At 39.1% G+C, this 72,089-nt stretch overlaps 1 protein-coding gene across 1 annotated transcript; it reads left to right on the forward strand.

Moving 5' to 3' along the window:
• The first annotated feature begins 6,664 nt into the window (after positions 1-6,664).
• On the forward strand, positions 6,665-56,157 carry QRFPR (pyroglutamylated RFamide peptide receptor). Its single transcript, XM_004426533.3, has 6 exons — positions 6,665-7,090; positions 44,515-44,673; positions 47,522-47,583; positions 51,520-51,755; positions 53,286-53,383; positions 54,100-56,157. Exons 1-6 carry the CDS (start codon positions 6,751-6,753, stop codon positions 54,498-54,500), a joined length of 1,296 nt encoding a protein of 431 aa, XP_004426590.1. The 5' UTR covers positions 6,665-6,750; the 3' UTR covers positions 54,501-56,157.
• The last annotated feature ends 15,932 nt before the right edge of the window (positions 56,158-72,089 follow it).

Here is a 72,089-nt window from a genome sequence, read left to right on the forward strand (position 1 = left end):
TTTTCCATGAAATTTCGATACTTCTTTCTCAGTATCTGGAGAAATCACCTTGAATTGCAAACTTCTGTTGCAAAATGGGCAGGTGAGTGTCCAAAAGCATGTTTCTAAATTTTTTTATTGCTGGACTTCCATGCCCACCTGACAGTAATGCAGTGGTATCCTCTATTCCCTTGCTGGAGAGGTACCAGCAGAGATTAACAAAAATAGAATTAAATTAGATTCAGAGGCTCATAACATAATACCTCAAATTTCCAGTTTTAATGGAAAATCACTCATTATACCAATAACCAGTAACATTTCAACCTGAATGCAAAAAGACAATCAACTGACACGAGTATCAGATGGCAGAGATGTTACAATTATCTAACAAGAATTTTAAAGCAGCCATCATAAAAATGCTTCAACAAGCAATTAGGGTCACATTTTAAACAAGCCAAAAAAAAAAAAAAAAAGAGAAAAGAAAGTCTTAGCAAAGAAATAGAAGACATAAAGAAGAACCAAACAAAACTTTTGGAACTGAAAAATGCAATAACCAAAATATAAAACTCAGGGCCAGTCCGGTGGTGTAGTGGTTAAGTTCATGTTCTCTGCTTCAGCAGCCTGGGGTTCACAGGTTCGGATCCCAGGTGCGGACCTACACACTGTTCATCAAGCCATGCTGTGGCAGTGTCCACATACAAAAAATAGAGGAAGATTGGCACAGAGGTTAGCTTAGGGACAAAGTTCCTCAAGCAAAAAGAGGAAGATTGGCAACAGATGTTAGCTCAGTGCCAATCTTCCTCACCAAAAAATTAAAATAAAATAAAACAAGAAAATTCAATGGATGGGCTCAACAGCAGAATGGGGCAGAAGAAAGAATCAGTGAACTTTAAGATACAAATACAGAAATTATCCAATCTGAACAACAGAGAAAATAGACAAAAAAAAAAAAAACCCCAAACAGCCTCAATGACTTGTGGGACTATAACGAAAGATTTAACTTTCATGTCATCCGAGTCGCAGAAGGAGAGGAAAAAGGGCAGAATTGAAAAGAATGTGAAGAAATAATGGCTGAAAATTCCCCCAATATGGCAAAAGACATAAACCAACAAATTCAAGAAGCTTGGCAAACCTCAAAGAGAATAGGCCCAAAGAAATCAACACCAAGACACATCATAACAAAACATCTGGAAACAATGAAAAAGTCTTGAAAACAGCAAGAGAGAAGTGACACTTGACCTACAGCAAAAAACAACTTGAATGATAGTGGATTTCATTATAAACCATGGATTACAGAAGGAAGTGGCAAAGCCTTTTCAAGCGCTGAAAAAGCAACAAAAACTACAACAAAAAATCCCTGTCCATCCAGAATTCTATATCCAGTAAAAATATCCTTCCGGAATGAATGAGAAATCAAGACATTCTCAGATAAAGGAAAAGCGAAGAGAATTTATTGCCAGAAGACCTACCCTAAAAAAATAGTTAAGGATGTCCTCTAAACAGAAAGGAAATGATAGAAAAAGGAATCTTGGAATACAAAAGAGGAAGAAATAACAACATAAAGAGTAAGAATATGGGTAAATACAATAGATTTTCCTTCTCCTCTTGAGTTTCCTAAATTATTTTTGATAGCTGAAGCTAAAATGAGAACACAGACTAATGTGGTTATAAACGCATGTAGAGGCAATACTTGAGACAATCATATTTGGGAAAGGTTAAAGGGACATAAAAGGAGGTAAAGTTTTTACACTTGACTCAAACTGGTAAATGTTGACACCAGTAGTCTGCGATGAGTTATGTATATATAGTGTACTACCTACAGCATAGAAAAAAGATATATAAAGAGATACACTCAAAAACACTAAAGAAAAATCTAAATAAAATGCTAAAAAGTATTTATGTAACTCACAGTCAGGAAAAAAAATCAGACAAACTAATAACAGAGAGATCAAAGAGAAAATAACAAAAAATAAATAAAATGACCAACTTGAATCCTAGCATATCAATAATTGCATTAAATGTAAATGGTCTAAATACACCAACTTAAAAAGATTGGTAGAGTGGATTAAAAAAAATGACCCAAAGATATACTGTCTACAAGAACCTCAACTTTAATGTAATGATATAGATAGCTTGAAAGTGCAAGGATGGACAAAGACTTGCCATGCAAACATTAGTAAAAAAAAAAAGCAGGAGTGATTATATTACTATGACATAAAATAAACTTCAGAGAAAAGATAATTATCTGGGACAGAGAAGGACATTATATAATGATTAGAGAGTCAATACATCATGAAGACGTATCAGTCCTAAATATGCATTCACCAAGCAACAGAGCTACAATATATGCAGGACAAACACTAATAGAACTGAAATGTAAAATAGACAAATCCACAATTATAGCTGAAGATTCTCTCTCAAAAATTAATAGAATAAGTTCAGACAAAATCAGCAAGGAAATAGAACTCAAGCACATCATCAACCAACAGGACCTAATCAGTGTTTATAGAACACTCCATCCAAAAACAACAGAATATACATTCTTTTCAAATGTCCTTAGAACATATATCAACATAGATCATATCCTGAACCACAAAAAACCCTCAACAAATATAAAAGAATTGTAACCATGCAGAGTATGTTCTCTGACCATAAGGAAATAAAACTAGAAAAAGGGAAGACAACAGGAAAATCTTCAAACACCTGAAAACTAAATAACACTGCTAGATAATCCATGGATCAAAGAAGAATTCTTGAAGGAAATAAAAAAATATACCGAACTGAGTGAAAATGAAAATACAACATATAAAAACTTATGGGACACAGCTAAAGCAGTGCTGAGAGGGAAATTTCTGGCACTAAATGCTTACATTAGAAAAGAGGAAAAGCCGCAAGTCAATAAATTAAGCTCCTACCTCAAGAAATCAGAAAAAGAGCAGCAAAATAAACTGAAAGCAAGTAGAAGGAAGAAAATGATAAGGGTAAGAGCAGATATCTATAAAATTGAAAATAGAAATAGGGGCCAGCCTGGTGGCACAAGCGGTTAAGTGCACGTGTTCTGCTGTGGCGGCCCAGGGTACACCGGTTCAGATTCCAGGCACGCACCAACACACCACTTGGCAAGCCATGCTGTGGCAGTGTCCCATATAAAGTGGAGGAAGATGGGCATGGATGTTAGCCCAGGGCCAGTCTTCCTCAGCAAAAGGAGGAGGATTGGCAGATGTTAGCTCAGGGCTGATCTTCTTCACGCACACACACACACAAAATATATATATATATATAATAAAGCAAATCAATGAAGCAAAGAGCTGGTAAACATCAGTAAGATTGCCCAATCTCTAACACGACTGACAAAAAAAAAAGACAGAAGACAAAAATTACCAACATCAGAAATGAAACATGGGTTACCACTCCACACCCTGCAGACATCAAAAGGATAATAATAGAATATTATTAACAACTCTACACACATAAATTTGATAAATGAGGTTTATCAATTCCTCAGAAAACACACTGTTACAACTTACTTACAATTCCCCCAATATAAAATGGATAATTTGAACATCCCTATACCATTAAATTAATTAAATTCATATTTTAAAACTCCTAAAAAAGAAGTCTCCAGGCTCAGCTGGCTTCATTAGAGAATTCTGCCAAACTTTTAAAGAAGATTTAAAACCAATTCTGCACAATCTCTTCCAGAAAATAAAAAAGGAAGGAACATTTCCCAATTCATTCTATGAAGCCAGTGTTACCTGGATACCTGTAAAGGAAAAACACACTCCTGTATATCTCTCTTTTACTCTCACACTACTACCACACTCACAAAACTTCTGACACCAGGTGTCAGAACCAATTCTCGGACATCAGTTTTGTGTCCTACAATTTAACTCAATTCTGATACTACCTGCCTGGAGATAGTGTCCGATCCCACAGGTTAAGGGCTCAGTCCCACAAGACTGCTCCTTCTCAATTTCAGATGCTAATTGCAAGTCTCACATTGTCATCTGAACATCTGACCTACTGGCTATACATCAGGGTTCCTGTGACCCCCTCCTTGGACTTGATAATTTGCTATAATGACTCACAGAACTCAGGGAAACACTTACATTTACTGGCTTATTATAAAAGGATATGATAAAGGATATAGATGAACATCCAGATGGAAGAGATATGTAGGCCAAGGTACGTGGGAAGGGGCACAGAGGTCCCATACCCTCGGCAGGCACACCATCCTTCCAGTACTTTCATGTGTTCAGCAGCCTGGAAGTTCTCAATCTTGAACTATTGGAATTTTTATGGAGGCTTCATCACATAGGCAAGAAGGATCATTAACTTCATTTCCAGCCTCATCTCCTCTCTCTTGAGAAAAGGGGATGGGGTTGAATGTTCCAAGATCCTAATCATGGCTTGATCTTTCTGGTGACCAGCCCCCATCCAGGAGCCCACCAAGAGTCACCTCATGTGAACAAAAGGCATTCCTATCAACTAGGAAATTCCGAGGGATTTAGGAGCTTTGTGTCAGGAACTGGAATCAAAGACCACATATTAGAAAAAAAGACGCTCCCTGTGTTCTTATAACTTAGGAAATTACAAGGGTTTCAGGAGCTCTGTGCCAGGAACTTGGGGCAGAGACCAATGTATATTTTCTGTTATTTTATAATACCAAAGCCAGACAAAGGAAGTACCAAAAAAACTTATAAACCAATACCATCATGAAGATAGACATAAAAATCCTTTAAAAATAACAGAATTCAGCAATACGTAAAAATAATTACACACCATGACCAAGTAGGGTTTATTTCAGATACTCAAGGTTGATTCAATATTCAAAAGTCAATCATTATAATCCACATTAACAGGCTGAAGGAAAAAAATCATATGATCGTATCAATTGAAGTATGAAAAGTATTTGACAAAATTGAGCATCATTTATGATAAAATTTCTCAACAAGAATAGAGATATTCTCAAATTGATAAAGAATATCGGGAAGCTAATATCAAATTTAATAGTGAAAGATTGAATGCTTTCCCCTAAGACTAGGGATAATGCAAGATGTCCATTCTCATCACTGCCATTTTACGTAGTACTAGAAACTCTAACCATTGCAATAAGGCAAGAAAAGGAAATATAAGGCATACAGGTCAGAAAGGAAGAAATAAAACTTCTCAAACAACACGATTGTCTATGTAGAAAATCCCAAGAAATCTACAGACAAACTTCCTAAAACTAATAAGTGAATTCAGCAACATTGTAGGTTTCAAAATCAACATACAAAATAAATCACATTTCTACATACTAGCAATGAACATATGGAACTAAAAATTAGAAATACAGTACCATACACAAATGTTAAAAAAAAAAAAAAAGAAAGAAATGCTTAAGTGCAAATCTAACAAAACATATACAGGATTTATATGCTGAAAACTGCAAAATGCTGTTGAAAGAAATCAAAGAAGATCTAAATATATGGACATACTCTCTTCACAGATTCAAAGACTCAACATAGTAAAGATATGAATTCCTGTCAAAAGTCCAGCAAGGTTTTTTGTAGACATAGACAAGTGTATTGTAAAATTTTTACGAATTGGCCCAGGCCCTAGAATTATCTAAAATAATTTTGAAAAAGAAGAATAAAGTGAGAGAAATCACTCTATCTGATTTTAAGACTTACATAGCTAGAGTATTCAAGACTGTGTGGTATTGGAGGACAATAGACACATGGATCAAGGGAGCAGAATAGTTCAAAACGTCAAATAGAAAACCATAAAACTTTCAGAAGACATAGGAGAAAATTTTGAGGACATAGGATTTGGTGAAGAGTTGTTAGACTGGACATGGAAAGTATTATCAAAAAAGGAAAAAATTGATAAATAGGACTTTATCGAAATTAAAAACTGATCAGTTTTCCTGGTTTTGATTTCAATTTGATTTCTCAAATTCCTGGTTTTGATTTTTTTTTTAATTACTGTAGTTAAGATGTAATCAATGGGAGAAACTAGGTGAAGGATACACGGGACGTCTCTGTACTATCTTTGCAACTTCCTGTGGGCTATAATTATTTTTTTTAACATAGAAAAAAAACAATAAATTCTATTTTGGCTTGGCTAACCGTGGTCCACATTATTTCGTAAAAGGAGAAACCGTGAGACTGCGGACAACCCCAATACTCAGCTTTACGCCTAAGCATGACCTGGGACCCGAGGGGTTGGGCGGCAGAAAGTGGGGAGCCAGGGATGGAGGTATGGAGGGGTGGGTGGAGGGTGTTCCTTCGCGCAGAGAGCGCGGGAGGCGGAGTCGGCGCCACTGAGCGGGGAAGTGAGTGGCGCGCGGCCGAGTTCCAGCCCCACCTTCCGCCGCTCGTGGAGCTGGGGAGGTGACTGCACCGCGTGGCCAGAAGGCTGGGGAGCCAGAGGCCGGGGACCCTGGCGCGGTGCTGCGGCGTTCCGGACGGCTGCAGTGCTCGGCCTCAGAGAAGTGCCAGAGAAGAACTTTCTTTGCACCGCGAACATTTTTGGTCCATGGGATAGTCTCCCGTGCTTCGGCTTCCCGCTTCTTGATTGTAGGCTTGATCCCCGTGCTGCTTTCCTTCTCCCGAACCTCCCGGGGTGCAGCCGGGAGTCCTCCGGCGCACCCGAGTCTGGAGCAGAGGCTGTCCCGGCCTCCGAGGGAGGGAGGCGGCCGCCGGCCCGGTCCCCTCGCAGCCCGCGCCCCGGGCGGTGGACGCGGGGCGGTAGCGGGCGGTGCCTGGCGCTCGGGGCGCGCGCGGCATGCAGTCGCTGAACATCACCCCGGAGCAGTTCTCCCGGCTGCTGCGGGACCACAACCTGACGCGGGAGCAGTTCATCGCGCTGTACCGGCTGCGGCCGCTCGTCTACACCCCCGAACTGCCTGGGCGCGCCAAGCTGGCCTTCGTGCTCACCGGCGTGCTCATCTTCGCCCTGGCGCTCTTTGGCAACGCGCTGGTGGTCTACGTGGTGACCCGCAGCAAGGCCATGCGCACCGTCACCAACATCTTCATCTGCTCCTTGGCGCTCAGCGACCTGCTCATCGCCTTCTTCTGCATCCCGGTCACTATGCTCCAGAACATCTCCGACAACTGGCTGGGGGGTGAGTCCGCGCCTGCTCCTTCTCCCCTAATCCCCAGTTTTCCAGGGGACACTCTCCCCGCCACACACACCCACTCTATTCTTCTGACTTCCTTACATTTCTCTTTCTACCCAATATCAGTCCCCTTTCTTAGAACCTGCGCTCACTTGATAAGTTTGTTGCCGCTTTTGATTCGGTCCAGCGTTTTTTCTCCCTGTCGCTTAGAGATGCAGGTTAGGGAAACGCTTAGGACAGGTCCAGACAGAGAGACGAGGAGTCCAGTTATTTCAGCTCCCTTTTCCATAATTACCAGGATTTTTTCTATTTTTTTAATAAATGTAAGATAAAAATATTTCAAATAATAAAAACCCCAGCATCCCCTCGTTCCCCCAACCTCCAGGCTCACTCCCCAGTTGCCTGTGTGACTTCCAGACAAGTATTTCTAGTTCCAGTGTATATATGGACTCAAAACTTTTTAAAAACAAATGTAATACGTTTGCAGGAAAAAATATCATGGACTAGTCGTTCTTTTTAAAAATTGGATTAACAGAGTCACGCAGGATGAAGGAACACAGAAAACCTATCCCCTCCTGATTGATAAAGGAGAGAGATTAATTTCTCCTCTTTCCTTAGAAGGGGGGCAAAAATGGCGGAGAAGCCATTCGGAATCACTGAGTTGGAAGCAGTGTGTGGAGGTTGGGAATAAACAGACACTGCACTTCCAAAATGATCCAGTCTTTCCAGAGAGATACAGCTAGAGAGTGCATCCTTGTAATCCACATGCAGTAATGCGTTGTGTTCTCGCCAGTCTTCTGGTGTACCTTGGGGGGAAGCATGGGTGGTACCTGCATTTTCATGGGTGGGTGTATTCTGTGACCATGTCAAAATTCCTAGAAAGTAGTTGGAAATATAGAGAGAATGTGAGAGAAATGGGTCATTATATCTTCAAGCCCTGCCATTTCCACCTCTGCTAATTCCTTTTAATCTCATGGAGGGTGTTTCTTTCATCCCACCATTACTAATTTGAGATCTTCAAATTATTTCTGTGGCATTGCTTTTTTCCATTATTTGCACTAGGCTCATTGTTAGTGGATCAGGATGCTAAAATCTTTGATTCTCATCTCATCTATAATGTAAATATTTCCAAAAATGCATTAAATGTTAGAGTACATAGCGTTGACTTGAAAGTGACACATAATGCAGATAATTATAAATTGGTTTGTGGATTATAGACTCTCTTATGCACTCTGATGAAATCATTGTATTTAGGCGTTTTAAAGTTGCCCAGTGCAACTAACTCCATAAAATTGATGGGGAAACTTTTGATCATCATATATAAATTATTTCTTGAGAAAAAAGGCACAGGAGTTTTCATTTCTAAATGTTTATGAAGGCAGATTTGTGAAGCATATTTTTATTGCTGGATAATTATAGCTCCACTTGTAAAGGTGAACATATTTAAGCAAAGTGGGATCTTATACTGGGAATCATAAGACCTGAATTACTACTTTTGTTCTGATACATGTTAATTCAACATGTCTGGGCCTCAGTTTTTAAATAAAATATTAGGGATTCTGGAAGCTTGGAAGTGGAATGAGGCCGATCTTGAGCACCTAGCCATATTGGAGAATGGGGCCTGGGGGAGACTGCCTGGTGGATCTTCCCTCCTGAGGACTTAGGTGGGCACTGCAAAGGTCTTTCTCAAACTTTCTGTTTTCCTTGCTTCCTAGTTCATGGAGTATGTTTCACTTTAGCTTCTAAGTGCTGAAAAAGGATAAAATGTTACGTATTTTACAGGGTCCTTGTGAGGATAAAGTGTATTAGTAAAAGTGCTTTGAAAAAAATTGACTATTCCATGAAAATGTAAGGTATTAATTCTATTAAGGAGTGTTTAATTGAAGGTAGCCTATGTTTATCTGGGACCAGATTTGTAGAATAAATGTTCTTATAAATCAAATAAACAACACAAAAATTGAAGTTCGGGGAGGGGAGAGAGCTTGCAGAGGGACTGGAGATAGTGATGCAAAGAGAATTAACTTGTACTTTATTGGATAGGATAGTAATTACAAAACTCCTTTGATAAATTAACAAAAGAGAGTTCAAGGGAATGTAATCTAAGAGTTGAACATTAATTCACAATTTATTGTTTCCTGAAGCTATTAAGAGTCCCCTTTATGGCAAAGCGTTCTACCTTGGGAATAGAAAAATGAATAAAGTTCATCTATGCTTTTGTGTGTCTCAGAAAATAGGAAATACCTCAAAGGAGCAAAAATAGGATTTGACAGAAGAGGATCCACTCTGCTGTGGGATCATGGAAGAATCAGGAAGGCTTCACCAAGGCGGGGATGTTCGAGCTGGGTCTTGAAGAATAATTCAGACTTTCCAGCGGGGAAGGAAGGATGGTGGTGTCTAGGAACAGGGGTCAACCAAAGTTTGGAGGAAAGAAAGGAGGTCATTTATTTCAAGAACACTGTGTAAGTCATTTCAAGGGTATACAGTTTATATGTGGGATGGTGGGAAATGAGACGGAAAGATAGGTTATGCAACTGGGGAGGAAAATATATTTTAAAAGTTATATGAAACCTAAAACATGAATACCCCTCATATTCCTTCAGAGATGAAGTAGGAAACATAAAGCAGTGAAGATCACCAGGAGACAACAGTGGCAGAAGGGAGACTGGGTGCCCCCCTAAACGGGGCGGGATCACTGCAGGCAGGGTGCTGTCACATCTTTTGTTGTTGTTGTTATTGCTTTTATTTTATTTTTTTCCAGAGAAGCTGGGAATACAGATTTTTATGATGTTGGCATCTAATTCAAATTAAAAAAGTAAAATGCAGTTGGGTAAAAGAAAGCCTCTCTGTGAGTTTGGCCACAAATAATTCAGGACCACCAGTTTGTGACTTCTCCACAAAGCCTCTCTCTCAAATATTTTTGACAAGGGCAGGGCTGGAAATGGCTGCTTTCGCCTCCTTTTAGTCCACTAATCTCCGTTGCCAGGTACCAACAGCACCTGAGTTAGAACCTGCATTTTGGCAAGATCCCCAGGTGAATCATATGCACATGGAAGTCTGAGAGGTACCACTTTAAGTAATGGTTCTCAGACCTGGCTGCACAGAGAATCTCCTGAGGGGCTTTAAAAATGATGTGTGCCAGCCCCAGTCCTGGCTAGTTACACGTGACTCTCTGGAGCCAGCTTGCGCTGACTTACAGAGCCCACTGTGCACATCTCTACCCAGTTCCCCATTAGGGGACGTGTCATTGACTTGAAATCGGTCACGGCAGGAGTATCTACATGTGGAAATAAGCAGCTACAAATTAGGCCTTTGAAAAACACACACAGGGGTCCAGCCCGATGGCGCAGGGGTTAAGCGCTCGTGCTGTACTTTGGTGGCCCCGGTTTCGCGGGTTCGGATCCTGGGCGCACACCGACGCACTGCTTGTCAAGCCATGCCGTGGCGATGTCCCATATAAAGTGGAGGAAGATGGGCACGGATGTTAGCCCAGGGCCAATCTTCCTCAGCAAAAAGAGGAGGAGTGGCATCGGATGTTAGCTCAGGGCTAGTCTTCCTCACAAAAGAAATAAAGAGGAGGATTGGCGTGTTAGCTCAGGGTTGATCTTCCTCAAAAAAAAAAAACACACAGTTGTTTTCCAGCATACCACTGAGCAAAGACATTGAGTTTCCTTTTGTACAGTGATGGCACCATGAATGACAGGTGAGATAAAGTATATTCTTAATCATTTAGTTTAGTTACATGAATTACACTCAAGTCAGGAGTTACAGCTGACCCTCAGCATCCAGCTGTGGGCCAGCGTTGAGCCACGCGGATGTATAGTCCCTTTGATATACTTGCGTTACCATCCTGAGACCAACTGTCTTTGACCTACCGGTTGACTCACTCCCACACTACTCCCCAGAACTTCTTCCAACACGGAGCTAGCAGGAGTGGAGATTCTCTTCCCCCAAGAATAATAAATAGCATTAGCTTATGATTTTTCTTTTGTCACTAATATGAAGATGGGGTTGTGTTGCCATAGGAATTAGGAGCCGGGCCTTGGAAGTTCTGGCTCCGCCCTGCTCTCTGATCTGTTTGGTCAGATTCCAGCAGTGACCTTGCCGATTGCACTCTTTGGGCGCTGGAATTTACCTACCCTTATCTGCAGCCTATTCCTCCTCATTTGTCTCTGTCTGCCTCCTCCTTTTATCTCTTTCTTCGCAATATCTAACTGTTCCTCCAAATTCACTGTCTGAACACGTTCTGTTTTTTCCAGCTAAATTCAGGAGAATCAGATTTTGCTTCCCAACGACGGTCCCGAACATTTTGCTCTCTTCCCTGGGTTTCCATGAAGTTCTCTTTTCCTTCTTTTCTTTATGTCCCTGTCTCTTTCTTTATGTTCTGCCTTTCGATGGTTCTCACACTTCCTGTTGTTTTTGGAGTGTGTGCCCACTTAAGCCTAGCATGCAGTCTCTTCTCTTTCATCATTCGTTTCTGAATAGATGCTACAGTCAGGACTCTCACTTTTTTGCTGATGATTCTGAAATCAGTATCTAGTCATTATCTTAAGCCATAGTCTCTCACCTGATCTGAAGCCTGGGCATTTACGCGTGGATATCTTATCAGCGTCCAGCATTCTCTCGCCCTATCTTGTCCCTCTGCCCAGGGTCTAAACTATTGTTAATAGTACTGTGAGTCAGTCTTGTATTCAGCGTTTCGTGGGTATCTGCTGTGTGCACTGGGATATTGTAGGTGTTGAGAAAACGTGTCCTTGTGGAACATCCAGGTTTCAGTTAGTGCAAGGAAGCGTTCAGAGAAAAGATGGAGAATGCAGGGCACTTTGTTGATGTTAGGGTTCCAGAGTGCACAGTGAGAAAGCACAGTGGAAGTGTTCGGGATTGGGGGGCTTGAGTCAGAATGGGGGGTGTTCAGAGCCTAGATTGGGTCCAGGAGTGAGGGATGGTCTAGGAAAGTGGGACTCATGGTGACTCAGCTAAATGTGAATGTAAGGCACGGGGGGATTAATTCTGAAGACCTCTGAGAAGGAGGTAGAAAATTGGTTCTAATTCTAGCCTTCTTTTGGCTCTCAGCCTTAATAAGGTGAGATGGGGGTGTTTGGAGAGGAGTAGAGTGATGGCCTTGCTAGAAGCCTGCAGGGCTCTGTGCCCACTCTCCTGCCGTGGGTGCAGTCACAGCCGGGGAAAAGGATGGTCTCCCGAGGTGCACCCAGAGCTCTGTGGCTTTCCCTGCAGTCCTGCTGTGAACATTGAAAAGAATGTTTTAATGGTGGCAGGCAAATTGACTGAAAGCAATTCCAAAAATACCCTAAGTAATGGCAGCATCATTGGGAGAAGTGCATATCCACATATACTGATTACATTTGAAGACTACTCGCTTGGGTAAGAAAATGTTAAAATTAATTTTCTCAGCAGCAGATATGAAAATTCCTCTTTGAGCATTGGTTTTCAATCTTGGTAACCCATGGGAATTGCCTGGGGAGTTTTGTTTGTTTGTTTGTGAGGAAGATCAGCCCTGAGCTAACGTCCATGCCAATCCTCCTCTTTTTGCCCAGGAAGACTGGCCCTGGACTAACATCTGTGCCCATCTTCCTCCACTTTCTGTGGGATGCCACCACAGCATGGCCTGCCAAGTGGTGCGTCGGTGCGCGCCTGGGATGGAACCTGGGCCGCCAGCGTCGGAGTGCGCGCACTTAACCACTGCGCCCCGGGGCCAGCCCCTGGGGAGTGATGGAGTAGGCAGGCTCCCAACTTCATCAGAACAGCTCTCTTCTCTCTTTTTAATGGATAGGGTTTTAATAAGATTTCATGTGAAAAAAAAAAAGGGATTTTGCTGGAAGGAAAGACCGGAGGGAGGGAAAGAAAGAGCACTCACCATACACAACAAAAAATTTTAGGTGAGTTTTTAGAGATTTCGAGCTGATCAATTGTGAAATGGGTTATTAAAGGAAGTTGTTGAACTATTATTTGGTGAAAAGATCTTCATTCTTTGGGCTAGTTTAGAGCAGAGGGATTAGACTGGAACTTCTTCAGGTCTATTCCATTATTTGATTAGTGGTTAGAAAACATCACTTACTCTTGTTATAATAATTTTCCCTTTTCTTTAACATTTCAGAAACTTCAGAGTTCCTGGGGAAATTTAAATATGGCAAAATTGTTATAAAATCAACAGTATTATGAGGCTTTTAAAAAATATTTTAACAGGAACGATGAAAGCTATTGATGAAGAATAGTCTCACTAAGGTAGAGAAGTATAAAAAAAATAAAAGAAATAAATCAATGGGAGGCCCAACAGCAACAGTAGTTTGGAAGTAAAATCAAAAATTGTGCCATAGGGCTAGCCTCTGGATAATCTTCCCTAGAATCAATTATGTACACACTTTGAGAAGAAAAGATCCCATGGATCAAGAAAATCCCTCAATTTTCTCAGGAGTGGGGAGCATGGCAGTAACAGCAACAGGATTTATGTAAAAGAATCCCTACTTAGGACAACAGCATTTTGCAGTTAAAACAAGGAGAGGAAATGATTTAGCAATGAGAAAATTTGAAAAACTTCATTGTGCACTTAGGAGATATAAAAAAAAAAATCCCCTTTTTAATTTGCTTTTCTAGAACACAGCTCAGCATGTTCTTTGACAAATGGTTAGTTCATTAGGATTTTTGTTTGCAAGTAGAGAAGCCCAGCTTAAACTAACTTAAGAAAAAGATTGAATGTTCTACCTCATGGAACTGAAAAGCTCAGGGTTAGTTCTAGCTTCAGGCATAGCTGGATCTAGGTCCTCCAATAATGACTCTAGGCCTTTGCCATTCTCCCTCTCTGTGCCTGACGTCACTTGCCTCTATATTGTGATTTCATTCTTGGTCTGTCTTTTGTCAGGTAGTGTGAAAGATGGTCCCTGGAGCTATAGGTTCACATTCTTTAAAACTTTCTATCTCAACTCAATTGTGTATCCACAGACGAATGGATAAACAAAATATAGTATGTATACATAATGGAATATTACTCAGCCATAAAAAGGAATGAAGTTCTGATACTAAGCATTATGCTAAGTGAAATAAGCCAGACACAAAAAGACAAATTTTATATGATTCCACTTAATATGAACTATCTAGAATAGGCAAATTCATAGAGAGATAAAGTAAGCCAGACACAAAAGACAAATTTTATATGATTCCACTTAATATGAACTATCTAGAATAGGCAAATTCATAGAGAGATAAAGTATTTTAGACATTACCAGGGGCTGAAGAGAAAGGGGAATGAGGAGTTATTGCTTAATGGGTATAGGTTTCTGTTTGGGGTGATGAAAACAGTGGTGATGGTTGCATAACATTGTGAATGTAATTAAGACCGCTGAATTGTATATTTAAAAATGGTTAAAAATATAAATTTTGTGTTGTATATATTTTACCACAATAAAAAAATTTCAAAAAAATGAAACGCCCTTATCTCAGAAGGTGAGAAAGGATCCTTCCCAGTAGCTGCAGAAAATTCTGGAGGATTCCAGCCAGCTTGGCATCATGCTTTTCTTCATAGAACCAATCACTGTGGCCCAAGCTATGAAATCCTCCGCTCTGACCTCAGTCATGTTCCCCATGCTGGTGGGGAGGCCGAGGTAGGGAGGGCCGGGGTCCCCCCACCGGGATGACTGGGACTGAGTAGCATCGCTATGGAGAAGTGCTGGGGGACAGCTCCGCCATGGCATCCTGGCAACCTTGCTCCTCTCCATGTAGGCCACGTGGACCACGTAGGCAAGGTTTAACCACTGTCTGACTTGAGTCTTGGAAGAATGCCTGGAGACACCTCTTGGAGCAAAGGGGGAAAAGCCCGGTGAGTAGCTACGACAAGCAGTTTCTTCCCCGGTCTTGTGGGAGACTGACGTTTCTCATCCATCTCCCTAGTTCGGTTTCAGTTGAGCACAGGACTTCCCACCCTGCTCCCACTTAAGGTCCAGCTACGAGCTTTTGTGTAGATCTGTAAAATCGCCTGGTCGTAGTTTCAGGGGTGCTCCTCCCCATCAGAGCGACCCAATGCCCATGCTGTGAGTCGTCTGGCCTTTCAGGTTTGGTGTCTTCCTTTAGGGCTAGGGACACCATGTTGGCCTTGCCTTGCTACCTGGGTAGGTAACAAACGTCATTGTCTCTTGACTGACTCGGTCTGCGGTCTGAATCTAACAACTACAGTAGAAGTTGTGGCCCATTAGCCATCACACTGTGGCTTGGGGATGTTGACAAGCTTGACAGAAAGTTCTCCTGAAGGAAGGCATGCAGGGCAGATAGCATGTTTAACAGAGGTGCCCACATGTGTCTACTGAACTGAGTTCAAAGATGGGGACCGTAAGCTCCCTGAACATATGTCCTCTGTCTTTGATTTCTTTGATGTCCTCCCACAGTGCCTAAGCCCTGGACGAGGTTTTTCGGGATCAAACAGAACCAGAGTTTTGAATAGTCTCTCCCGTTTACCTCCCCTGGTCTGGGACGGGTATCGGCAACACCCCCTGCTGCTCCCACCGCATTCACATACTCCCTGATAGAGCAGCCTCCACGCTGCGCTCTCCTCTGGTGCTGGAGATATGCCTTCTCCCTCTGGAATAAGTGCATGGGGTCTGGAAACTTCATCTCCGCAGTTCCCTCTCAGCCTGTCTCTAGAAAGGATTCAGCAGAAGCTCAACTTCTTGTTTCCTTTCTTGTCTTAAAACTAAGGATCTCTAATGATTAATTCTGAAGGAGTCAAGTGTTTATTGTTTTTATCTATCTATGTGAAACTAAATTTATTCTTCCTGTGGCTGGGTTTCTGAGAAATATATCACCTATTGTACCAGAGAGATTGCAGATTATTAAGGACTAATGGATAAAGGATAGTGTGTTCTCACATCCTGGGAGAAATAGAAGACTTAGTTTGTTGCAGTAAAAATGAGCATGTATTTTTGAGTCAAACAGTCTTGGTTCTAATCCTATTCCTCCATTTATGAGTTACAGTATTAACTAGGTTGTCAGTTACAGTCCCTTGCCTTATACCTGCCCCTATTAGGAGACCAAGCAGAGATGTTATAAAATAATGCATGATGCTGCCCCCCAGCGGTCGATGCGGCAGCAGAAAATACAACAAAGATGCAAGTTTTACCTCATGCTGTATTTTAACAAAAATATTAATGCATATCCAGTTCCTACGATTTCTCATTGAATTACAGTATGAAGCATAAAGTATTTACATATTTTCACCTATAAACCTTGAAAGTCCCTTTCAATACATGTATGAAAAAACACTAACATTATTTTTAAAAAAACTTTTCCTTGTGAAATGGAGATACATTTAATATCTGCAAATTTTATAGGTTGGCAAACACAGTGTTTGATGTTGGGACAATTATTCAATTTCTCTTTGCTATAGTTTCTTCATCTGTAAACTTGGGAAAACCTGTGTCCATCTCATAGGGCTACTGTGAGAATGAATGACCCCCTATGTCAGGGATCTGGCACTTAGTGGGAACCCAATGAAAGGAAGGTGCTTGTTGTTCACACTTGCAGAGTATTACTATTTAAAGAGTTAGGTACGTTGGCGTGTAGAATAGATTTATAGCCAATAGAGATGATAGAGTTAAAAAAAACTGTAATTACAATATTAGTAATATCTCAAATACAAATGATATGCATTTATATAAAACAACTGTAAATAATCATGTCCATTTATAGGATATTTTGCTTAACAAAATCTTGAATAATTACCATGAAAATATTTACTTCTGTACACAAACTGTGAAAATTCAAACTAATCATCTGTACTCAGAAAATAGAAAAGAGTACTTGCTTTCATTTATTTCAGAAGCAGTAGTACATCCCTAGAGGAGGATTAAGTGGTAAAAAATTGGGGGGGGCTGATATGATATTTTGTAATTCCTTGCAAGGCTCATGTGTCTTTCCAGGCCACTCCAGACCGTAGGCACAATGTTACCACGTCAGTATTAGTACAAAGCTGTCCGACCCATACCACTGTCTTGTAATGCAGGGCTTCAAGGTCCCTCAGCCTCTTTGTGCCAAACTCCCCATCCCACCCCAGTGGGTCTGTGCACAGTGTTGCCTACGCAGTTCAACCCCTAGAACTCAGATACTAGTTTGGGACCTGGAGGACAATTTCTGAAATGGAAAAGCTGCCATGGTCTTTTCCTCAGAAAGCTTCTTGAAAACGGGCTCCTGAAAATTGAGTCTCAGTAGCCCTGCCCACCAGACCACCGACACTTGGGCCCCTAGTACACACACATATGCATAGAAGTCCATACAGTCTCAGATGTGGAATTAACTGTCAGGTTATTGTACCGGTGAAACAACATGCTTGACTTTTTAAAAATTTTCCTTTACTGCCATAGCCACAAACAATAAAGGATTTAGTTTTATGAGGAGGAGTTTTACTGGATCAAAATCTAATCTAAGTATCAATATAATTCTGATCCAAGCAGTGATATCTTCACTGGGTTCTGAGGAAGAAACAATGGTAATGTATTTTAAAAGAACAGTCTTACTTTTTTAAAGAGCAGAGTGATGGAGCCTTAGAAATTAGCACTGGTCTAGTGCTTAAAACAAATTAAGTGAAGGTTTAATGAAATAAAACAACACAAGAGGAGCGAGATGTAGATCCTGTTAAAATTTTATATTACCTATAAACAGAATCATTAGATATAGACTATAGATCTTCACACTGTGTTTGCAGGATGCTAAAACAGCTGGTTAATTTGGCCAGCACATTATGCAAATTAGACTTTCAGTGTCGAGGAAATGACATCTGAATTTTATGACTTTGAAGACACAATTTGTCTATTTTTGGTCTCCTCCACTAGAATATAAGCGCCATAAGGTCAGAGACTTCATCTCTCTTGTTCATCCAGCACATAGGTTGTTGCTCAGCAATAGAATGTTCTCAAGAGCACATAGAAGGTTCTCAATGAATATTTTTTGAGTGAATTAATGGGTATCATCTTATCTGACATTGTACTGATTTTTTAAAGGAATCAGTTGTATTTGCAAAAGAATGAGACTGTGTTTATCTTTTATATACACTGTATTTTTGCTTTTATGGTTGCAAGGAATGGAGATTCAATATACCTCAAGTCATTGGCATTATGGCAGGGCTGTTTTGTAGCAGTCAAGGAGAGGGGGACCTCTTGAATTTAAGGACAGTAGCAGGTAGATCTGATGGAAATTGAAGTGGGGCCCAAAGCAGCAGCCGTGTGGAGCTGGTGTGAAGAATTCAGGGATCTCCAGGGCTCGGCCGTGAATGTGACTTTACTCCTCTCCAGCAGTGGGCAAAGGCCTGCTGATTAAGTCTGATTGCTTCTTGCTACCATAGTGTTTAATCTTTTGGTTTAATCATTCTTTTTACTCTCTCATATCTTCTGCCTTCCGCTTTACTCTTGGTAGGTTGATAAATCCTAGTTCTCCAAGTGGCCCAGGCTAGTACCGTGTCAGATTCAAAGAAACTTAGTCCAGTGACCAACTCTAAGGTAAAATAATTTTAATCTTTGCTTATGTGTCAAAGAAATTTTAAAAGGTTTCAATTCATTACTCACAAAATTGTTTCTTAAAATGCCTTTCTTCCATTCCATTTAGGTCTTTTCTATTACAGTCAGTCGTGTCCCACAAAACTTTTCCCAATTGCAAGGCTTATGTGTCTTTCCCGGCCACCCCAGACTATAAACACAATGTTGCCACACTAACTAGTACTAATACAAAGCTGTCCCACTGACTCGTGCCCCCGTCTTGTAATGCAGGACCTGAAGGTCCCTCAACCTCTTTGAGCCAAACTCCCCATCGCACCCCAGTGGAGCCTCCCTTAGTGGTGAACACGGCTACCAGTTATCTTGTGCACATTCTTGCTGTCTGGTTCCTGCCCTCCACCCTAGTTAGCCTTTTCTCATTTTTCCTTCTTCACTGTTCACCCTGTTTCTATTCTCTTTCTCTCTGTCTTTCCCTCTTCCTCTCCCTCTCTTTAAATCTCAGATTTATTCATGCACGTATCCCATCTTGATATCTACCCCAACTTACTCCACACAATCTGGTTAATAAAATGGCCCACAGAGGGGAATCTCCTCAGCAAGATTGCCCTGATTAAGGAGTGAAGGGTAGAGGAGAGAAAGAAGCAGGGAAAACTCAGGCATTAGTAAATTTCCTCCCTGTGTTATTGGTTTGTCTTTTGGTTTTCTGCTTTCTCATAACTCTTGTGGCATTTCTGTGTATCCTTTGGCTTCATCTCCCACTGTATCCTTCTTCTATTTCCTTGTTCTTAGCCCAGAGAGGAGGAATCCAACTGGCTTAGACATTGTGTCCAGTATGGTCCGGTCAGCAGAGGGCTGTGGAGAAAGGTCAGGGTCAGGTGACCCACACTGGGCCTCTCCTTCAGCAGGGTTGGTGAGAATAGGCAGTGCCTTAGGCTGGCTTTTGAAGTAGGACGTAGTTTTGCTTCTTTAGGAAAAGAAGGCTGCAAAATGCACTAGGCTTGCATGACTCCAGAGGTTAACTGACTGCTTTATTTCTTTCAGATTTATCTACGAAATTCTCAAGTTTTTGGAAGAATAGTTCTCTGTGATAATTTGCAAAATTATTTCAATAACAGTGATGGGAATTTCATGTCAGATAAGTATGAACCTTGGTTAGTTATCTAAATTGGATTTGCTTTTTATCCTGGACAGCTTCATTTTAAATTGTCCCTCTTAGGGTAAACATACCAAAGAAAGACTTTCTCTGTAGTTAAAGCAATTCCATACATGTGTCCTCTTTTTTTCTCTTCGTGGAGAAGGGTATATAGCAAAAAAAAAAAAACAAAACCAAACAAAGAAACAAAACAAAAAACTTTTTAAAAAGGGAAATAACTGGAAAAAAACCACCCGCGTTTTTCTGTTATCGTCAGACAGTCTTGACTTACAGATGTTACTGACAGATGGGAAGCTGACTATATGAGAATGGGATTTGATTATCTGCCATAAAAAACCTCAAGGAAATCTCTAACAGAAAAAAACTTATTAAGTGAGAGGTGTAGGAGCCAAAATTGTACCCTGAGCTATTCGGGTTCTGCATGACTTTTCTACGTCTTTTCAACATGTTTCCGTTCTAGGCAGTGGCAATGTAGAGGACTACAGGCAATTGAAGTTATTATTTTTTTCTTAAAAGTTCCTGATATAAAGAGGTAAATAAAAATTGGCTGCTTCACTAGTAACTAGAAGATACTTTATTTCGGAACAAACAGTACTGGTTTCTTTTAGTTTGAAAAGGGAGAAGGAGCTCAGTGTGTGGGAAGGAGACTAAGGAAGAAGGGGCTGCTCCTTTGCTAAACAGTTCTTCCTCCAGCATGACAGGTCCTTAGGTCAGCTGATCACAGGACCAACTTGTGGCCCAGTTACTTTGGTAACAAAAGTATTTTAGTCAGGAAAGACTGTTCCCTAGGAGCAAAACAGAACGTCTTTGATATACGGTACACTTTTGTTGCTGCTTAGAGTCTGCTTCATGGACCACCAGCATCAGCATCACCTCAACCTTGTTAGAAACACAGAGTCTCAGGCCCCATCCCAGACCTACTGAATCAGAATCCGTATTTTAATAAAGTTCCCCTTGTGGTCCATATGCACAAGAAAATTTGAGAGCCCCTGATCTGTAATACACCATTGCTGTGTTCCACTTTTGCTTCTGAAGAACAGGGGATAAATTATTTTGAACAATGGTAATAGGCCACCACTGAGCACTTTTCCTCAGCAAATAGACTGGGTAAATATTTCTCTGTGATTGCCTATTGTATCACAGAGAAGTTACTTCAGTAGCCAGGACTTCAGCCATTAGAGCTTATTTTTCCAAATCATCATTATACCAAGGAAGGTGCAGAATTTAATACAGAGTCAACTTTACTTGTCTGCTTAATTGGTTGATGATCAAAATCCAGCTGACCCAAATTAAATAGGTGAAAATATCCTCAAACTAAATAAGCTTTTATGAGACTGTTTACTCTGGTTTTCAGAAGTTACAATTTTCTTTAATAAACCACTATTGAGTGTTTTTTCTCCTTTCTGTAGCTTGCATCTGGGTTTTCAGAGTGAAAACTATAGAATGTTATTGTCAAAGTGCATTCTTTGAATAGATTTTGATAGATGTTTTTTTCATTTGTTCATTTATTCATTCATTTACTCGTTTGACTAATATTTCTCGGGTGCCTGGTGTATGCTAGCCACTATGTTGAACTTGAGATACAAGGGTGAACAGTACACGTGGATGTCGAGTAGAGATCTTGAGGAGAGACAGCAGGTTTCCTGGAAAATGTGAGTAGTTCTGTATGCCTGGAGTTTAGCATTCAGAGGGGAAGTGGTGAGAGATGAAGCTGGAGGGAAAAGGAAGACAGATCATGAAGAGCCTTCTGGTGCCATATTAAGGAGTTTGAACTTCATTTTGGAGCAGAGCCATCACTATTCTGAGGCAGTGAATTTCAAACTAGGAGTTGCAACCTATTAATGAGTCATGAAGTCATTTGATGAGTCAGGATTAGCAATTTAAAAAAACTGAAATAGAATAGAGAATATCGAAGAGCATTTACATAGTAAAACTTTTGGTTGGTATATATATAAATATATACATAGGCTACGTGTGTGTGTGTGTGTATAAAAATATATAAACACATGCACAGTAAGAAATACTTTTAAATTATGTGTATGTGTAATGTAAAGGTATTTGTTATTGTGGGTTGTAGTCAAAACTGCTACTGTAAGAGGAGTTGAGTTAGAGCAAATAACAGTTGACCATAAGCAAATTAAACCCATCAGAACTCAGAAGTGATGTGATTATGTTCCATTGCTACCCAGTGGTAATACTTTGTTTCAGCCAACTCTCAGAATTGAGTTGCTAAACTGGAGAAATTGATTATGCAATTTATAAGGGACATAGATAATTGAAAACTTGATTTACCTGTGGTTAGTTGCTAGTTAGGTGTGGTTAGTAGTAAGTTTTTATCCATCTTGGAATGTGTTGGTGTTGATGAGACTGTGACAAAGGCAAACTGTTTAGATTACGTCAAAAGATGTCAGTGGTGGCTGAGAGGAAGAAGGCTATCTTAGATATGATTTTTGCCTAGGGCCTCCTAGCTCTCTGTTTTCATTACTGCAATAAAAATAGACCTGTTACTTAAAATAAATGTATTTTGTACTCTTTCTGGATAATATATTTTAATTTTTGGATTGTGTTAAGTGCAGAGATTACTAAATTGTAACATAAGAGCCCTAGTACTCAAAGAAATTTTACAAAAATATTACCCCAACAAGTAAAAATAGTGTTTAGAAAAATAGGGTGGGAAAGAAGCAGGGGTGTGAAGGATATAGAGGTGAGTTGTAGAAAAGAAGGAAAATGGTCATAACCAGCTGTCTTCCAAGTCTAAATATATAGACAAGTAGAGAATAGAGTTGTACTAATTTGGCAAGTAGTGTAGTAATTTAAAAGAAAAAGCATCGATGCTTCCAAACTATTCAGACATGCTGAATACTTGCTTCTTTTGTAAGGCCTGTTCTCCACTCTAGTTATGGAAAACCTGCGGCTCGGGAGGCCTGTTTTCATAGTGACTAAGAACATGGACTCTGGAGCCACGCTGCTTGCTCTATTACTGATGGAATGTGAACAGCCTTGGGGAGGTTGATTTATTCCTCATTTCTTCCTACAGATGGAGATGTAACAATAGCTGCCTACATAGTGTTGCTATGAGGATCTTATGAGTTTATAGAGTTAATGCTTATTAGAACAGTCCCTAGCATGTGGTAAATGCTCAACAAATGTTACTAGAATGGAACTTAGTCTTTTAGCTTTGAACAGCATCATCAGTGTGGCCCAGCCAAGACCAAGGACACTTCTGGCAGGAATAAGGCATAAACAGGGAAAAAAGGAGAGAGAGAGAAGGAGAGAGCAGAGAGAGACATTCATGATGTTGCAAAACTACAGAAGTTAATGAGAGCAGAGGAGAGAAAGAGATGAAAGATAAGCATATTAGTCAGGGTTCTCCAGGGAAACAGAACCAATACAGTCATGCATTGCTTAACGATGGGGATACATTCTGAGAAATGCGTCATTGGGCGATTTCATCATTGTGTGAACATCATGGAGTGTCTTTACACAAAGCTAGATAGTATTACACAACTAGGCTATATGGTACTAGTCTTAGGGGACCACCATCATATATGCGGTCTGTTGTTGACCAAAATGTCATTATGTGGTGTGTGACTGTGGTAAGTATCTATATCTGTATCTATGTCTATGTCTATATCTATATCTGTATGATTTATTATAAGGAATTGGATGACACAATTACGAAGGCTGAGAAGTCCCACAATCTGTTGTCTGCAAGCTAGAGACCCAGGAAAGCAGGTGGTGGTGGTAGTTCAAAGGCCTGAGAGCCAGAGAGTCAATGTTGTAGATTCCAGTCCAAGTCCGAAGGCCTGAGAACCAGGGGCCTTGAGGGCAGGAGAAGATCAATTTCTCAGCTCAAGCAGTAAGGCAGTAAGCAAATTCAACCTTCCTGCACCTTTTTGTTCTATTTAGGCTCTCAACAGGTTAGATGATGCCCACCCACCCTGGGGAGCACCGTCTGCTTTACTCTGTTCACCAATTCAAATGTTAATCTCTTCTGAGAACACCCTCACAGACACACTCAGAAATAATGTTTAACCAGACATCCGGGCATCCCATGGTGCAGTCAAGTTGATAACATATAACATATGTGATAACACTTACAATTAACTATGATAATAAGTCATCTGTAAAACACAAACTTCCTTTACAACTAGTCTGTTAAGGAATAAAGAGTGATTCAGATACATAGAGAGAAAGAACAGAGAAGAAAAAAACAAAACCAAAAAAGAAGGCATAAAACATGTATCAGTTGGCATTCTTTTTCGTTATCATTTATTTGTTTTTATTTACTTTTTTTTTTTTTTTTGGTGAGGAAGATTGGCCCCGAGGGAACCTCTGTTGCCAATCTTCCTCTTTTTGGTGAGAAAGATTAGTCCTGAGCTAACATCTGTGTCCATCTTCCTCTATTTTGTATGTGAGATGCCACCACACCATGGCTTGATGAACAGTGATAGGTCTGCACCTGGGATCCAAACCCATGAACCCTGGGCCACCAAAGTGGAGCCTGCCACTACACCATTGGGCCAGTCCCATGTTATCATTTATTTGAACATTATTAGGTATCCAGTGGGATGCTAGAGCTAGTTTGTAGCAGCTCATAAAAACTGGTTGTGTGTGGGGCCGGCCCTGTGGCCTAGCGGTTAAGTGCTCGTGCTCCGCTACTGGCGGCCCGGGTTCAGATCCTGGGCATGCACCCACGCACCGCTTGTCGGGCCATGTTGAGGCAGTGTCCCACATAGAGCAACTAGAAGGATGTGCAACTATGACATACAACTATCTGCTGGGGCTTTGGGGAGAGAAAGGGAAGAAAAGGAGGAAGATTGGCAATAGATGTTAGCTCAGGGCCAGTCTTCCTCAGCAAAAAAGAAGAAGATTAGCATGGATGTTAGCTCAGGGCTGATCTTCCTCACAAAAAAAAAAATGGTTGTGTGCATCTCTTCTCAACTTCGCATTCATTGATATCATGTTGGTAGTTTGGAATTGGCCATGGTGAGAGTATTTACACCAGGGAAATTAGGAAACACTACAAATGAGGACCTTTTTTTTTTTTTCTTTTAACTTGGAGAGTTGGTTGTTAACATTTCCCAGCACACCATTGCTCATATCCCTTGTAAGGTAGATGATAAGCAATTGACAACACTCTAGGTACGACCCACCACATTGCTTTAGTGCATATTTTCTTTGGTCATCTCTCAATCAACTTTAATCTAGCATTTTACTTTCACTTTTTAAAATATTTTGACTCCTTTATCCTTGTCCATATTCAGACAGAAATGCTTGGAATACTACTTTGTAATTATATGTTTATTTGTGGGATATTGTTTAATGTCTGCTCTCCTTCCATGAAGAAGAGTAGGGAGTGGGTATATTTTGTCTCAGTCTGCATTCAAAGAGCCTCAAGTAATGTGTGACCCATAGGTGAATGAATGAACAAATGCATGAATGAATAAGAAAATAGAATACGGAATAAAATACAGTGTGATAGACTAAGAATATCCTCCCAAGCCCTCCCCAGGCCCTCAGAGCTAGAAGCAATGTTAGAAAGGTAGGCCTTGAAGTGAAGGCTGGCTCTCAAATCCCTTCTCCAGCCCAGTGGTTCTCAAACTTGACTGCATCTCAAAGCCACCTGAAAACTTTTTAAAACCCAAAGGCTCAGTCATTCTCCATAAATCAGAATCTCTCCAGTGAGATCTAGGCATTAATTTCTTCTAAAGATCTCCGCGTTACTCCAAGATATAGCCAAGATTGAGGGCCACTGCTTTCCAGGGCCTGGAATCTGGGGCTAGGTCTTGGAATTCCCAGCACACACATTGCCCTGTTCTTGGGAAGAGAGTCTGAATATCCACCTAGAAGTAACTGCTGAGTAAGTAACTGATGGTGACTGCTTCCATCTTCAGATATGACCTTGTCTGAAGTCTTGGTGATGGTTTGAAAAAAATTTCCTATTTCACCTTATCTCCCTTGCAAAACACATGTGTCTACTTTCTCTGCCTCTCTTTCTCCTTCCCACCTCCAAATTTCTCTCTCATTCTTGCTTTCAAGCCTCTCTTTTGATCTCAGGTTCATAGCGTTGTGTTAACAATATGCTATTGTTATCATTCTGGGCAATGATCGTCTCTCATTTTATTATGTTTATATGTATATATATATTTTTTTTTAATCCTCATTCCCTGCTCTCATTCATCTCCCCCTGAATAGGTGGCTACAATAATGTGTTTGATATGTATCCTTTAATTTGTTCATATCTTTGTTATATATGATGTATAGGTAAGCATTGTTACTTTGCTCAGTGCTGTTTTCAACACCTATCCATGTTGCTGTGTTTATCTAATGCTTTTGTTAACAGATAATTTAACTATTTAGAGTCCGCCTTTATATATGTTGTAAGAGACCCATCTGGGTTTATTTTTCTCCATGTAGAGAGCTAGTCTTCTTTACACCACCTATAAACAGCTTATAATTTCTCCATTGATTGGTGGTGCCATTTTAATTATAAATCCATTTCCCACCTTCTTTGCTTTCTATTTTGAATCTTTGTCTGATTGTCTGTGCCCACACCAGTGCTGTAGTGTTTATTCAGAGGCTTTTAGCATATCTAAATATTGCATAGGGAAAGTCCCTAGTTTCTTTGACCTTTTTCAGAGCTGATTTAGATATGTATGAACTTGTATTCTTCCATATATATTTAAAAATAATCTGTCAACTTTCTAAAAAATCCCCCTGGACTTTTGATTGGTATTGTATTTAATTTATGTATAGTTTCAGAAATAATTGACATCTTTGCAATGTTAAGCCACTGTGCAATATTAAGTCATGCTAATTCTGTGTGATAAGACAAAATAGTGGTCCCTTAAAGATGTCCACATGCTAATCCCCACAACCTGTGACTGTGTTACCTTACATGGCAAAAGTTACCTTATATGGCAAAAGGATCTGGAAATGAGATTATCCTGGATTATCTGTGTAGGCCCAATTAATCACAAGGGTACAGTCATGCACTGCATAACGATGTTTTTGGTCAAGCACTGACCACATATACGACAGTGGTCCCATAAGATTAGTACCATATAGCCTAGGTGTGTAGTAGGCTATACCATCTAGGTTTATGTAAGTACACTCTATGATGTTCACACATGATGAAATCACCTTACGAGGCATTTATCAGAATATATCCCTGTCGTTAAGCAAAGTATGACTTTACTTATAAAAGGGAGTCAGTAGTGTCAGAGGCAGGGAAGGAGATGTGACAACTGTATCAGAAGTCAGAGTGATGCAGGGCCATGAGCCAAGGAATACAGGCATTCTCTGGAAACTGGAAAAGGCAAGGAAACAGATTCTCTCCTGGAGCCTTCAGAAGGAATGCAGTCCTGTGGACCCATTTTAAACTGATTTCCAGAACTGCAAGATATAAATTTGTGTTCTTTTAAGTTCTAAGACTGTGGTAATTTGTCACAGCAGCAATAGGAAACTAAGACAATCATCCTATGCATATAGAATAACTCTCCATTTATTTAGGTCTTATTTGATGTTATTCCTTGCTAACGGAAGCCTGCTATGTTCAGGTATTGGATGGACATGTTCTTCAGGGAAGGTTAGGACCCCTTCTCACCTCTAGGAGTTGGGTTTTATTAATTTAGGCCAATATTTTAAATTTCATTCTCCTTGTCAATGTTGAGTTTTAAAATGGGTGTGCAGCCCATTTTAGCCATGGGGTCTGAGGTTTTCTTCACTTTTTTAGAGAGCTTGAGAAAATTATGTACTTTCCTTTCCTCTTTTGGTCTTTGAATGTTGTTTGAGATGCGATGCTTAGAGATACTGCAGATATCTTATTTGCATAAGGAATAATCCTAAGAATAAACGCAAAACCACTCTGGGGAGCACAGAGTAACCCAATGGAGAGAACCCCAATGCCTGACTGTGGTGCAATCATTCAGCTGTGGAATTTACTGCTCTGCTGTTACCCTACCTCTGGAATCCCTTTTATGTGAAATAATACATTTTCCTTATTGTTTCAGCCAGTTGAGTTGAGTTTTCTTTTACTTGCAGTCCATAACATCCTAATTAATAGATAGAACAAATAAATACAAAAAAATAAAAAGTATTTATTCCAACATCCAGAGATAATTACTGTGATCACTTTAGTATGTCACATTTTAGTTTTTTCCTGCATATGTTTTTAGCAAAATAGAAACCTTTTCATGTTTGGGTGTATGTGAGTGTGCACATATATATCGTTTGTTTACTGCTTGATTTCAGTTAGTTTTCTGTTTCATTTTAAAACATCCTTTGCCAGATGATTTAATGATTTAATAATTTACATTATATTGAGATACCATAATTTATTTAGCCATTTCACTATTTTTGACATCAGTTTATACTAATTTAAGGTTATTGTATGTTTGGTGAACAACTGAGTACATAATACATAAGTTTTCCAGAATTTTATTAAGCATTTCTGGGGAAGGACACTTTATAGTGCATTTTGTTGCCTGATAACCTTTACGTTCAAGAATTTTCTTCTCACGCTTCACCTGACCATCTGTATTTCTCTCCTAGTATACAAAAATAAAAATGAAAATTCCTCCTTTATTACTTGACAGTGAGTTATTTTGACATTTTGAACATAATGAAACCAAATTATTTCTGCTTTCTGCTTTTTTGCCCAGTGTTTAACCTGGGCTCATTTTATTCTATTTTTTGAAAGTCTGATTATTGCTATTAGAGGAGAATAAAAAACCAATTCAGTTACTTTTCTCAGATAGTATTTCTAGCTATTAGAATAATGAAAATTAGAAGAAAAACACCAGAAAAGATATAATTTTACTCTGGTGAACTTATTTTCTGGCACAAATATACACCCAGAAGATTCTTCTTATAAAGTAATTGAAGGACACATTCTGAGGAGAACTATAGAATTAGTATGAGCTTTGGCTCCATAAGAAAAAAACCTCAAAGTTTTGCAATTTGTGAGGCCCACAGTGGAGGCCTACTCGTCCCAAATCGAAGTCTGTCTGGGGACAGCTCCAGCACGTGCACACAGAGAAGCCAGTTGTCTTTCATGTTGCCCCATTCTTAAATATGTAAAGACAATCAGGGATTGTCAGACAGTTGAAGAAAGTTTGTAGAATAAAAGGGAAAAAACTAAACAGATAAGTGAAACCTATAAGAAATGGATTATTTATAGATTAAGTTAGAAATGAACTTTAGGTAGTATTTTCATATTTACAGACTACCCTGAAGGTCTCCTCATTTGATATTTTCCCAGTGGAATTCCTATTGGTTTTTAAGTCTCAAACTTGTACAATAAATGTATCACTCAACAAAATAATTTTTTAACTGATGTTTACGTATGAAAAATTTATGTCCCCAAAGTTAATAAACCATTCTAAACAAAATGATATATAGGAAAAGTCTCGAGCTATAGTCCAAATATAGTTGTGTTTGTGTAGAACATCAAAATCACAAGAAGATGTTTTGAAAAGCATGTCTAGTGTCCACAAAGGGATGTGTATGCTGAATGGTGCTGACACTGAGAGAAGCATCCTGTCATTTTACCCATTCTTTGCAATTGTTATTCTTGCAGAGAAGACTGACTTTGAGAAAAGGTCAATGAAAAGATGTTGAAGGCTTCTTTAAATGTCACACTGAGAAATTAACAAGTACTAAACTTGTTCAGAATATCAGTCTGAAAAAGTTAATCACAGTGCTAACCTAGAAAGCATTCAGTTAAACCACTAGACATTGCTTGCTGAAAATAATTTGTAGGCTATACAGATACCATGATAAACGTTATCCTTGAACTTTGTGGCGATATTATTGCCTGATATCTCTTATAGCACCATGCAAGGAATTCTGTAAACCAGAGGAGAGTAAGTAAAGCTCCATTCTGCAATTTTTCATCCTAAAGGGTCAACTACCTCCCCTGAAGATACATTCAGGAGTTCCTACCCCAGAATGAAAGTGATAAAGAATCTCTGCTAGTTTCTGAGTTTTGTAGTTTACCTGAAACTGTTGTCCTTTTGCCACTCAGCTCACCTAGGATATCACTTTCCACAACCAATGACAATGATTACGCTTCAACCCTCCTCCGCTTTTAACTTTCTTGAAGTTTCCAGTCTGCTCCTTTCTTCATGAGTAACAGGTCATCCCAGATAATTGTGCTGTTCTTGTTGCAAATTTTACTTGCATTTTTCTAACATATTTATTAATTTCTGTGTGCTGGTTGCTATGCCTTGTTGGAAAAAAAATATTCGTGATGCACCATGAAAACGCTGCATACAGACCAGCATGCATACAAATCACTTGATAACAACCATTCTAATTGTTTTGCAATAGGGAGCAATATTTTAAGCATTTTACATCTAACTGATGATTTTGCTGTGTTTTAGTTACACTTAAGAAAATCTGCTGGGAGTTTAATTTGGCATTTTAAATAATGGGAAATAGGCTACCAGTGCATATTTTCACGCAGAATGTCTTCATTTTCATGAATGGATTACCGATGTTAAGTGGCAGATGTCTCGATTTAAGAAGATACTGACTTCATAAATCAAGAGCAAGCTTCTCTGAAAAGCAACATTTTGAGAATAAGGAAAAGCTCCTAAAAGTGAAAATATGATTGCTGAAGTTATATATAAATTTATAAGAACTGCAAGACAAAGACAAGAAAATCTCCATAATGTGGAGCAAATAGGCAAAGAGAATTTACAAAGCAAAAAATATATATAAACAAAAGATATAAACATAAGAAGATCAATCCAGAAATTCCACCATCTGATTAATAGGAGATTCACAAAAAATGCACAAAGAAAAGCATAAAGATAAAGGAATCAGAAGTCCTCAAATTCAAAAGGCACACACAGGGCCAAGGAGAAAGAGTAAAAAATATGCTTCAACATATCCCCATAACATTTTAGAATTCCAATTACAAGGAATCAATAAAAGTTTCCAAATAGTAAACCAGGATACTTATAAGGGAGCAAAAATCAGACTGATAATATAGACAAGTTAGCACAAAAATGGATGCTAAAAGTCAATAAAGTGGGTCGTCAACATTCCAAAGGAAGCTGATATTGAATTTAAAGTTAAATTATAATCATTTTCAGATATGCAAAAATTTAAAGAGCTTACTTTAAACTCGTTATTTTCAAAAAGTTAACTTGAAAAAGATTCATGCAGAACAAGAGTGAAATACAAGAAATAAGAAGCCATGAAATTAAAGAAACAGTGGAGAAGGAATTCATTGAAAATGAATTTCAAGATGACAGCTATAGAGCAGTCTTTTACAAAAAACAAAACAAATCAAAAACTGCCGTGATAAAAATTGAAAGTCAATAGTCTTCTAGAAGAAAGTCATAAAAGAACAAATACTGGAATTGATTTCAAGTGGTAAACATGTTATGTGAAAAGTTGAGATGTAATAGTAAAAGTAATGACAATGATGATGAATATGACAATGATGATGATAACAGCAATAACTGTAGCTAGCATTCATGAATGCACTTTCACATAGTGCCTAAACACTTTGTACTTATTATCTCATTTAATCCTCTAAGAGTCCTACGGGACAAGTTCTATTACCATCATCTACATTTTATAGATAAGAAAACCGAAGACTCAGTGAAGTAAGGTAATTTGCTTTAGATCACAGAGCTACCGAGTGGTGACTCCAGGATCCAAACCCAAGCAGTCTAATTCCAGAGCTCATACAGTAAACCACTATAGTGTATTGAAGAAGGTACATGTTTGTTCTTCCAACTAGAAAAAAGAAATGCAACCCAAAACTCCAGGAAAAATTAAATAAACAATAAAACTCTATACAAAAGTTATGGCACAGGTATAAAGCATATTAAAATATGACATGCTTTAGAGCAATAAGTAAATTCACAAGGATCATGACTATAAAATCAGAGAAAGAGAAATATATTTAAACATATATATTGGCTTTGTAGTTATAATAGTTAAATAGTCATAATGATGAAAATGCTTTTTATAGTTTTAATCTTCTATAGTTGAAATGTAGACCAAGTGCAGAAGACTTAGTATGGCTGTGAAACAGAATGAAAAGTAATCAGTCTTGAAAAAGTAAATGTAAAGTTATAGCTGATAGAACTTTGGAGGAAGAAGAGAGAAAGAGAAGGAGGAAGGAGATGAGGTATCATCTTACAAAGTTGGGGACAAGATAAACTGATGGAATTTGATAGACCAAGGAATACGGGTTTAAGTATATTACTTCATAAGTCAAAGGTAGAGTAAACTACACGCAAGAATTTAGAGAATACATCTCCCAAAACATTTCCAAAGAAGTTATTGAAGAGAGTGTTATAACTATAAGAAAATTAGAAGCTGTGGGGAGAAGCAGAGGTTGAAGGTAATAAAAGTGAAACAGAAGCCCATTTATCCTAGAAGGAAGTCAATATATATCATCTAAAATCAGTGAGTCAAGAATAGGCTATATAAAGCAGGTTATTTAGAGATGTGATGGTACCTGGCAGAAGAGTCAAAAACAAGTAGGTGTCAGGGAGTGGGATGGCAGGTGAGTGGCGCTGGCCCAAGACCTATTCTTTTTAATTGTAGCCCTTCTGATTTTGAACCATTTGCTCATAATTCTTTGATTTAAAAAAATATTTTTTAAAAGGAAGAGATAAAGAAATTGAATTTGTAACCAAAAAGCCCCCAAAAAAGAAGTCTCCAGGCCCAGGTAATTTCACTGGAGAATTCTATCAAATATTTAAAGAAGAATTAACACCACTTTTACACAAATTCTTCCAGAAAATAGGAGAGGGGGGACCACTTCTCAACTTATTTTATGAGGCCTTTATTACTCTGACACATAAACCAGACAAAGACAGTACAATAAAAAGAAAACTGCAGACTAATATCTCTCATGAACTTAAAACATAAAAATTCGCAATATATTAGCAGACAGAATCCAACAATGTAGAAAAAGAATTATATACCATGACCGAATGGGATTTATCCCAGATATTGGCAGAGGGACAGACAAAGATGAATGGGACAGAATAGAGAACTCAGAAATAGATCTACGTAAATTTGCTCAACTGATTTTTGACAAAGGTGCAGTCCAATGGAGAAAGGATTGACTGTTCAATAGTGCTGGAGCAACAGACATTCACAGTCCAAAATAAACAAACAAAAAACACAAAAAACTCCTCAACTTAAATCTCACACTTTATACAAAAATTCACTCGAAATGGATTGTAGACTTAAATGTAAATGTAAAACTCTAAAACTTTTAGAAAAAAACAGATGAGAAAATCTTCAGGGCTAGGTGGAGAGTTCTTAGAGTTCTTAACTGACACCAAAGCACAGTGTATACAGGGAAAAATTGATAAATTGAACCTCATTAAAGTGAAACACTTGCTCTACGAAAGCCCACGTGAAGAGATGAAAAGACAAGCTACAGACTGGAGAAAATATTTACAAAGCACATATCTGACAAAAGGCTAGCGTATAAAGAACTCGTACAACTCAGCGATAAAATGGCAAACAATCCAATTAGAAAATGGACAAAGGACATGAAGAGATATTTCATCAAAGAGGATACACAGATGGCAAATAAACACATGAAAAGATGGTCAGCGTTGTTGGAAATCAGGAAAATGAAAATAAAAACCACAATGAGATATCACTACACAGCTATCAGAATGGCTAAAATAAAAAATAGTGACAACACTGAACGCTGGCAAGGATATGGAAAAACTGGATCACTTATACATTGCCAGCAGGAATGCAAAATGATACAGCCACTCTAGAAAATAGTTTGGCAGTTTCTTACTGAACATGCAATTACCATGCAACCAGGAAATTGCATTCTTGGGCATTTATCCCAGAAAAATGAAAGCTTGTGTTCACATAAAAACTTGTACATGAATATTCATGACTGCTTTATTTGTAATAGTCAAAAACTGGAATAGCTCAGGTGGTCTTCAGTGGATGAATGGTTAAACAAACTGTGGTGCATACATAGCGTGGAATATTAACAAATATAAAGGGACAAACTATTGATAAGTGCAACAACTCTGATGAACGTGCAGGGAATTGTGCCAAAAGAAAAAAGCCAATCCCAAAAGGTTATGTACTACATTACTCAATTTATGTAACACTTTGGAAATGAGAAAATTTTAGAAATGGAAGACAGATTAGTGGTTGCCAGTGGTTAGGGACAGGGAGGGACAGAGGCAGGAGGGGCATGGGTGTGGTTATAAAAAGGCAAGAGAAGGGACCTTTGTGGTGTTGGGACTGTTCAGTATCTTGACTGGGGTGGCAGATACGTGAACCTACACAAGTAATAAAATTGTATAGAACACACTCCCACACACACATAAATGAATACAAATGAAATTGGAAAGTCTGAATAAAATCAGTAGATTGTATTCATGTCAGTATCTTGGTTGTGATATTTTACTGTAGTTTTGTAAAATGTTACCATTGAGGGAAACTGGGCAGAGTGTACAAGAGATCTCTCTGTATTATTTCTTACAACTGCATGTGAATCTACAATTACTTGATAAAATTTTCCATTAATAAAAAGAATGAAAAATGAACCAAGACATATCTGTCACAGTGATGGTGACATACCAAGCAATCCTCTTGTCCTTTAGGCAGCATCGTTTCAATCATGCAAGCCCAGCTGTCCCCAAGGGTTCTGTGCATCTGGGTTGAGCGTCTCCCTAAGCAATAGGCAGCACCCACATGGAATAGTTGTGTGCCCAGTCCGGAGAGGGGCAGGGTGCTGCTGCTCCCAGGCAAGGCTGCTACACTGGGCTGCTCTGCTGCCAAGGCCATCCGACCACTGTTGGAGCCCTGAGCTTCAGTCCCATCTGTATTAGTCAGGGCTCTCCAGAGAAATAGAATCAAAAATATATATACACAATAATCTCAAGAGAGATATTTACCATGAGAATTGGCTTATGCAGCCATGGAGGCTGAGAAGTCCCAAGATCTACAGCTGGAGACCCAGGAAAGCTGATGACACAGTTCCAGTCTGAGTCCAAAGGCCTGAGAACCAAGAGAGCTGGTGGTGTAAGTTCTAGTCCAAGTCTGAGTCTGAAGGCAGGAGAAGACCAGTGTCTCAGCTTGAAAACAGTCAGGCAGAGACAGAGAATCCTCTCACACTTGGCCTTTTTGTTCTGTTCAGACCTTCAACGAATTGAATGAGGCTCATCCACATTGGGGAGGGAAATCTGCTTTTCTCAGTCTACTGATTCAAATATTAATCTCTTCCAGAAACACCCTCATATATAGATTCAGAATAATATTTAACCAAATAACTGGACACCCCATAGCCCAGTCAAGTTGACACATAAAATTAACCATCACAAGTACACCCCCTTGTCAACTGGGCACTCATATGCATCTTTTTAAACCATACTTCATCTCCAAATAAACACAATAACATGGTCTTAATTCAGCCTAACATGATACAACTATCCTGTATACAACCAAAAACTCACTAATCTCTTCCCCAGAAGATGAGGTAAAGTCCTTGAGTGATGTTTACTCTTCTCCTTGATATCCCATAACTATGTATTTAAGACATAGAATTAGCAATACTTAAATACTATGATATCGAGTCAATACATCTTCTGTTACATGACAGAGAATAAGAGAGGGAAGAAAATAAATATATTTGCTTGATATATATATTAATATATATGCACACACAAACATATTCATAAAAAATAAGTAGGAATACACATGACAATTACACTTCTTGTTTTTGTAACTGGTCACATGGTTGGAGCTGGTATTTATATCTGCCTTCTTTCACTACCCATTCTATATTCCCTTTACTTTCAGCAATCACCTCTCCTGGTCGTGGTTCTTCACCTGTTGGAGTGACCCAGACTTTCAGGTTTGAGCCACTAGTAGTCCTGCCTGGATTGGGTTGTTACAGTTTTCCATTGACCTTAATCACAGGGCATGGTTCTATTAAGAGATGCCCTAAAGGATCTCTTATATTCCAGACATACTCTTTCTGTCTGATGTGTGGAGTGGTGGTCCAGTTTCCCTTTGGTAGTCAGGATCAATCACCCCAGCCAGCAGAGTAACTCTCTTCTTTAACCTCCACTTCAGTGGAATCATTGTTGTGTCTCCTTGTGGAAGCATTTCTCCCTTTGGAATTAAGACCTCTAGGCCAGCAGAGGATAAGGTTGAGGGAACAGGGAGCAAAATTTTGCTAGTGGGTCTGTAGGGGTAATAGTGAGAGGTGCTGCTTGCATTTCCACCCCTTGCTTCGTGGACCTGTGAATTTTGGCTATGAGAGAAACAGCCCATGTATGGGATGCTGATTCAGAGCATATACAGGCTTTTGAAGAACCCTGCTCAAGCCCTGCAAAATATTGCCACCTAGCTGGTGCTCTAACGGAGTCATCAAAAGGCCGTTTCACCATTCTATCAAACCCGCTTCTTTAAGGATAGTGGGGAACATGGTCAAGACCAGGGAATTGCATGAACATGGGCCTGTATCTGCACTTCTTTTGCTGTGAAGTGAGTTCCTTGATCAAAAGCAATGCTGTATGGAATACCATGGTGGTGGATAAGGCATTCCGTAAGTCCATGGATGGCAGTTTTGTCAGAAACGTTGCATGCACGGAAGGAAAATCCATACCCAGAGTAAGTATCTAGTCTAGTAAAAACAAAACATTGCCCTTCTATGATGGAATCAGTCCAGTGTGATCAATCTGCCACCAGGTAGCTGGCTGATCACCCCCAGGGAATGGTGCCATGTTGGGGACTCAGTGTCGGTCTCTGCTGCTGGCAGATTGGGCACTCAGCGGTGGCCATAGCCAGATTGGCTTTAGGGAGTGGAAGTCCATGTTGCTGAGTCCATGCTTAACCCCCATTCCTGCCACCATGGCCACTGTGTTCATGAGGCCATTAAGCAGTGACAGAGGTGGCTGGGGAAAGAGGCTGACTGGTATCCACAGAACAGGTCATCCTATTCACTTAATTATTAAAATCCTCCTTTGCCGAGGTCACTCTTTGGTGGGCGTTCACATGGGACACAAATATCTTCATGTCTTTTGCCCATTCAGAAAGCTCTCTTTACACACCTCTTCCCCAAATTTCTTTGTCACCAATTTTCCAATTGTGTTTCTTCCATGTCCTTGACCATTCAGTCGAATCATTGACCACAGCCCATGGATTGTTCTATACAAGTTGACATAAATTTAACCATCACAACACCTCTCCTTCTTCCTAGATGCACTTCTCACTCTGTTTCCTGCACTCTAGACAGGGCAGCAGTGTTTCATTTCATCGAGTGTCTCTTCAGTTTCACTTGGGGGAAGTGTCTTGCTAGGGTCTGAGTGTTTATGTTCACCCCAAATTTATATGTTGAAATCCTAATGCCCAGTGTTATGGTATTAGAAGGTGGGGCCTTTGGGTGGTGCTTGGGTCAGGGGAGCCCTCATGAATGGGATTGGTGTGTTTATAAAAGAGATCCCACTGAGCTCTCTAGTCCCTTCCACCAAATGAGAATACAATGAGAAGTCTGTGACCTGGTAGAGGGCCTTCATGCAACCATGCTGGCACCTTGATCTTGGACTTCCAGCCTCCAGAACTGCAAGAAATAAATCTCTGTTGTTTGTAAGCCCCCAGTACGAGGTCTGTTGTCATCTGGGCAGCTTCTCTCTTCTTTCCTCAGTCCAGCAAGAATTCTGGAGAAAAACGGCTCATCTTCTTCACTATCAGTTTCCTACTGCAGTCTCTCTACTGAGTCTTCCTTTGGCACCTGGCAGCTATAGGACCCTTCTCCCTGTCCCTCCACTCTGCAGGAGCTAGGACTTCTTCTGCCTCCCCCTAGCTTTCTCCTTTGCCCTGAGCCAGAGTTTCCTTCCCCTGGGCTGTTCTTCCCTCTTTCCTGCTACACAAATATAGCAATAGTGGAAAGTTCATAAGTCATAGGATAATTACCAGAGTGCTTTGTAATGGTCTTATGCTAAATAGGAATAATTATCAGGAGAGATGAGATTCTAGGAGAGATGGGCCACACATCACTTTTGAAATATTTAGCAACTATGGTTCTCCTCTTCAGTCTATATGATTTAAACAGGCTGGATATCCCAGTGTATATTGTATAAGTCCATTTTGGGGTTTTATAACTTCTTTAAAATTGCAGATGACTTATATGCTGGAACTCCAACAAATTAAACTAGATACAGTTGGAGCTGCTCCAGTTGAAGCAGGGCTGCAGCTTGGAGCCCCCTCTCCCTTCCCACTCTGGGCCTGCCCCTCTCTCTTCTTGGCAGCTCCTAGAACACCTCTGCAGAAACACAGGGCTCCGTGCAACATTGATAGAAAGCCTCAGCCTGGGTCATCTCTGGGAGGGCCTTCCAGCCAGGGCATTCCACGGTTCTGTTCCTCTGTCATTCGCAGCCACAGCTTGTATAGCAATTCTGATTTGGGCTATGTTTAATTTGTTCACTACTCTCCTACTATAGGATGTGGTTGAGGGGAATGAGGTAGGATTCAGGATTTGGTGAATTTGCTCATTAGCAACTGCCTGAGAAATATGTTGGACAGAACTAGAAATTTACAGGCTATATTGGGGCGAGGTGCATGGATTGTTTGAATATGGCTTGTTTATTTGGTACAGGAAATTAAGGTAATTATATGCCAGATCATTTTATAATATGTTAGACCACTGTTTTGAATAGTGTTTGTGTAAAGTAGCCTTTCCTTTATAAAACTGCAAATGTCTTGTTTACCAACCTTACAATAAATTCTTCACAGAGTGGTTATCTAATATCTAACTATCTTGCTAATCTAATAGTGAAAAATTTAATAGTGAAATTTAGTGAAAAATTTTCACTAGTGAAAATTAGATACTTTCATGTAATTATTAATTATAGCTCATTATACCATTATCTAAATTAATAAAAGAATTCTTTTAGTCTTTTCTACATATGAATACTCTGTTCTTTTCCCTCTTTTCTTTCCACTTGGATCCTTTTTAAAGTCACTATTACACTAGGGTATAAACATATATTGGCCAAATTGTTTTCAATTTCCAAGCGTCATTTTTAGCAATGATGAGATCTCATTTCTATTTGAATCATTGAGACCTGCACTGTGTATGGGAGATAGGGACAGGCATGGGAGGATAAGAGAGTGGACATGATTCATGTCCAAAGCAAAAAATTCATGTTCTGGAAAATAAAGTTGTATAAATAAGTTAAGGTTGGAAATAGAAGGCAATAAATGTTAAACCATAGCATTTGTTCCTAATCCAGTAGGCAAAGGGGGATTATTGTAGCTTCTTATGCAAGAGGCAGACATAGTAGAAATGGAAGCAACAATGGAAGCCAATTGTAATGGTGGGATTTGGACTGTGTTATCTTAGCATTAACAATATACACAGAAGGAACGTTGACCAGAGTATTCTACATTTTAGGAAATCTACCTTCCAGGGAAAAGGTAATAAAAAGAGAAGTATATCAAATAAGTTTACAGTCGGCTCTCCATATCCAGGGGTTCTGCATCCCTGGTGTCAACCAACTGCAGATGGAAAGGCCTACAATGGTTGCATCTATACTGAACCTGTACAGACTTTTTTTTCTTGTCATTGTTCCCTAAACAATACAGTATAACAATTATTCACATAGTATTTACATTGCGTTAGGTATTATAAGTAATCTAGAGATGATTTAAAGTATGCAGGAGGATGTCCATAGGTTATATGCAAATACTAGGCCATTTTATATAAGGGACTTGAGCATCCATGGATTTTGGTATCCATTGGGGTCCTGGAACAAATCCCCCTCGGATACGAGGGAGAACTGTACCTGGTTATAAGCAATAGTTGATAGCTAAGTAGCTTGAGAAGGGAATGTACTGGAAGGATGTTGGAGGTTCACAGGATCAGTGTGAAGCTGGAAGAGTGGGCCTGCAACAGGCAGGGACCGAGGGTGCCCAGAAGTCAGTAATTTAGCAGTGGTCTGCTAGCACTCATGGTCTGGTGAGCACGGGACCATACCACCACACGCCTCCCTTTTATCTTCTTCGCACTCTTTCAACAGATTAAAAGAATTGAGGTAAATTTGGTAACTTTGGAGCTGATAGAGTCTTTGTGAGAATCTGTCCCGTTCCTGCCTTGTCTTCCATAGTGGGGCCTCTTACCTAACCTGCCACATAGGGGAGAGTTTATGCGCCAGAGGAAATGGTGTTACTATTAGGAAACGCAGGTGGATGCTGGACAAAATATAACAAATAGCCATTCTAGGCAGGCTCTAAGAAACACAACTCTGGTACTAAAATCAGATAATCCGGTAGGAAAAAAAGGAAGGACATCTCAAGGAAACAGGGCCCTATATGGGGAATTCTAGGATTATCCCAGTTTAAAAATGTCATTTATGGGAAGAAATGTCACAAAGGACACATTTCTTGCAAAATAGCTTAGACCGGTACAGTTTACATTGGGCAAGCTAAAGTGTAGACGAGCTGACTGACGAGTTATCAGAGAGATTACCAGAATAAGGAGAGGAAAAAGAAAGGGAGGGTCAGTGATAGAAATTTAATGAAGGGCAGAGAAAAAACAAAACTCTTCAATGCCTATTTTCCTGCAGTCTTCCAGACCTTGAAAAGATCTCCAAATATAAATGGCAACAAAGATGGTTAGAATGAAAATAAAGATCCAAGATAAGTGAGTAGATAGCAAGAGCATCTACCTATTTTGAAAAAAACTCAAATCTTCAGCCTAGGTAAATTACATGCCACAACACTGAAGAAACTTGGAGATGTGATCAAGTAAACACTGTCAGTAATTTCTTAGAAAGTTGATTGGAGAAATGTCAGAAGTAATGAGTTGGGCAAATGCTGTCTGGTTTCATAAAAAGGGTAAGAAGACAGATTATAGAACTACAGCTTGGTGCAGAATTCTCAAGTGGATTATTAAATAAACAATTTATGAGCATGTAGATAAGAAAACTGCCACATAGCATGGGTGCATTAAGATAAGTGAGGGCGATGTAGTGGAAAGAACTGGATTCATTCAACCTGGGCTCATGCCCTCATTCTGTCACTAAACAGCTGTGTGGACATGAGCAAATCACTTACCTCCTTTGAGCTGCAATATCCTTATCTGAGAAATAGGTTATTGTATTAGATGTCTTTCGATGGGCAGTTTAGCCACGAAGGATCTATCAGCTCCAAGTGAGCAAAATTTACCTCAATTCTTTAATCAGGCTGTCTGATGATAAAAGAGCTGCCATTTTTTAAAGACAACATTCTATACTGGATGCTTATGTCATTTTATGAAGTACTCATGTCGGTCCTATGACAGGTGGGTATTATGAATCCCTTTTTACAAATGATGAAATTGGGGTTGACTTATAAGTATCACCATGTTTGTCCGCTTGGTGACCCTGGGAAACCAGCCACACTAAAAGAATGCAGAGCAGCTGCTTGTGGTGGGAACCGGCCCTTCTCCCACAATACTAGCTGCAATTATTTAGGTTATAAAGCTCCTAGGATGTCAAGGACAGGCACAGACCGGCCATCTGTGTTGGTCTGAGATAAGTACCGGGAGTTACAGTGCACGTACACACGCGATAACAGCGAGAAGGAAAAATACCAAAAGTTCCCATAGAGATGGTCTCTAAGTAGAAACATGCATAAAAGCAACTCACAATTCTGCTTGGGCGAGAGTGTCGCCTGTGGGGGTGGGGACGCCTTGCCCAGGACCTCTTTCGATGGGCACTCCTGCTTAGCCGTGTCAATTAAAGGGACTCTCCCCGGCATAAGGTCGTGGATGTTCTAAGTACCCGATCTGATGTTCTCCTCTCTCAGTCGATCTGATGTTTCTCTTTTTCGATCGATCTGATGTTTTCCTCTCTTGATCGATCTGATGTTTCTCTTTTTCGATCGATCTGATGTTTTTCCTCTTTTGATCCACACTCCTGACTAGCCGTGTCAGTCAAAGGGACTCTCTCTGGCATAGGGGCGCAGATATTGTGAGTGCGAATCTGTTGTCTCTCTCTTTCTCTCTCTCTCTCTCCCCCCGCCCCCCGCCATTTCTTTCCATTGTTATTAAATTATTATTTGCTTATCCTTATGCTGGAGTATACCTGTATGTATATAGCCTATTGTCTTCCTAATAAGTATATGCACTATTTCTCACTAAAACCAGCATAGTGGTGTCTTATTGAGCCGAAAGAATCCATTCCATAAGTCAATCCAAACATTGTGCCCCTTCTTCCCTCCCATGACACAACAGGGGTTCAGACTGGCTAACTAATAGATGAGATGAATCAAGATCAGCGTGTATCCTGATATCGGGAAATCAGTTGACCAAGTCCCCATGCTATTGTGATGGACAAGATGAGTAGATTTAGGATGCATAACACTACAATGACACAACTCTACAATGAACACTACAACAATAATTCTTATTTGTTTTGATAGTGATACCTAAAATGTGTTGCTAATGGATCCATGTCCATTTCCTGGAAAGTTTCTTCTGGTGTTCCTTTAAACTTGGCCTGTCCAACTTTTTTTTTTTTTTTTTACTTTTTTTAAAATCTTTTTTTAAATAAACAATTTGGCTGAAAGAATAGAAGAAATTCTCATCAAATTAAAAAAAAAAAAAAGAACAGGAGCAACATCCAGATGAATAATTTATTCACATATTCGTTTATTCAAGTATCACATCCAGAACAGGATTGGAGGTAAGCTAACTCATTCACACTATGATCAGTATTCAAACAATGAAATACGTTGGTATTGAAAGGAAATTCCTGCACATAGCATCTAAACTATCTTGCTGGACAAAGAAGGGCCTTAACTTTGAACGGAGTTGGGATTTGGGGAACTGGAACAAAGGTTGGGAGTGGGTGGGATTGGCTCTTGGGTAGTCATTTGGAGCTTCCAAGAAGGACTGGAAAGGGAGTATCTAGAAAAATATCTAAAGACATTTTTTTCCCTGAGTCACAGGATGGGAAGTAAGGGAATCTTGGGTTAACAGAAATTTTCTATTAAATGGACCCAATTCATCTTAAGTTGATTTCAAGTTCAGAAGAAACCAACCATTTGAAAATTCTAGCACAAAAGGCTGATGTAAATTTTGGTTACAGTCACAGAAGAGGGTGTTCAGACCCAGGGAGGCAGTATAATCCTCCCGTCTCTGCCTTAGCCAGAGCGTTCTGTCGCATCCTGAGCACAGCAGGTTCCCCTCTGGACCACGTAATTACCAACTGGAGAAAGTGCAACAGAAGGCATCCAGGGAGTTGACAGGTCTGAAAAGCAGTCAAATGAGGAACAGCTGGGGCAACAAGAAAAGACAGAAGTGACATGAAAGCTTCCTTCAAGTATAAGAAGAGCTGTTGTTTGGAAAAGATAGTTGGTTAATTCTGAAACTCTCAGAAAGCAAAACTAGAAGAAGTGGGTGGAATTACTGAAAAGCGCTTGTTCTGATGAGCGCCTCTCCAAAGTTGAACGGGGACAGCTTTAGAGGTTAAGAGCCTCCTAGTCACTCATTGTCTTCAATTCAATGAATGTTGGTTGAGAGCCTTCTGTGCGTGTTCTAAATGCTCGGAATACATCAGTGAAGAATACAGACAAAAATCCTCACTCTTGGAGGTTTACATTCTGGTAGGGGTGCGGAAACCTTCAATAAACAGTAAGACAAACCAATCAGTAAATTATAGAGTATGTTGGAATGTGAAAGAGTGTGGAGAAATAGCATAAGAGAGATGAGGAATGAGAGGAGGTGGGAAGGGAATGGGACAGGCTGCAATTACAGCTATGGTTGTCAGAGTAGGTCAGCTCATTGAGAAGGGGACATTTGAGCAAAGACTTCAGTGAAGGGTGTGAGGGAGTTATCTTGGAGAAGAACAAGGAAAAGCCATGTGAAGGCCCAAGGTGGGAGTGTGCCAGCAAGGAGGCCTCCTCTGTAGGTATTTAAGCAGAGCGTGGCAGAGCGTTTGTGAGAGAAGGTGAAGAGAGGATTTCTGCTTTTGGCGAGAGCTTGGACTACGTGATTTCTGAGGTCTCTTCTAGCTTTTTATATTCCCTGAGCTTATGATTCTCTGAGAGTTCAGAATAATTTGGTAGCAATGAGCAGGACGGATTCAAGAGCAGAGATGTCAGACCAGGCCTTACAAATACCAGTGGTGAGGGGGCCACACAGATAGTGTAAACATTTAAAAAATATTGACAATGTGTTCAGATACTTCAAAAATATTATGTAAACCAAATGAAACATGTTTGCAGGCCAAATCTTGCCCAGGGGCCAAAAATTTGAGACCTTTGCATTAAAGAAAGTGAAGTCAGATAAGAGTGTAATGGTGTAATCCAGATATAAAGTCTAGGACAGGAAGTCAAAGGAGAATAAAAGATAAAAGAAGAAATTTGGGAGTCTTTGATGAGAATTATTCCTTAGTTATGATTTGACAGGGAACCAAAAGGGGAGAAAAATCAAAAGTTACTCTGTAGTTTAGGCCCTAGGAGACCAGCTCACGCTGACTTTTCTCTTTCTCAAGCAAAGGTCACATTGATTTTTGTCTGCCTGTTATCAATAGCTAGATACTTACTTGTCCTCTCATTGTCTTATTTTTATACATAATTACATATAATTTAGGAGCTTAGAATCCATTTGGGGAGAGAAAATATCAGCCAGTGCAACCTTTCTCGATTATTTTGTGTCTATAATGTAATTATAGTCATAAAACTTTTAAACATTGGCTCAGAATTAACTGAAATAGTTAAAAAGAGACAGATAAAGCTTTTATTCTTTTTGATGATTAACTTGTCCTGTTTCCTTGCCGCAGGTGCCTTCATTTGCAAGATGGTGCCATTCGTCCAGTCTACAGCCGTCGTGACAGAAATTCTCACTATGACCTGCATTGCTGTGGAAAGACACCAGGGCCTTGTGCATCCTTTCAAAATGAAGTGGCAGTACACCAACCGAAGGGCTTTCACAATGCTGGGTGAGGCCAGTGACAACAATGTTAATGCCATTCTTCATTACAGAACAAAGAGAATTTCTTCAGAATGAACCATATTTATAAACAAGAAGAGGAGCTTCTCATCTGGCTAGTAGGCGTTTGGGTGTAATTTGAGGGTTTCAGTCCCCTCCCATTTACCTTCGCCTTCACCCCCTCTCTCCTTTAGGGCTACCCCAGCATGGAAAATCTCTCATTTCAGATTTATTTCTTGAGTTAAGTCTTAAACTTTCAAGCACTACTTTCAGCTGATCTAAGATAACCTATCAAAGGCGTCGCCACATTCACGTTCATTAGATTAGTAAACTGTCATCCTGAGAGAAGAGACCTCTAAGCCAAGATGCTCTGGTTAGGGCAGGTAGATTTTGACGGGAAGGCAGAAAAGGTGTTTTTAGAAAAGCAGAAAACAGGGGTGCTCCCCAGAGATGAGTACACAATAGCAGAAGGCTGCGGGGAGAACACTGGGTACTGGGTACTAGAGATGCTGACAAGACAAATTCCATGCACGTCATAATTTCACTTCAGCTTGCTTAACAGTTCCTGGGTCAGCAGGTCGTGGTGAGTGTGTACCTCATGTTAAATGGTTAATTTGAAGCAGTGTCCTAAAGCCTATCACAGTAAAATGGAAGAATTTCTCTATTCAGTAGTTATAATTGAGCCATTTAAAACCTTAATGTGCTTCGCAGTGGTCTGAATGTGTTATAGCTAAATAATCAGACGTTTAGAAAGCGACTAGAGCAATAATCAAAGAGAGCAATTTTTACTAATATCTCACTTGAGAGGAGTGGGTAAAAATTTATTTCTGCAGTTAATAATTTAGCCAGCGTGGGATAGTGGAATTACGGAAAGGACTCCTGAAGGCTTTGCAATGCCAAACTCATTTTAAATAGTTTGAAATGAATAGGTAAACCATAGGGAAAGACTTGTTAGGTTTAGTTAGTTATTTTCAAATTCATGTCGCATCCTTCCTGCAAAGAATTCAAAGACCTCTTGGCTTTTAATAATTGACGTCCTTCTACCATCAGAACATCTGAAAACAGCATGTGGGTGTGGAAAGAGTTGGAAAGGAATATGTGGAGGAGGGAAGTCATTCAAAAAAGAAAGAGAGGTAGAGGGAGCCTCAACATCTGAAAGCGAATTTGATAATAGGCAGTCAAAGCAGTTCCTCCACAAAAAGTAGTAGGAGACAGGAAGGTTTTCTTAATCAAGGAGATTCATCTCCCCATGGGGGCTTTAGTGCAGGGTTGCCTGACTTCCCCCTCCAGCTCTGTTACACAGGGACCTAGCCATGTCTTCATGCCCAGTACCTCCTTCTAGCTGAGACTGCCTCACCCCACGCCCCAGCCAGCAGAGACCTGCTAGACTTTCTTGCCCAGAAGTGCTCACAGATTCTATCAGTATTGTTCATGTAACCCTAGTCCTTCTATCCCTGAACAGGCAGTGGATCCAACAGGACTGGCGATGAGCTAAGCCAATTAGACTCAATTCCTCCAGAATTTCTACTAAAGATTGAAAAAATGATGAGACATAAGATAAAATGATTGGACTTAAGATAATATGAATACAATTGGACTAGAATAAAATAGATGTATATGGTGATGTGGACAAAAAGAGAGAGAGAGAGATTTGTGAGCCTTAGAACTATCTTGAATCATTGAATCGTAATGACTTTCTATAGGCAGTGCCAGTTCATGTGTTTCTTTATAATAAACACCAATTATGGCTTAAGTGAGTCTCAGTTCCTTGAAACGGAAGGCAATACACTGTTTTCCTAATGGTTCCACTCAATATAGAAAGAACAAGTAGAGTTTGAGCTGGGAAATTTTCCTCAAAATTGATGTCGGGGCTCTTGGTTCTGGCCTTGTCCTAGTCTGTTAAGATTCTCTTGTTCCTTGCTAAGGACACTTCATTAACGCAATTTTCTCAACAAACTCGTGGAAGACAGGGAATTTGGAAAGAGCACCCTGGTTTCCAATGTTATGTTTGTTTTTTAAATAATAATGCCCATATTATGATACTTAAGATAAATGTACTTTCAATTTTAAGAAGAAATTATAGGAAGTAATCTATATCGTGTTTAAGTTATTCATCCATTCAACAAACAAAGAGTAGGTGCTTGATCAGCACCTACTGAAGGCCAGGCATTTTCCTTGGAATCTTGCTGAGGAAACAAAAAAATAAAAGGCACTCTCCTTGCCCTCAAGGAGCTCCGAGAACATTGAGAAGAAACAAGTGAGGACAAGAAAGGTGCCACTCTAGAGGGCACATAGAGACAACAGGGAATTAGTGGTCGGTTCTATCTGGAAGTGGTGGGGGCCTCAGAGATTTCCTAGAGAAGGTGACTTTTGAGTCAAGTCCTGGAAGATGAGTCCACAGGTAGACAGTGGGGATAGGGTGCCAGTACAGAGTGACAGTGTCAAGGCATGGAGCAGCACAATGCATTCTGGGGTATGAGGACTGAAACCAACTCCGTAAATTCCTCTTAGAGGACTCAGTGTGAAGAACATGGATGGAAATATAAGAGGAGAGAGAGAGGCAAGTGAGATCACAGAGAACCTCGGGGACCATGTTAAGAGGTTTGAGTTTTATCTTATAGGCAATGGGACACTTAAAGAGTTTTAAACATTTACAACATATTTCAGGAAGACTATTCCAGCAACAATTTTGAGGGTAGGGAAAGACTGGAAGTGAGAACCTGTGAGGAGACCTGCACTGCTCCAGGGCAGAGATGACGGGGCACATTGAGTATAGGGAAGCTTTGTGGTTAGAGAATTAAGCACGGATGTATTTTGTTTCACTGAGTCATATTCTGACGATCATAACGTTTTTACAGGTGTGGTCTGGCTGGTGGCAATCATCGTAGGATCACCCATGTGGCACGTGCAACGACTTGAGGTAGATTCGGGGCTGGGACTGGTACTCAAATTATTGAAATGTTTTCCCATTCCTCTTAAGTATAATCATTTTCCTTCCTGCAAGAGCCTTACAGCAAATTTGTATGATCTCGATTATTTCACTGGAGATTTTACAAGGGGACTAAAATAATTTATTTAAAGATGTTTTTCCTTTACTTTATCTACCTCTTCCTTGATCTTATATTGTTAAGACTTTAACGCTTAAAATAAAATTTACCAGGGTCACTTTCTACTTTTTCCTGCCAGCTGAACATACGTTTCCTAGTGTCCTCTGGTGTCTTGTTACATTTTAAGAGTTCAGTGGTCCTTCTAGATTTTTCTTCTGTTTTTAAGTCACAAAAAATTTGAAATTGATTGTCTACTTATTACTTGATTCTCCTTCATAAGTCCTTTCTTACCTGCCTCCTATTCATTGAGAAATTGAAATTCGAGTTGGAAACATGTGAGATCATCTTATCCAGCCTCTCCCCTTCCCCCTACCTTGTCAGATGGGCCCAGCCTTGTGTGGTGAGTTGCAGTGAAGGGAGCACCGTGCTGTTTTTTTTTTTTATTTATTATTATTATTATTTTTTGTGTGTGTGAGGAAGATCAGCCCTGAGCTAACATCCATGCTAATCCTCCTCTTTTTGCTGAGGAAGACCAGCTCTGAGCTAACATCTATTGCCAATCGTCCTCCTTTTTTTTTTTTTCCCCCAAAGGCCCAGTAGATAGTTGTACGTCATAGTTGCACATGTGGGCCGCGGCCTCAGCATGGCCGGAGAAGCGGTGCGTTGGTGCGCGCCCGGGATCCGAACCCAGGCCACCAGCAGTGGAGCGCGCGCACTTAACCACTAAGCCACGGGGCCGGCCCTACACAGTGCTGCTTTGAGTGACCCAGTCTATCCATTGGGGCGTACATTAACACGTCCTGCATAGGTGGTCTAGTGCAGACAGTAGTCTTTAAAGACAGGAGACAGTTGCACACATACCCCCTAAGATAATTTTTTGAACTATGTATCCTTTTGTACCTTTTTTAAATTCACGTAGTCAAATGTGAAACTTTACTGGGCACGCAATGTCCATTGGCAAGGATATCAAATGAGCCCTCAGGGAAGGAGACATTTAATGCCTGGCTTGATTTTTAATGTAACTGGCATATTGAATGAGCTGGACTCCATAGGTGAGAGCAGAAAGCAATTTTATTCTATCCCTTGCTACCTATGAAAATGCAATCTGACGACTTCCAATCCTCTAGTGAAATGCCGTGGATGAAGCCTTGAGCGAGCCCTACGACTCTTCCAGTCATTCAGATAATAAAATTCCTCTGGTCGCTTTCAGTCACAAGAACAGTGACTAGTCACAGAACAGGGTTCGTTCCATTATTAAAACGTCCATGCCAGTGTCACAATCATATAAATCCATATTCTCAATCGATTTAAAACATCTTCCTTCCACCAGCTTGAGCCATTCGGGAGCCTAGAATCCTGCAATATGGAGAGGGGATGTGATTCCTTCTTCTCTGCTTCTTTACCTGGTGTTTCTCTTGCTCTGCCCCCTTTCGGTTGGCTGCCTCTGGCTCTTTGGGAGATGCTGAGGAGAGTGGGGAGGGGCAGGTGTCCTCTGGTGTCAGTGCCCTCTGCATGTGACTTGCCCATGATTGAATCTTTACTTTGTGGGTTTCTCGAAGATAACACCACTGAGGCTTCTGACCGCTGTTCCCTTCTCCAGCCGGCGACTCATGGAAGACCCTTCAGCTTCCGCACAAAACTGGATGCGGCCAGCTTCTCTCTCTGAGGCTGTCCTGGTGTCCAGCAGCAAACTCATACTGATGGAGCCTTTTATAAATGACCCAACGCGGTTCCCAATTGTGGGGGCTAATTCTCGCCCAAAGAACACAAAATTATTTGTCCATTTTTTAATAAAATTATTTTATCATATGCTCTAAATATATTTTAAATATATAACTCATTGTTATGCATAGAAAATGCTATAATCTAATTGGCAAAGCCAGTCCTCACTGTCAGACAGATCAGCTAAATCAGATTTGCTTTCTGTCAGGAAAAAATATGATTTCATTCATCAAATCAAATAAGTGTACTAAGATGCATCCCCACGGCCAGCTTCTCACTCCTAAATTCTACTAGAGTGAGTACGAGCATGCACAGAGCCTGGATTTCACACCTGGATGAAATAAAGCACCACTGACTTCATTTCCACTGATGTTTTTTGCTTTGCTCTCACTGAACTGTCTCTCAGGAGTGGTGCATTTGACAATTTTCAGGGGATGGAAGCAACGAGGTGGTTAAATTAAAATTGTGATCACTTCTGCCCCTTCACTGTATGAAAAATTTGTATTCACAACATCCTAACACCGGTCAAAATACCTCTTCTCTAATGCCAAGCTTTACCCTGAATAGAAATATATTTAATACAGGGGAAAGCACAAAGCCCATGGATTTATGGTGCCTTGATCAAGGTGGCTTCCTTGACATCAGTAATTTGAACCATCTCTTTCTTTGGTGCCCCATAGTGAGATTGGGGTTGGGTGGGAGACATGACTTATGTAAATTGGAAGAGGTGATTATGAGAGAGAAACTGGGAGTGTATACCCAGCATGACACTACAACCTCAGGCATTCTCTCAGGCAGTGGAATTTTTGAGAAGTGCACATTTGGAAATAGAAGGTCTGAAATTGGTTCCCATAAAGCCATCTGGGCGTATCCTCACAAAGTTTTTGCTTGTCCCCAGGACAACGTGCACCTGTTTGGAGAATGCCATATGTGTCAATATGTGGCCCCCATGGTTGTTGGCCCTGTTGGGCTCTGCCTACATGGAGTCAGAATGCATTTCACTTTAATATCCTATTCCCGGGGAGTTTGGGTCTTGAAATCATTATTCAATATGTGTTTTCATTCCTAGTTGTACTGTAAATAACGCCTAGATCAGAACTTGAATTTTCTTACCTTTGATGAATATACCAGAAAGCTTTTCTCCCCAGTTCAACTGACTTTCAAGGTTGATGATAAAATTTGCTGGGAATGGAGGCAGAAATATGTCTAAGATCTAAATATTGTACATCTGGAAATCTTTGGAGTGACTAAAATGACAATAGTTTTGACAAATTCTCTAACTTTTATTCCTATTATCTGGAAAAATGGCTTCTGAATCTACTTTAAATCTTTAGTTTGTCCCTTACTAGCATGTGCTATTATTATTAATATTGTTATTAATAATTTTTTGAATTCATAAGATGAGTCTGTCAGAAATAGTATTAATAGATAGACATGGCCTTTCTGTAAAATATATACCTCAAAGTTGGGGTCTGAATATTTTGTAGATTAGATATCCTTGTAGATTGACAATAGTTTGAATCCCAATTTCTCATTCATCTCATAATCTAAAAGCCACCAGTTGCCTTTCTGAAATCTTTGCAAGCAGCCTGATCATTGCAATCTGAAATCACAGCAACATAATACAGACTTTTAGTGCTTCTCAGTTGGAAGAAGTCTGACGCCTTGTCAAAATTTGTGTCTTCAACAAGTGAGGAAGCAAAATAATGTAACACTAAACTAGCCGGCCTGCAGTACAAAATATTTTTTTCATGCCTGATCTGGTCATTGTAGTGCTCTTTCACCCAGTTGGAAACTTACAATTATAAGATAAAAGTTGAGATAGACAAGAAAATAACAGGCTATGGTCCTCAATTCCATTTAAAATAGGAAAGAAAGTATAAAACTCTTAAGAATTTAAAGTAGTGAAGTGTAAAAACCACACTCCACAACAAAAGAACAATCAAAAGTTTATCTCATTTGAAGTATGTACCCATGGTTAATATGTAAGGATCTGAAAAATGCTGCATTACAATAGTACTTGGCTATTTTCTGTTCTTTTGATGCTGACTACTGGCTCTTCCAACTGAATTATTCTTATTTTAAAGATTAAATATGACTTCTTATATGAAAAAGAACACATCTGCTGCTTGGAAGAGTGGACCAGCCCTGTGCACCAGAAAATCTACACCACCTTCATCCTTGTCATCCTCTTCCTCCTGCCTCTTATGGTGATGCTTATCCTGTACAGTAAAATCGGTTATGAGCTCTGGATAAAGAAAAGAGTGGGAGATGGCTCGGTGCTTCGAACTATTCATGGAAAAGAAATGTCAAAAATAGCCAGGTCTGTTTAATGAAATATTCACCTCTGTTTAAAATATTTTTAATTAGTCGTGCTGGGAGGGGCAGTGGCCAGAGATCTCAGAATTCCTGGGCAGTTTAGTCAAAGTGTCATTTGTAATTCATGTTTAGCACATGGGCTGACTTTAAACTTTTGAGATTTTATGTATGGTGGGAAGAAGAAACATTAACAGCTCCCGACTCAAAGGGGAAGCCACCATTATAGATAGAAACTTACTTGGAATTTAGAAAATTGTTACATTTTCATCTATGTGTCAGTACAACATGATAGGAAGAACTGTGGGCTGATGTCAGGACCCAGTGGTCCTGGGTGCTCTCCTCTCTCTGCTACTCAACAGCCACATGATGTGGATAAGTCTCCTTGCTCTAAGGCCCCTGCTTTCCTCATGTACACCAGGGAGCATAATCTCCATCGTTACTTCCTCCTACCCAAGGATGATGCTAAAATACATGAGATGATATGTATGAAAATCTTTTGGAAACCAGAGTATGCTGTTTACTTTAAATTATTATTAGTGATATATTTTATTTTTACCTAAGGGCTTTCCTTTCTGATCATATTCATTAATAGAAATTTTAAAATGCACTCTACTGCTTGTGGTACCTACAGTCCATGTGGTTTATTTTATAATCCACACTGAATGGCTATTAAAAACAAAAACAAAACGTTATAAGGAGAAGACTAGTGGTTTGCTGAGATTTTTATCATTTCTTCGAGTGTGCAGCGACCTCTAGTGCCCAGTTTGGATAAAGAAATCCTCACTCTGTACAGGGCGCTGAACCCTGTAGCACCCTGGGACTTACTGCTGATTTAGCTCTCCTACTTCCTTGGAAGAAAGGGCTACCATGTTGAAATAAGAAATAATTTGAATTTGAATTTTTATAAACTTAAAGCACCATGCAAATATGTAACTCTCTTGCAAATGTTAATCTCCTTTACAGGAGTAATGGAGAAAACTAGTTTGAATCCCTGGTTAATCATATGATTTAAATATATAATAAAGGATTACATTTTAATTCTATCCTGAAGGATTCCCATATTTGTCTGTCTCAGGCATAAGTGCCCTTCCATATAAAATGAGTCAGAGCTTAGACACTGAAGTTAGACTGCGTAAGTTTAAATCCAAACCGGCTCTTGTTAGTTTAAATCCCTTACTAGCCATCTGACTTGGCAAATTACTTAACCTTCTCTGTGCTTCAGTTTCTGTATCTGTCAAATGGCTTATTGGGAAGATTAATGACATAATCCATGCCAGGCATCTAGCAGAGCATTAGATCCATATGAGCGTATATGATAAGGATGTTTATAATATGAGAAATATAGGGATGAGGGTAATAGCAATGGGAAAAGATGATAAACAGCCCACAGTTAACCCAACATGAGTTTCATTAATATTTGAGAAGTTATGGTTGAGAGATCTAGGCTCAAACTTTATCTAATAGCTTTGCTATCAATCTGACACATTTGCCAAGGAGAATTTAACCAATACAATGTATATCCTTGTGAGTCCAGGAAGAAAAAGCGAGCTGTCATTATGATGGTGACAGTGGTGGCTCTCTTTGCTGTGTGCTGGGCACCTTTCCACGTCGTTCACATGATGATTGAATACAGTGAGTGCTTGTCATTCTCATTTGATGGAAGTTGTAGTTCATTTCCTGCTAGAATGGACAATGAATCGTTGAAATTTGTTGCTATTCACTTGGGTAATCAAATATTTAATAGGTTTCTTTCATGTTTTCAATACCACCAGATCATTATGCAGTAGATAATTATGTATGACTATGACTAAATCTTTCATAATTACAAAAGATAAAGAAAAGCTTTTGAGATTCTTCTCCCATGCTATGCCTTCTGTCCTCCCTAAGTTATTTAAACCTTGGGAGAGGTGTAACATCCTATGAGTGTTCCTATTTAGAACTCTGACTTGAACCACATGAATTTAATAATAGCTAGGATTTCAGCCAGATCCTCGGTGTATTCTGTCTGATAATCTGAGACATAGCATGGTTCTCAGATGGTTGTGTTTCTGTAACACAAGAACGTTTGAAGAGAACTGCTGCTTCCAATTTACATCAAGTTGAAATGCACTGAGCCCCCTAATGTGTTCTGGGCACTGGGCTGTGCTTGGAAGCCTAGATTCTTTAATAACAAACGTTATATTTCTTTAGACATCAGATGGCTCTAGCCAAAATGGTCTTGAGAATTTTTCACACCTTTAACCCCTTGCCCAAGTGTAAGGATTTGGTAAAGACAAGTGATAAACAGAAATTTTATTTTATGCTCATTAAAACAAATATACATTCTAAAGTATTACTTTTTATTTCAGGCAATTTTGAAAAAGAGTACAATGATGTCACAATCAAGATGATTTTTGCTATAGTGCAAATAATTGGATTCTCCAATTCCATCTGTAATCCCATTGTTTATGCATTTATGAATGAAAACTTCAAAAAAAATTTTTTATCTGCAGTTTGTTATTGCATAGTAAAAGAAACCTTATCTCCAGCACGAAGACATGGAAATTCAGGAATTACAATGATGCAGAATAAAGCAATGTTTTCCCGGAGAGAGAACCCAGTAGAGGAGACCAAGGGAGAAGCATTCAGTGATGGCAACATTGAAGTCAAATTGTGTGAACAACCAGAGGAGAAAAAACATCTCAAACAACCTCTTACCTTGTTTAATTCTGAACTTTCTGAAAATTCTGCTGTAGGCTGTGGGCATTAATTAGAACATTGTCTTCATAATTAATGCCACTAATATCTTAATCTGAAGAGAAAATTATTTTGAGCAAAAGTCAAAGACTTTTTTATTCTTAGAATGATGAAAAGAGGGAAACTTAAGTCATTTTTCCATAAAAAAATGACATTGTATGTGAAAACAGAATTTTGAAAAATTAGCAAACCATCCTTGTAGATTATAAAAGTGAATTTTAAAAAAATATTGTACAGAAATAAATGTTTTTGGCTAGTCATTTTTCCCCCATGCAGTCAATGGAATGTGACTTTCTATGTCTTGCTAAATTGAATGAGAAAATAACTTAAGAATTATATCTTTCTTCTGGAATAAGTATAATAGTTGAACACTATAGTGTAATTTTTAGTACACTGTTGAAGCTTGGTGATACAGTCTCTTGCAAATGAGGTCTGTCCAATAATCATAAAGTCGAAGAGGATGGAGAAGCAGCAAAATAACAGATGAGATGAGATTTAGAGGCAGAGAGATGCCTGGGTTTGAGCTCCTGATAGCCCAGCCAGTTACCATTGCTGTGATGACTGGCAAGTCATTTAACCTCTTTAAGCCGCCATTCCTTCCTGTGTCACCTGGGGGGTTCCTCCTCTTTTTCACAGAGTCATTGCCAGAACAAGATGAGACATGAGCAGGAGAGCACTGCGTTCTCTCAAGCACCCTCCAGTTCTGAAGCATTATAGTAGCTCCTTGTGACTCAGGCCTCCCCTTTCTGCTCCCTTTTCCTTTCTGAGACTTGCCCTCAACCCTGCCCACCTTTCCACTGGTGCCTATTTTGGAACTGGTTTCTCTAATCAAAAGAAGAAAGTTTCTGGGATCCCCATTTATAGGTTGACTGTAATGTATTTAGACCAATCTAACTATCTCAAGTATTTATATTTTTAAGCCCTTTATTTTCACTAGAGGGATGACAGACTTTTTGTCATGTAAAAGGGCTTCTAGGTGCAGTTAGACGAGAAAGAGAATCTACTCCAAACCCGTGAAGTTTTACTGTGCCTAAGACTGACCTCCAGGAGAGCTGGGTCAGGAGAAACACTAGAGTTCCCCACCCATATTCCTTACCTAAATCTCCCTTAAACTCGACTCCTCTCTCTTCAGTCTTCTGCTCCTACTCCCAAATGTCATGGATGCAGAGGCCACCATCCTAGTGCCCTGTCACTTCCCTTTCAACATCTGAGATGCCCAAAAGTCAGATCACAGCCTCATGGCCAAAGTGTTTCTTCTGCCTCCAGTTTTCCAGCACTTGTTTTCCAGCCAGGTAATAGAAAGGAAGAGAAACTGAAGAACTCGCAGTGTATTCCACTTGTAAAGCTTTCAAGTTTGGGAACCAGAGAACTGGGGCCATTTCAAGATACAGACATTTAATTTTATTTGTGTGTTAATGTAAGCACAATATGTAATGTAAGTTAATGTAATGTGAAGATGAAACAGTGTGTGGTATTAGCAAAAAATATCAATATGACACAGGAAAGTTAACAAAGTCAAGAAAGGAGAAGTCTCTGATGATTTGGTTTGTGTTGAAACAGACTCACTATGGATTGGTTTTGTACACTGTCCTCCTGTAATGCCTGGTTACCCTGTAGCAAAACAATGATTATCATTAATCATTAAACCATTAAAAATGAATCAGACTCACTGTTTTTGGTTATCCTTATTTAATCAGCAAATATTCATGTGACTGTTCCTAAATTTGATGTACACATGCTCCAAATATGACAATGAAAAACAGATAAATCCACGCTGTTACTGACCATTTAATTATTAAGAATAGAGTTTTTTTTAAAAAAAATTCCTGAACATTGCAGAGCTTGATATAAAAACAGTTAGATTTTAGATAATAATTTAAATATTTACCGGACAGCCTGTGAAAGCTTTTCTCTTTTTTTGCTCGCATTGCATTAATGCTGTTTCAGAAACAAAAATAGTTATAGCACATTTTTTGTCCTTTAAACATATAAATCTTCTGCTCTGTTATAAAAGTTTGGAAGAGAAATCTGTTCCAATCCATTACTAAGAAACTCTGACTGTCATCCAAAGAAGCTCTGAGTCCAGTCTGGACACTGAATCCTGACAATGGTGTAACACAGCTTAGGACTCCATCAAGAGTTCATCTTGGATTTGCAAAAGGAGCCCTGGTTATGGCCTCTCTCTTTCCCTAACTTCCCAGTACCCTGAATCTCTTGAACCTCTTTGTCCTCCCCCTAGGGATCTGCTCTTTCCCTCTTTTTTACTCTGCCCTAGGCTGTCACTCATTTTATTCCATCTGGTTTTCCCTTATCTTGTGCTTGGAGTGAGAACTGAAAAGTTCTCTTTGGATCCAGGAGGTAGGGTTGAGGAGGGGTACAGAAAACTACTCTTCCATTTATTAGCGTTTGGGTAAAGTATCTATGAAATCAGTGAAAAGATGTGTATCATTGCTTAGACCTCTAAACCGTTTATTTTGTTATGAATTATTATGCCAAAGAGAGTTCTGTGTCTTTTTTTCCCACTCTACCAAAGAATATGCACCTTCTCTTATAGTTTGTTATGGGTCAGGACACCAGCATTATGCATGCTAGTTTGACTATAGACTAATTTCTAAATCCAGAGTAATTTTAAAAAGAAGAACCAAATTGCAAGACTTATACTACCTTATTTGAAGACTTATTATAAATTACAACAATCAAGAGAGTGTAGCCTTGGCCTGAGGATAGACACATAAATAAATGCAAAAGACTAGATATGCCAGAAGTAGATGCACACATATATGGTCACCTTATTTTGACCAAGGTGGCAACATAAGTCAATGGGGAAAGGAAAATCTTTCAAATAAATTATTCTGGAACAATTGGATATCCAAGTACCAAAAATAGGGCATTGATCCTTATACTATATATAAAAATTAACTCATAATGCATCATAGACTTAAATATAAGAGCCAAATCTATAAAACCTCTAGAATAAAACATAGAAGAAAATCTTTGTGCCTTGGCTTAGGTGAGGCAAAGATTTCATAGACAGGGCACTAAAGGCAGAAAGCCTCAAAGGAGGAATTGATAAAATGAATTCCATCTAATAAAAGACTTGTGCTTGAATGTTCATAGCAGATTAATTCAAAATAACCAAAACCTGGAAACAATCCCAAAGTTTATCAACTAGTGAATGAGTTAAAAAATTGTGGTAAAGCTATCCAATTGAGTATAACTCAGCAATAAAAAGGAATTAACTATTGATGCATCTAACAACAAGGACCAATTTCAAAAGTATTATGCTATGTGAAAGAAGCCAGGCAGAGGAGACTATATACTCTATGATTCTATTTACATCAAATTTCAGAAAAGACAAAACTATAAGGACAGAAAAGAAGCAAGTTGTTGCCAGGGGCTAGCTAAATTTAGATAATTAAATGCAAAAGGCATGATAGACTTTTTTGGATGATAGAAATGTTCCAAATCTTGACTCTGGTTGTGGTTACTTGACTTCAAACATTTCTTAAAATTCATAGAATTGTACACATTAAAAAGATGAATTTAGGGCTGACCCGGTGGCTTAGCGGCTAAGTGCGCGCGTTCCACTACTGGCGGCCCGGGTTCGGATCCCGGGCCTGCACCGACGCACCGCTTCTCCAGCCATGCTGAGGCCACGTCCCACATACAGCAACTAGAAGGATGTGCAGCTATGACCTACAACGTTCTACTGGGGCTTTGGGGAAAAAAAGGAGGCGGATTGGCAATAGATGTTAGCTCAGAGCCGGTCTTCCTCAGCAGAAAGAGGAGGATTAGAACGGATGTTAGCTCAGGGCTGATCTCCCTCACAAAAAAAAAAAAAAAAAAAAGATGAATTTATTGCATGCAAATTATACTTCACTTTTTAAAAATACATAAGGGAGTTTCATTTTGAAACACAAAAATGCCAAATGCTTATATGGTTCCTTGACCTGTAGAATAAGATCTGCTATAGTAGGAAAAACCTAGTGGAAGGCTTTGAAATTTCCCTACCACCCCCACCACCAGCAGCCAAGAGAGTAAATCAAAAACAATATTGCTTCCCAGAGTGAACAAAAGAGACTCGTGCCACTCTCAAAGATTTAAATGATGTAACATACGTACCCATCATATCCCCATTTAATTCACCAATTGAACCCCGCAAAACCGGGATAAAGCGTAATGAATGACAGTGAACTACCACAAACTTAAGTCAAAGCTCCAAGTGCTGCTGCTGTGCTGGATGTGGTATCTGTACTAGAGCAGATTGCCACAGCCTCTAGTACATTGTATGCAGCTATGGATCAGGCAAATGCATTGTTTTCAGTGCCTACTAAAAAGGGGAATCAGCAGCAGTTCACAGTCACATGAGATAGACAACAGTATACATGCCATTGTTTTAATAACCAAGATTATGTTAATTTGCTGTTACTTTACAATATAGTCCCGAGGGATGTGAACTGTCTGGCTATCCCACAGAAGATCATTTTTGTCCATTATACATATGACATTATACTACTTTGATCTGATAAGCAAAGAAATGGCAAGAACTCTACTTTCGTATCTCCTGTGCTCCAGAGGGTGGGAGATGACAGAGACAAAACATAAAAAGATTTAGAAGCTGCCACACTGGTGAAGTTTGTAGGGGTCTTATCTTCTGAGAACTGGCAGAACACAGCTTCCAAAATAAATGATAGGTTTTTGTACCTTGAACCTCCTATCACTAACAAAGTACAATACCTAGTAGACCTCTTTGGGCTTGGAAGGCATTATATTCTGCCCTAGGGAATACTGTTTTGACCCATTTATTGGTGAAATGGTATGTTGATAGTTTTGAGTGGGCCCCCAGAGCAAGCAGGGGCTCTGCAGCAGTTTTAGGTTACAATACAAGTAGCCCTGTCACTTGGACCCTGTGACCTAGAAGATCCAACAGTCTAGGTTGCACTATGAGAAATTCTGTCACCTGGATCACATGACCCATGAAATCTCATTGTACTAGAAGAATCTGTGTTAGGTAAAGATGTCATATGGATCTTCTGGCAAATTGCAATTAAAGAGTTGCAGTGCATATCCCTGGATTTCTGGAGCAAGCCCATGTCATCTACAGCAGAGAACTATTCACCACAAAATGTAGCTCCTGACATGCTACTGGGCCCTATGAGAGACCAAGTGTCATACCATCCAGTGACCACGTGGTCAAAACTGCCTATCATGAGCTGGGCACTGTCACATCCACCAAGTCATAGGTTGGGCAGACTCAGAAACAGTTCATATTAAGATGGAAATAGTACATCCAGGATCAGTTAGAGCAGGTCCAGGGGGCACAGACAAGCTGCACAAACAGATGGCACATTCCTCCCTATCACTCACCAATCTTGCACCAATGTCCGTTCTCTAGCTCATACCCATGGTCTCATGTTTGTTTGGATTATCAGTTGCTGAGAGAGATGTGTTAAAGTCTTCCACTATGGTTTTATATTTGTCTATTTCCTCTTTTACATCAGCTAGCTTTTGCTAATGTGTTAAGGCTGTATTATCAGGTACATGCACATTTAGGATTCTCATGTCTTTCCTTATGATTGGTCATTTTATCATTATGAAATGTTCCTTTTATCTCCAGTAGAAACAGAGAAATTTTCAAAGAAAAAAAAGAATTATCAAAAGGTCTTCTTTAAATATATTTAACAAAATGTTGAGATGATGTGTACTGCTGTTCATAGATAGAAACAACAACTCAAAAATAGAAAAAATCTGAGTGCCTACCAACAGAGGAATCACCAGATATATTACATTACATCCATATAGTCTTTATTTTCAGAGAATGTTTATTCCCATGTGTGGCGGGTGAAGTAATGCTAATAAAATGTGAAAACTACACATTCAGGAATTTCCTTCTAATACTCAACCTGACCCTTTCCACTCCCCATATAGTCTGCAAAAATGAAATTCCTTTCTTTATCACTCCATAAAGAGTTATTCCTCCATTCTCAGCTCACTAACGTAGCCTGAACATGATTATCTGCTTTATTGCCCTAAAATTCAACCTGGAGCCATTTAATTCCATTATCTGTAAGGCTAGCAGGTTCTTTAAATACCATGCTGAGAAGTTATTGCTATGAGCAATGAGTTAAAAAGCAGTTCAGCTACTTTTCAAATGTAGTATTTGTAGGTTTTATGTGGAATACAGGAGTCCTTGAAATGATGAAACAAAGACAGACTCACTCATTACAAAGTATAGACTGGCAGTGTGTTTTTCTCCTTCGCTTGCTCAACAAATATTTTTGGAGCTCCCACTGTATGTCAAACCTAGACACCCTCTTTCCATTTCAAGATCAAGAAAATCCTTGTACTCTGAACCAGATGAGTCAGTAAAGGGTTGGTTGGCAAATGAGAGAATAAGGGAAAGAAAGTTATAAAAATCAGGTGAATCCATAAATTTTAAAAACACACATAGCTTTCCTGGCTTAAATCTCAGCCCCTTTTTCCTCTTGTTCACCAAAATTTTTGTTTTCTAGAATTGAGATTACTGTTCATCTATAAAAGAAAAAAAAATCGGAAAGGAATGAGATGACAATGACATAAAATATGCTCCTATTTGAATCAGGAGAATTGTGAGAGGACAGAACAAATGAACTATTGTTCTGACTCCACTGTTTTCTGGTTACTAAGCCAGATTCCTTAGCTGCTGCTATGTTTACAATATTGTGTTAACTCAGGAAAACCTAGCTATAAAGAAACTGTTTTAAAATTAATTTTTAATGAACTGGCAAAGGCAATTTTCAAAAAAGGGGATTTCAAGAAAAAAGAGCATCTGAGAAACCTACAATTATATCTCTTCTCTGTAGGGAGTAGGCATTTCAAATGTAACAGTTTTTCTCTAAACTCCACAAGCCTGAGTGGGTTAAAAAATAATTAAGGAATCATTCCTTGTTCAAGATAGCAGGCTGTGTAAACAAATTTATTTTCCTTCCTCCTGAGATCCTACCAGAATGATAATAAAGGAATAACAAAATATATAAACCCACAACAATGATGAAGAAGAGAAGATAGTCACAGTGGATGAGGATTTTAAATAAATTTCTTGAAAACAAAAACTGGGTGTTAATTATGAACATCATAATGATGAAGAAAAACAGAGGAAGTCAGAGGTTAGAGTATACCCAGAGTAGACCACAATAGTGGGAGGGAATTATTCTCTTCAGCGGAATCCTAGAGAGACTTGGGATCTTTTACATGATATCTGCATTGGAGAGTGAGAGAGAGTTGGGTGGAAATAGGAGAATTCATTGATTATATGTCTACAGAACAGTCAGCCGCTCCAGTCCATTCCATCATCTGCCATGAACCAAATGGCCATCAAGAAATTGTTTACCTCTCAGTCCTTAACACTTCCTCCCTTCAGACACACACAGAGTTTTCTTCCTGAAAGAAACCAAAGGAGAACTATAGCAGTTATTGTGAATATTTGCAGAAACCTCAGTGTTCTGGAATGCTAGAGTGCCCAAGTGTGATGACCAAATCCACACCCAATTACCCTAAATCAAAGCCAACCACTTGACACCCTCAGCCCATGTCCACAGAGCTCTTGATCAGCTTCACGTTTCTGCATTCTTAAAGGATTGGAAGACATTTTAGAAAACCCTGAAAAATGAAGGAACAAGACTGAGATAGATAGAATATCTAGAATAATCAAATAGTTCAAGGTAACAAAAAAGAACTTAGAAATGAATTTAATTCGTATTCTCATAGAGATTTAAGATATTGCTTTTATAAAGCCGTAAATAAAGCATGCTACAAAAAGGAACAATTGGATTAATAAACCTCTGGGAAATTCAAAATAGATTGCTGAAATTTAAAGTAGATAATTTACTCATCCTTATTTCCCATATTTAATAGGATCCTCCACAAAACTTCCTTCAAAAGTGTTTTCTGACGTATGTTTTCTGGCAAACCTCTGGAGGCTATGTTCATCATTCAGAGTGCTGCCTGGAGACAGATGGCACATCCAAACCGACTAATCTGAGACAAGATTAATAAGGGGATCCTTCACAGAGTGAGCAGGGTACAGAAAAACAAAAGGGTTAGTGCAGTACCAGCTACTAATACCAGCAAGGTCCTTTTCCAGTCACTGGACCTGAAGATGGGGCAGGAGGAGGAGGAGGAGGAAGATGACAAGGAGGAGGAGGAGAAAAAGAAGAAATTGAGAGAGAGCGAGGGAACTGTGTGGAAAGAGCTAACTAATAGAAACTATGACCCTGGGTAGAGGCGTGCAGCTGCCCGTGCTACCCTTCATGGAGGGTGCCGTGGACTTAAATACGCTGACCTGACTCCTTCTTCCCTCTGCTCTGCTAGCGGTCTCCATTCCCAGAACACGATCAAACTTGGGAGCCCCTTGATTCAGGCATGGAGCAGAGTGATGCACGGTGGATGGTTCTGGGTGGGCAAATAGAAAATATCCAGTACATGTATGCCTGAACATATGTGGATAGAAAAGTCTAAGTCCTAAGTTCATTTCTTCCAATATGTCTAAATCTGCAATGTTTTTGCCTTTTTGATACCAAAGTGGCTGTTTAGATTTCTGATGTCAGTCTGAGACGTCTTCTTTCTCTTCAGCATCTTTTAAAACTCACTCTTTGTCTTAAATCTTATAAAATTTTTCTATCGTATATTCAGATGTGTATTTTTTGCTTTGGCACTTTTTGAATACCTTCTGTCCGATGTTTCTAACATTTATTTTTGAAAAATTCTTAGTTATTTCTTCAGATATTTTCTTCCCTCTATTTTTAGTTTTCTTCTTGGATTTCTATTCTGTGAGTTTGACAACTCCTCTTCTACTCTCCATTTCACTCAACTTTTCATTAATGATTTTTTTCATCCTTTTAAACTTCCTTGTGCCTTCTGAGAGAGTTTCTTAATCTGATATTCTCACTCTATAATTTTTTCTTTTTCTGTATCCACTGTGCCTTTGGATCCCAAACTTACAATATTTTTATTTCAAATTTTAAATATCCCATACTGGGTATATCCACTTGATTTTTTGTTATAATTGTTAGTTTCTTCTTCATATCACCAGAATCCTTCTTAACATGTCTTGAAAGATATTTATTATGTTTATTTTAACTCTTGATCTCATCCCGTTTATTTTGCATGACTACATAGATTGCTTAGGCTATCGTCTTCCTTTAACAGTAGCTGTGTTTTTCAAATGTCTCCTTAATTTACCCAGTGATCTGCATTCCTCTTAAAGTATTAGCGATCTTGGCTAGTAATACGCAGGGGGCCAGAAGGGCATCGGAATCCAGGCGCTGCCGTCTTAGTGAGTTTACAAAAAGAGGGGATGTCCTCAAGGGGCAGAGTTACCAGTGCCCCAGTGTAGACTACACCACCCTGGTTTGCTCCTTTCCCCCTCAGCAAACCCTAGCCATCTTACTATGCTGTCAGCTGAATTCCTTTTTCCAGTGAGGATGAAGCCATGTAGATTTCACTCCATTCATCTATCTGTCTATCCCATATAGATTTTTTGAATGACTTCTATATGCCAAATTTGCACTTGCAAGACAGTTAGCTCTGGTTATTGTTGAGTTTCGTCCATAGAATGGGCTAGGTCTTTGAACAAAACTAACTGATCATCTTGAAAACAGGTACATACTCATAACTTTACGAATAGCCATTTTCTAAACTTTCAAGAACATGATGAACCAAGGATTTATAAAGTGTGCAAAACTAAAATATTTATGCCTGTAAAATAATAATTTATACTTTAAAACACAGCCTTATTAAGTGCAAACTCTAAGACAGTGCAATAAGAATTACCTCATGATTTCTGCCCTTGCTATTTATCATTACTCAAGAAAGCAGAATATCCATATAAAAAGACAATTAACACTAGACAACAAAGGATATGTCAAATGAGAGACAAATATTACTATGGAAATTTAGAGAAGGTCCTGGAACAGTAAAAGAGACAGTAAAGAAACAATCACTGAAATTTGAAGGATTTAGGCCCATTGAGGGTTTGGATTGGTCTGGGGAAGAAAGAATGTCCTAGTAAAGAAAGTAGTGGAAATAAAGATTGCTGGAGGTAATGAGGGAGAATTTTAACAAAAATTCGGATAAGATGGTTTTAAAGCAAAGTCATCTACTGTGAGTAGGGAATAGTGCTTGGAGTGTTAGTCTGTGTAGAAATGGTCCAGAACAGTCAACTATGGGGAATAAATCAATAAGAGATGATTGAAAGCATTACTGAGTGAGCAGGTGGGCCAGATTAAAGTGAGAGTTTATCACAAGTTATTGGTCAACCAAGGCAGCATGGTCTTATAACATTATCTAACAACGCCAAAGAGTAAATGGCATTGTCTAGGAAATTCAGATCAGCAGAGAAAGTGAATACTAAAATATGAGGTGTTTTCCAGAAAATGTAACAGCTATTCTATTTTAAACAATGGAAAAAATGATGAGAAAACAGAAGGAAATAGATAGTAAGGAGGAGGAGAACTGATGCGGACAGGAATGAGTAGCTATGAAGGATTACCCCTTTGTCGTCAGGCACAGATACAGGGATGGACACAGGAGGAGGTTGGGGTGTGTGAGATGTGGCCCAGATAACACTGGTAGGGCAGACTTTTGTGAATAGATGAGATTGAGGATTGTCTGATGTCATTATTCCAGTTGAAAATCTGATGTGACTGAGCCTCTGGACACTGCCTTTCTCTCATCTTCCCCCTGGGTGGGGGAGGGGGAGGATGTTTCTCTCCCTTGGGGCTCTGTCCTTGCTGGTAATAAAATCTTCTGAGAATGGAATCGCATTGAGGCTTTCAAAATTCGCTAGGAAAAATGTTAGCTCCCAAGATTGCCCAGGAACTGATTAAAGCTTTGTGTTTCCATGGTTGTAGATAACATCCTTTTTTTTTTTTTTTTTTTTTTTTTAAAGATTTTATTTATTTTATTTTTTCCCCCCAAAGCCCCAGTGGATAGTTGTGTGTCGTAGCTGCACATCCTTCTAGCTGCTGCATGTGGGACCCGGCCCCAGGATGAACGGAGAAGTGGTGCCTCGATGCGCACCCGGGATCCAAACCCGGGCCGCCAGCATCGCAGCGCGCGCACTTAACCACCAGGCTTTGCCGGTCTTTTATAAATACATGCCCATATCACACGAGAGATAGGGTAAAAATACATGGCTAAATCACTTCCAAGATGTTACTATTTCCTGGAGGGAGAAAAGCAAGCAAAAGCAAGTATTTTTATGTTTCCTGCATCATCCTTCTATGTAAAGGACAAAATATTATTGCCCTCATTTTTCCCCGAAGAGCTCAGCCTGAATTGATCTCGCTCCCAACCCTTAAGGCACTTTTTGCCTGAAGCACGTCTGGCAATTAGTCAAGCACATCTGGCAATTAGTCCTGCTCTGCCTTCTGTTGTTGTCTTAGATCTTGTTAGCTTTTGCATCTTCATGTAACACGTGTATATATATAGATATATACACACACACAGATTTCTATAAAAGTCAGTGATGGACGGGCTGTTCTGGTTTTGCCCACTCTGGATAACAGAATTTGAATAACCATAAATATATGAATATAAGTGGCAGTACTTTTCAGCAAGTCATCAAACCTCCAGTCAGTCAACAGTAACCCCATCCATGATGGGTAAAGACACACATTCTGTGCTGTGCCATGTTGCTCAAGCCTCGTGGTCTCATCCGCTGAGGCTTCTTAGTCTAGTTTTGTTTTGAGGCCCATATTTGTAGGTTTGGGGCTTTGTTTTATTTGTTCTAAATATTGAGTTCAATACCTCCGGTCTAACCCTGCCACCTATACCATTGAAGGGCTGTGGGGTGTGCAGTAGTTCTCTCTCTTATCTGAGTACACTATTTCCACAAGCTTTACTGGGGGTTGGCCCAGTGGCGTAGTGGTTAAGTTTGTGCGCTCCACTTCGGCAGCCCGAGGTTCAAGTTCGGATCCCAGGCGCAGACCTATGCACCGTTCATCAAGCCATGCTGTGGTGGCATCCCATATACAAAATAGAGAAAGATGGGCACAGATGTTAGCTCAGGGCCAATCTTCCTCAGCAAAAAGAGGAGGATTGGCAACAGATGTTAGCTCATGGCCAATCTCCCTCACAAAAAAAAAAAAAAAAAAACCCACCAGCTTTTCTGTAGATGACAGTATCTTTCTGCCCTGGTGGCAGAAATAATCGAAAGGCATAAAAGCTCTGTACTGGGCATCTGTTTGTAGTTTTCGCCATACTGAAAACATTCATCCTTTTTATGGTAAAAATTTCCTTTGGGAAATCACCCCTTCCCCAGCTTAGACTATAGCATTTGACTGAAATTGTCTCTACTCCCAACTCCAGGAATGTTCCATGATTAGTGCAAGCCACAGTGACTGGTTGAGGGGTGGGCACATGGTCCAGTTCTGGCCAATGAGAGTCAGGCCCAAGACATTTTTGCCAACTTTGACATAGAAAACTTTTATTTTCTTGCTGGACTCAGGACAAGCCATCTTGTGAATAAAGCCAATGGGGACTTAAGAATAAGGCCTCCATTGAAGAAGTGAGGCACAAAATGGAAAAAGAAAAACCAGGCCCTGGATCAAGCTCCACTAAGGGAAATCAACTCCTAGAATGCTCAAATATGTGTGTCAATGAATTCAATTTTGCTTAAGCCATTTGAAATTTTTTTTTTTTGTCACTTGCATCTGCAAGAATATAAGTTGTTGAGTGAGTAAAGCTGCTTTAAACATCTGTGTACAAGTTTTTGTTTTCAAAAACCACTGAATGAGTATGTTACTGATTGCTTGGAGTTCAAAACAAAAATGGATCCCTGATTTACTACTGTCCTCGCATTTTCTGAGTGTTTTTTATTGATTTATTCAACACAGTTATTGAGGTAATATTCTATATCAGAAAATTTTGTTGGATTCTGAGAATAAAGTAGTGAGCAAAATGAGATATGGTCCCTGACTAGCAAAGCTTAATGGCTACCCCGGAGGCTAGACGTTATTAAAGAGAAACACACATCAAAATCAAGATGGGAAGAATTAAAGAGATTGAAGAGATACTTGGCAGGTTGAATAGACAGGCTTTGCTGGTGCCTTGGCTATGGGGAGTGGGTGTAGAGGTATGGATCCCAGGTTCCCACATAATACAGCAGGTTAGATGGTGGCATCATTCACTGAGACAGAAGACCCCTGAGGAGAGTAAGTTCATCTCTTAGAAATGCTGAGTTATTTTGTTTTTGAAACATCCAAGAGATCCCAAAAGGCCAGTTGAATATATTGGTAAAAGTATTAAATCTTTTCCTTGCCAAATGGCTTAGGAAATTGCTACTTAATTATTTCATGCTCAATATTGTGTGAGTTGCGGCTATGTCTTATCTTGCAATGAATCTGTAGGCTCCTTCAAGGGAAAAGCATATATGTTCCAATGCATATGGTGTACAAAGCACAGTGCTTAGTACTTCATAGTGGTAAAATATTTACTGGTTGATTTGAATTGATATATATCCTTATTTTATCCCCAAATGTCATATGAGTTTATTCTCATTCCGTATTTATAAACAACTCGAGTCATATAGCACAGCAAAAACCCAATAGTTCTAAAGTGCTTGCAATACTTATTAAAGCTTTATTAAAGATAAGAATGGTGTATAGGAGAACAAGATTGTAAGTACGTGAACTGTGACATTGAATCATTGCTTTTGACAACGTTATAATATTTTCTTAACTTATCTAACATTTTATGTCTCTTGATCATGAAATTCTTGAAAATTCTGATGGAAGGTCTCAGATCTTCCGTTAAGGAAGCTTTCGTGCTAGCCGGAGTAGGAAGCCAGAACAGAGGATGAACAAAAGTTCTGGCTCAGAGTATTAATACTATTGTCCAACATGGTATGTGGGAAGAACTGAAGGATGGAGAAGCCCTTGTTAATTCACTGGTTATCACCAAGACTTCATCCAGGGATGATAATCACCTGGGCACTTCTGCTCACTCCAAGAAGACAGAGTTTTTTAATCTGGGAGGAGGGACATTCATGATGCCTGGAATACCTTCCTGTGCCCCATCCTCACTCCTTATCTAGTTAGTCATCTGTGGAATATTGTAAAGAACATGGGCTAAGGTCATATTTTTTAGTTCAAATCCCACCTCTGCCACTTGTTAGCTAAACTGGCTTAGGTAAGTCACTTGATCTTTTTCATTCTCACATTTCTTGTTTATAGAATGAAGAATATATATAGAATATAAAGATTAAGGAGATTTTCGTGGTTAAAAGTTTAAAACCTAAAACTCAGAAACATAAAGCATACCATATTAATTTATTTACTTTAAATAAAATTAAATAAATTTAAAAATTAATAAATTAAATCTAACCACAGAGTCTCCGTTTTACCAGATTGGTAGTCAATTTAGTTTTTGAACATTGAGTCACTGGTTGCTCCTTCTGCAAATATTAATTTATTTATATTTTGTTGTTATGGAAATTTGTACCTTATTGTATAGCTTTAGTTTAAATGCCTACTCAATGAAAACTAAGTTTTCCCAAGATCATGAATTTCTAAAATAAGGACAGATTAGACACATAATTAAATGATGATAAAAGAGGCAGACTATAAGCTTTCTTTTGGTAAAAAGAATAGAGAGTTGGGCTTCATAACAAAAATAAAGAAATTTAGGTAAAAGAATAATTTAAATTAGAATAACTCAAGCAAATTTTTATCTCCAATGGCTGTTTTGGGTCATTTATCTGCTGATTGCCTTACTTTTACAGATCATTGATAGTACAAAAGTCAAGACCTAAAAGGAAAGCAGATGTTCTGATTTTGTCAGCAAAAATTCAAGTACTACTTTTCTCAGATTATAAATCCTCTTTTTTCAGATTATAAATCTTTATTGCCTCACATTTGGAAAGATATAGCGGAAAGAGTAGTGAATAGATAAACCACTTTATATTTGGTACTAGAATGAAGTATATTTAAATTGCAATTGTGCTGGATGTTGTGATTGTGCTTGATGTTAGAATTTTTATCACTTTACCAAAACAAAGAAGTTGTCCTTTATGTGCCCATTAATTTAATAGGTACTTATTAAGTGCCTACAGTGATTGATACACTTGGCATGCAACACAAAATAAATGCTCACCCTGGGAGCTTATAGTCCGTGTGGGTGAAGGAAGGGAGAAAAAATTCAGGTAAAATGGACAAGTTGAAGAGAGCAACACAGCTACAGAGAAATGGGCTGGTTTGGAATTGGAGGAGGAGGGCTATGCTGGAGGTGGTGGTTAATAGGAATCAGGAATAAGCCAGTGCTAGAACTGACCATAAATTGGAAGGAAAACGGTCTTAAATGACCAGAAGTATTTTCTAAAATTATTTCATACTTTTGATCAAAAGCTGATTTATGGGGTATTGAATTTCTATGCCCTGAAAATTTCTCTAGATGTGTTTTTTCTGTCTTCTACCAGTTTCTATTATTTTCCTATTATTCTGTTTCAAGATTTTTCTGAAGTATTTTTCCCTGACATTTTATGCATAAGAAGATTGTTCAGTCTTCAAATTAAGATAAGACAATTTTCCGATTGGAACTTCCTGGTTAAAAACTCTCTCTTGCTCACATCTTACTATGTCGTCTTTTTCTTATATTCTCTGAGAATATGATAAATATAATGAATCAATGTATATAAATAATTATAATATACAATATATTTATAGTAACATAATATATGAATAAATAAATATAAGTAATAAAACTTAACATATCATGCTGTTGTGAGGATTGAGAAAACATTTATGTAAATGCACCAACACCATGATGTATACAAAAGCACTTAGTTATTCCATTGATAGTAGTTTCCTCCTTTCCTTATTCTACCTCTGAATTTTTTTTTAAGAACTCACTCCTTCCAAGAGATTATTTCTGGGAACTGAAAAATTGTAAATACTTAACTCCTTCCTGGCTGAGAAGGGGAAGAAACACTCTAAAGGGACGTGTAAAGAGTTAGATTTGATTCATTTTCATAACAGTAGGGAAAATTCTCTTTTTTAATGCTTAGCAAAAAATATTTGCCTTTGCTTTTAGAAAAGACCTAGATTTTTTTATTGCAATATACTTCACTTACCATAAAATTTACTTTTAAATATCCAGGATAACCCCAAATTAAAATCTTGTACTCACTAGCAGTCACTCTTCACTATGCCCCTCTCCCAGCCTCCGGGAACCACTAACCTATTTTCTGTCTCTGTGGGTTTGCCTATTCTGGCATTTCCTATGAATGAAGTCCTGCAATATATGGTGTTTGTGTCTGGCTTCTTTCACTTAGTATACTATTCATCATGTTTTCATATGTAATAGTAGTCTCCTTTTTATAGATGGGTAATATTCCATTGAATAGATATACCACTTCTTGTTCATCAATTCATCAGTTATGGACATTTGGGGTTTTATTCTACCTTTTGTCTATTATGAACAATACTGCTATGAACATTCATGTGTAAGTTTTTGTTTGAACATTTATTTTCAATTTTCTTAGATATATACCTAGGATGGAATTGCTGGGTCATAAGATAACTCGATGTTTAACTTTTTGAGTAACAGCCAAACTGTTTTCCACAGTAACTACACGTTTTACATTCCCAACAGCAATGGTTGAGAGTTCTAATTTCTCCACCATCTCACCAACACTAATTATTTTCCAATTTTTTCATCATAGACTTCCTAGTGAGTATGAAGTGATATTTCATTTTGATTGGCATTTCACAATGACTAATGATGCCTCGCATCTTTTCAGATGCTTGTTGTCCATTTGTATATCTTCTTTAGAGAAATGTATATTCAAATACTTTGTCCATTTTTTAATTGAATTATTTATCTTTTTATTGTTGAGTTGAAAGAGTTCTTTATATATTCTGGATACTATCTCCTTATCAGATTTATGATTCGCAAACCTTCTCACTCATTCTGTAGGTTGTCTTTTCACTTTCTTGATAGTATCCTTTGATATACAAAAGTTTTAAATTTTGATGAAGTCCAATTTACATATTATTTTCTTTGGTTACTTGTGTTTTATGTCATATCTAAAAACCATTGCCTAATCCAAGATAACAAAGATTTAGATCCATGTTTTCTTCTACAGATTTTAAAGTTTTAGCTCCTACATTTAGATCTTTGATCCATTTTGAAATAGGAGCCCAAATTCATTCTTTTTGTATGGATATCCAAATTTCCCAGTGCCATTTGTTGAAAAGGCTATGCCCTATTGAATGGTTTTGGCACCTTTGTCAAAAATCAACTGACTAGGAATATTTAGACTTATTTCTGGAAACTCAATTTTATTCCATTGATATATATGTCAGTTTTTATGCCAGTACCACACTATCTTGATTAACGTAGCTTTGTAATAAGTTTTGAAATCTGGAAGCATGACTTCTCCTACTTTGTTCTTCATTTTCAAGATCGTTTTGACTATTCTGTGTTCATTGCATTTCCATATGAATTTTAGGATAAGTTTGTCAATTTCTGCAAAAAAAGCAGTTGAAATTTTGATAGAAATTGCACTGAGTCTGTGCATCAATTTGGGGCAGTATTGCCATCTTAACAATATTAATCTTTCAGC

Source organism: Ceratotherium simum, chromosome 12 (assembly GCF_057802395.1).
Source record: "Ceratotherium simum simum isolate JZ-2026a chromosome 12, ASM5780239v1, whole genome shotgun sequence".
NCBI lineage: Eukaryota > Metazoa > Chordata > Mammalia > Perissodactyla > Rhinocerotidae > Ceratotherium > Ceratotherium simum.

What these genes read in the sequence shown, in the direction of transcription:
- QRFPR (XM_004426533.3), top strand. Translation starts at nt 6,751, where the DNA reads ATGCAGTCGCTGAACATCACCCCGGAGCAGTTCTCCCGGCTGCTGCGG. An exon ending in CTCCGACAACTGGCTGGGGG is followed by an intron (nt 7,091 to 44,514) that starts GTGAGTCCGCGC and finishes TCCTTGCCGCAG; the next exon opens with GTGCCTTCATTTGCAAGATG. An exon ending in GGCACGTGCAACGACTTGAG is followed by an intron (nt 47,584 to 51,519) that starts GTAGATTCGGGG and finishes CTTATTTTAAAG; the next exon opens with ATTAAATATGACTTCTTATA.